Genomic DNA, 72089 nt, shown 5'->3' on the forward strand with positions numbered 1-72089 from the left:
AGCTACCTCCCCCCCGCCCCACCCCCACCCTCCTCCCATTTATCTCTCAGCCTCCTTGGGCCATGCCCCTACTCCTGATGAAAAGCTTATGCTCTCCACCACATCTCCTCCACTTTCCACTTCTCCGCCCTTGAATCCCGCCCCTCCAATCGCCACCAGGACACTACCCCACTGGTCCTCACCTACCACCCCACCAGATACATCATATCATCCTTCGTCATTTCCACCACCTCCAAAAGGACCCCACCACGAGGGATATATTTCCCTCCCCTCCCCTATCAGTGTTCCGTAAAGACCACTCCCTCCCCGACTCCCTCATTAGGTCCACACCCCCCCACCAACTCAACCTCCACTCCCGGCACCTTCCCCTACAACCGCAAGAAATGCAAAATTTGCGCCCACACCTCCCCCCTCACTTCCCTCCAAGGCTCCAAGGGATCCTTCCATATCCATCACAAATCCACACACATCATTTATTGCATCCGCTGCACCTGATGTGGTCTCCTCTAGATTGGGGAGACAGGGCGCCTACTTGCGGAACACTTGTTTCAGGGAACACCTCTTGGACACCCGCACCAACCAACCCAATCGCCCCGTGGCTGAACACTTTAACTCCCCCTCCCACTCTGCCAAGGACATGCAGGTCCTTGGCCTCCTCCAACGCCAGACCATGGTAACACGACGCCTGGAGGAAGAGCGCCTCATCTTCCGCCTAGGAACCCTCCAACCACAAGGAGTAAATACAGATTTCTCCAGCTACCTCATTTCCCCTCCCCCCACCTTATCTCAGTCCCAACCCTCGGACTCAGCACCGCCGTCTTCACCTGCAATCTTCTTCCCGACCTCTCCCCCCCCGGCCCCCGTCCTCTCCGGCCTATCACCCTCACCTTAACCTCCTTCTACCTATCGCATTCCGAACGCCCCTCCCCCAAGTCCCTCCTCCCTACCTTTTATCTCAGCCCACTCGGCACACCCTCCTCATTCCTGAAGAAGGGCTTATGCCTGAAACGTCAATTCTCCTGCTCCTTGGATGCTGCCTGACCTGCTGCGCTTTTCCAGCAACACACTTTCAGCTCTGATCTCCAGCATCTGCAGTCCTCACTTTTTCCTACTATAGATAAAGGTACAGAACAGTGAATGATGAAAGTCACTTGGTACAGTTAGCGCATTATTACAAATCTCGAATACTTGAGCATGTTCCTCCCATTTCCTTTGCCCTCACTTACTGTCACCCTCTCCTTCCCCATCTTTACTTGCTCCCCTGCCTCCTATTTTAGTAAGACAAGACCTTTTCCCTGGGGTCAGGGAGTCCAGAACTAGAGAGCATAGGTTTAGGGTGAGAGCGGAAAGATATAAAAGAGACCTAAGGGGCAACTTTTTCACGCAGAGGGTGGTACGTGTATGAAATGAGCTGCCAGAGGAAGTGGTGGAGGCTGGTACAATTACAGCATTTTAAAGGCATCTGGATGGATACATGAACAGGAAGGATTTAGAGGGATATGGGCCAGGTGCTGGCAAATGGGACTAGATTTTCTTAGGATATCTGGTCGGCATGGATGAGTTGGACCAAAGGGTCTGTTTCCGTGCTGTGCATCTCTTTGGCTCTATGACTGTAGTCTCTCCTTTTTGACGAAGAAGAATACTATTCTTCAGTCTCCCTTTCCTTGTCACTGTCTCCTCTCTCCGACCCTACTCTCTCACTCATCCCCTATTATTACCCTCACCCCGGTTCTGTCTCATTTTCCCTAACCTTTTATTGCTCCTCTCCACCTTTAATCTCAGTCCGTCTGCTCTCCAACCTCTGGCTCTGCCCTGGAGAATATTGTGAGGCCTCCAGCATATTTAACTGCCAGCAGGTATACTTCGAATAGGCTCAATGCTGGAGCTGCTAACCTTTGTATTTAAAAAATCTGGTTCTTTATTACAATTTCATTTCAAATCTCTTGAGCTTTAAAACGTCAGCTGCTCTGATTTACACTATAAAGTAAATTCACAAGCGTGAGGGAAACATAAAGGTAGTGCACACACTGTATTCAAAAAACTAGTGCTTATGTAACATCATAAGTAGTTTTTCAACAACCATTGAATACCCTTCAGACATTTGGAATTTCAAGAGGTTGGAACAAAAGAACTGGATCAGACTGGATTTGTAACTGATTCCGCACTGATGCCAAGCAAAGCTAAGGCCAAAGTTGGTAAAACAAAACAACCGTGGGCACAGCAAATTGATAAAACATTATTTGAATAACTTTGCATGAGATAAGCTGACCTTTCCTTATGACGCAGCAGATTGTACGGTTTCAAAGTTCATAGATGAAAGGTTTCTGCACACAGATTACCTAACCATAGATTATTCTGGTCATCAATCTACAGTTCAGTTTCTGTGATCTGTTCTGACTACATCATGACAAAGTGTACAAAGCCGAGGTAATAAAATTCCAACAATTCTTTCTGGCAACAAATGCCAGGTTGCCCGAAGTGTGCAATTATTACGATTGATCTTGTGGATCCACTTAGGGTAAATATTCCCATTTCTATTTGGAAAACCTATTTAAAGTAGTCTTAGTATAAAACATAGATAGAGTTAAAACTACATCTGAACACAGATCTCCAGACCTGGGATTTGGCTCTGTTCTTTCTTGATGTTGTTTCAAAAGTACAATTTATTCAAATAGCAGGCATTTTAACATTACTACAGTAAACACTATGCTCCCTTCAGATTAATTCCTGTCCGAATGAATGCTTGCAACACAGAACTTCCTGCTGCAATGTGGAAATGAATACTTGGCATATTTGAGATTCATTTTCTACACTTCCAAGGTAGTTTTCACAAATCAAATCTCAGGTATGGCTTTGTTCAGGGCAGGTAGTGGGCACTCAAATGATCTGAACCTTTTTTTCAGCACAAATCACTTGGTTTGCCAGTTACACCATCAATTCACAGCTCTGAAAGTTCCCATCTTTGTGTTAGTTCTGCAAAGTGTTAAAGTGTTAGTATTGTACGAGGTAGGAGTGGGACATGAAAGCAGCTGCAACAGCCCCACCACCATTAACTTGCAACATTCCCAGTGGGGATAAATTGTAGTGACCAGTCCCCAGGTCAATTTCCCTAATTTCTTACAGTTCCAAAAGGAAAGCCTTAAACCATTAAGCTGCTGGGTGAGGGGATGTAAACTGGCTCTTCTTGGTTACCCAGTTTCCCCTTTCCTTAGTCACAACAAGATTTAATTTTAAGAAGGCTCTTGTCCTTGTGGTCACTTTTTTTGAAGGCCTAAATGAGCTTATATTTTAAAAGGAGCTAATTTAAGCAGGCTTTCTTGAATTAACAAAAAGAGTGAGTTTATTAATTACTAAATACAAGAAGAGCAGCACAACAGGCATACGCACAGGTTAGAAATAAGAAGTGAGTGCGAAAACATAAACATTTGAACAATGTATACAGTTCAGTCTCTGAATTGTTTAGACAGAATAATAGTTGTTGTAGTGGGTGGTTTTGGAAGTATCGATGTCTATATGGATTGGTAAACTTTAAGATTCTTGACTTTGTAGATTAATTGAAACTCTTTTGTCCTGATTTGTTTGGCTGATTGACAGCACTCAAAGTGAGCAATTATCTTCATCCTTTCTTTTACCTGCTACTGAAGGAGTGTTTAAACAGATGCTCTCAGAGCTGTGACCCTCATAAGCACCTGAGATCACACACAACAATACCAGTCCACTAAAACACAGACCAGAATTAAAGATCACTTTTAACCTCCACCTGAGTATTCTTGAAAGAGGAAAAATGCAAATACAACTCCCTCCCAAACTGCTGTCCTTTTGACAATCGTGTTTCTGATCTGAGATACTCCCAGAAAATTACAAACTCACATTGTAGAATATTTATTTATTCCTTTCGAATGGACTTTGGCCTCTCAATAGATGTGACATTCCAGGCTCCTTGTAGGCTAACAATGAATTTACATTTGCAGCCAGTTTTGCCTTTCTATCTTATCACAGTTCAATATGATAGTGCACTAGAAATCAAGCACCAATATTTCTGCACTTATTACAAATAAGAACAAAGAATAATACAGCACAGGAAAAGGCCCTTTGGCCCTCCAGGCCTTTGCCAACACATTTTACTCATCAATACTAAAACTGTCAGAACTTCAGCAATCCTTATCCCTCTATTCCCTCCCTATTCATGCATTTGTCCAGGTGCTTCATGAATGCTGCTGTTGAATCTGCTTCCACCACCTCCTCTGGCAGTGCGTTCCAGACATGCACCAACCTTTAGGTGAAAAAGGTGCCTCACTCATCTCTTTTAAAGTCCAATCACCATCACCCATCCACCCCCCCCCCACCCCCCCCCCCCCCACCCCACCCAACCCGCATCTTGAACCTGTGTCCCCTGGTAATTAACTCATCCATCCTGGGAAAATGCCTCAGACTTTCTGCTCTATCCATGTCATTCACAATCTTATAAACTTCTAACAGGTCTCCCCTCAACCTCCTGGGTTCCAGTGAAAACAAACCCAGTCTATCCAACCTTTCTTCATAGCTAAAATCCCCTAACCTGGTAAACCTTTTCTGTACCCTCTACAAAGCATCCACATCCTTCGTGTAGTGCGGTGACCAAGACTGTAAACAATATTCCAAGTGCAGACTAACTGAAGTTCTATCTAGTTGCAGCATAGCTTGCCTACCCTTATACCCAACGAAGGCAAGCACTATCTTATCCACCTGCACTGTCACCTTCAGTGATCTGTGGACCTGCACACCCAAAACCCTCTGCATATCAATATGCCTAAATGTTCTGCCATTATCCATATAATTTCCAGTTGTACTTGACCTGCCAAAATGCATAATCTCACATTTGTCCGGATTAAACTCCATCTGCCATTTTTCTGCCCATGCTGCCAACTAATCTGGATCCTACTGTATCCTCTGACAAATCCTCCTCACTATCTGCAACTCCACCAATCTCTGAATCATCTGCAAACTTACTAATTAGACTAGCTACATTTTCCTCCACATAATTTATGTAGGCCACAAACAGTAGAGGTCCCAGCGCTGATCTCTGTAGAACACCACTAGTCACAAACCTCCATTGAGAAACATCCTTCCACCCTACCCTCCATCTTCCGTGACTAAGCCAGTTCTGTATCCATCTTACCAGCTCACCCCAATACCATGTGACTTCACCTTTTTGACCAGTCTGCCATGAGGGACCTTGTCAAAGGCTTTACTAAAACTCATGTAGACAACATCAACTGCTTTTACCTCATCAATCATCTTTGTCACCTCCTCAAAAAACTTGATCAAGTTAGTGAGACATGACTTCCCCTGCACAAAACCATGCTGTCTATCGCTGTTAAGTCCATTTGCTCCTAAATGTGTATAGATCTTGCCCTTGAGAATCCTTTCCAATAATTTTCCTATTGCAGAAAGACCACCGTGTAACATCTCCCTGCCTAAAGAAGAACAGGGGGCCCACACATGCTGACTCCTCAGCTAAAAATGTAATCGTACAGACCTGTAAATAGGAATGATTACTCTGTTTCGGTATGCAAGGAAATGAAATGTTTACATATGCATGGCATGTCTAGTTGTATAGATCATCAATGTATTTATGAATAAAGTATCTTTTTGAAATTAAAAAAAAAGTGAGATTTAAGTTACTTGTGGTCAAAGGTGTTTTTCTTCAAGAACTTCTCCACGAAGGACAGGTGATACGGAACGGTCCAACTACTCGGACCGTTCTGCGGCAGCGAGGCCAGGCCCATCCTTTGCAACACCGGGGACAGGTAGAACCTCAGTACGTAGTGACACTTGGTGTTTGCGTACCGGGGATCCACACACAGCTTGATGCAGCCACACACAAAGGTGGCCATCAGGGTAAGGGTGGCTTTGGGTGTGTTTTTTCCCCGTTGCCCAGATCTTTATACATCAAGTCCCTTCGGACCCGGTCCATCTTTGATCTCCATATAAACTGGAAGATGGCCCGGGTGACTGTAGCGGCACAGGTTCTGGGAATAGGCCAGACCTGTGCCACGTATAACAGCAATGACAGTGCCTCACACCTGATGACCAGGTTTTTTCCCACGATGGAGAGCGACCGTAGCTTCCATCTGCCCAGTTTCTGCCTCACTTTGCTGATACGCTCCTCCCAAGACTTGGCGCACGCCCCAGCCGCACCCCCCCACCCCCCGAACCAAATACCCAGCACCTTCAGGTGGTCGGTTCTGATGGTGAAGGGGATCGAGGATTGGTCGGCCCAGTTCCCAAAGAGCATGGCCTCGCTCTTGCCTTGGTTTACCTTGGTCCCCTAGGCCCGTTTGAACTGGTCACATATGCACATGAGTCTGTGCACGGACAGCGGATCCGAGCAGAAAACAGCGATGTCATCCATGTACAGGGAGGCCTTAACCTGCAGGCCCCCGCTGCCAGGAATAGTCACCCCTCTCAGGCTCACATCCTTCCTGATGGACTCAGCAAATGGCTCCATGCTGCACACAAACAAGGCAGGAGAGAGTGGGCAGCCCTGCCTGACTCCAGATCTGACTGGGAAGCTGTCTGATTCCCACCCATTGATTGAGACTGCACTGACAATGTTGGTGTAGAGCAGTCTGATCCAATTGCAGATTCCCTCCCCAAAGCCCATTTTGGAGAGAACATCTCTCATATACCTGTGTGATATCCTGTTAAAGGCTTTCTCCTGGTCCAGGCTGATGAGGCAGGTGTCCAACCCTCTGTCCTGCAGATAGGCGATCGTATCCCTGAGGAGTGTGAGACTCTCAGTGATCTTCCTGCCCGGTACAGCACAGGTTTGGTCAGGGTGAACCACCGACCCCAGCGCAGACCTGACCCGCTTGGCGATTACCTTTGACAGAATTTTGTAATCTGCATTCAACAGTGAGATTGGTCTCCAATTTTTGAGTTCCTCCCTCTCCCCCTTCCGCTTGTAGATGAGGGTGATGATGCCTTTCCTCATGGATTCACTCATGGTACCTGCCCAAAGCATACTGACATACACCTCCAGCAGGTCCTGGCCAATCAAGTCCCACAGAGCGGAATAGAGCTCGACTGGTAAGCCGTCGCTTCCGGGAGTGTTATTCTTTTCGAAGGACTCGAGGGCCTTGGTCAGCTCGTCCAGAGATAGCGGCTGGTCCAGCCTCTCCTGTGTTCTGCCGTCTAAGATCTCTGTGATAGAGGACAGGAACGACTGGGAGGATGAGCTGTCGGTCGGCTTCACGCCATATAGACTGGCATAGAAGGATTTGCTGATCCTCATGACGTCAGCCTGAGATGACGTTATTGAGCCATCTTCTTCCTTCAGGCTGCTGAGCACGGAGCTCTCTTTGTGCACCTTCTGGAAGAAGAAATGTGAGCACGTCTCGTCCTGCTCCACCGAGCGGACCCTAGACGGGAAGATTATCTTGGAGGCCTCCGAGGCAAAGAGCGAGGCTTGCTGGCCCTTCACCTCCTTGAGGTCCTCCGTGAGATCGACCCCCATCGTCTGCAGCAGGAGCAGGTTCTGCATACTTTCCTGGAGCTGGAACAGTTTTCCCCGCCTCTCTCTTGCCTCCTGAACACCCTTGAGGATGAAGAACCTCTTGATGTTCCCTTTTACCGTTTCCCACCAGTCCACTGGGGACACAAAGAGGGGCTTCACGGTTCTCCAACCTGCGTAATCCCTCTTGAGCTCCTCAATGTTTCAAGGGGTCAGCAGTTTTGTGTTCAGCTTCCACGTTCCCTTACCAGCCCCGCTGCTCACCCTGTAGGTGACAGTTGGCCAGCAGGTGGCAGTGGTCAGAGAAGAACACCGGCTTGACATCGGTGGATCTGACCGAGAGCGTTCGGGACACAAACAGGTAATCTATCCTTGAGCGGATAGACCCGTCTGCCCGTGACCAGGTGTATCTACGCTGCGCTCCATCTGCAGGGGTGCTGAAGACGTCGTGCAGCTTGGCATCTTTTACCGGGTCCATCAGGGGTCTGGACGTGGCGTCCAGTTTACTGTCCCCCCCCCCGCTGGATCGTCCATCTGCATCAATGATACAGTTGAAGTCTCCGGCCAGAATGACCAGCCTGGACGTAGCCAGCAACACTGGAAGCTGCTGCAGGACGGCCAACCATTCACTCTTACCCACTGGGGCGTACACATTAATCAGTCTCAGGGGAGTATTCCTGTACATGACGTCAGCAACAAGGAGGCGCCCGCCCACCACCTCCTTAACCTCGGAGATGGTGAAGTTGCCTCCTCGCTACAGGATACCCAGGCCGGAGGCGCGGTTATCGTTGACCCCGACCAAATTGACGGCCCATGGGCCCACAAGCTCAACCATCTCCTGTAGCTGCTGAGGTGTGGTATCCCACACTCCTGCAGAAACAGGACGTCGGCTTTAATGTTGGCCAGGAAGACCATCATAGAAACACATGGCGTAGCCGATTTGATGCTACGCACATTGATGCTGGCAATTTTTAACCCCATTTTAACAGTTTACGAGGTTACAAGTGTCCATTTGCTGCTGGTCTTGCCTCTCTGGGGTAGCTGTGTGCATCCCCGTGGTGACGGCAAACTGCTGGACCCTCCCAGGGCTGAGGTAGCTGTCCGGCTCCACGCTGGGGCCATTTCCCCGCTCTGGTGTTTTTGTGTCGGGCCCAGGGTCCGCACAGTCCAGTTCTCCATCGGACAGTGGGGCTGTCATAGGACCGCTGCTCCCAGTTACCTGGAGCTGTGGGCCAGTGGGTACCTCTTGGTTCTCACTGGGTCGGGGGAGGCCTTTACCCATCCCCTCAGAGGGATCGTCCTTCCCTGTTTGGGCAGTGCTGCCCTCCTTTTTCCCCATGGTGCTCTGTCTCTTCTTCTGGTGATGACCCTCCTTGCGCCCGTCCTCACCATCGGAAGAGCTGCCTGTATCCTCATCGTGTAGGTGTCGCTTCCCCCTTTGCTGGGTGGCTTTGGGAGGTTTCCTCTTCCTGCTTTTGACAGTAATCCAATCCTCTGCCTCCTTTGTTCCCTCCTCTTTCATTTCCTCTGTCTGTCTTGAAGGAGCTTGGATCGGCTGCTACACCTCCCCACTGTCTGCCGTCTGCTCCACGACAGCCTGCCCTTCCTTCTGGGTGCCTCTAGACACCGTTCCCGTGCTGTTTTTTGGTACCTTGCTGGTCTTAGGCCGGCCATAGCTCATATTGCCACCTCTGGCCATTTGTGCATTGGTGACAGCCCCTCATCTTGCAGCAGTAACTTAAATCTCACTCTTTTTATTTTACACTTTTTTTAAATTTCAAAAATATACTTTATTCATAAAATGATTTGATGGTCTGTACATTTGATCATGCCATACATATGTCCACATTTACAAACACAGATTTGAATTTATCCTTGTCATATACAGGTCTGTGCATTTCTCAATTTTATACATATATTTGGCTGAGGCATCAGCAGAGCCCAAAAAACGTCCGCATGGGCCCCCTGTTCTTCTTTAGGCAGGCCGATCTTACACGGTGGTCTTTCCCCACCGCGCCTTGGCGGCAGCTGCCCCAAGCTTCAGTGCATCCCTCAACACGTAGTCTTGGACCTTGGAATGTGCCAGTCTGCAACACTCGGTCGGGGTCAACTCCTTCAGCTGGAAGATCAACAGGTTTCGGACCGCCCAGAGAGCGTCCTTCACCGAGTTGATGATCCTCCAGGCGCAGTTAATGTTCGTCTCGGTGTGAGTCCCGGGGAACAGGCCGTAGAGCACGGAGTCCCGCGTCACGGCGCTGCTCTGGACGAACCTCAACAAGCACCACTGCATTCCTCTCCAGACTTCCTCTGCATAGGCACATTCCAGAAGGAGGTGTGTGACAGTCTCGTCCCCCCGGCAGCCGCTTCGAGGGCAGCGTGCGGTGTAGCTGAGAGTCCGGGCATGCATAAAGGATCTCACAGGCAGAGCCCTTCTCACCACCAGCCAAGCCATGTCTTGGTGCTTGTTGGAAAGTTCTGGCGATGAGGCATTCTGCCAAATGGCTTTGACAGTCTGCTCAGGGAACCGCTCGATAGGATCCGCCCTCTCCTTTTTCCGAAGGGTCTCAAGGACACTACGTGCTGACCACTTCCTGATGGACTTGTGGTCAAAGGTGTTTTTCCTCATAAATTTCTCCACGAAGGACAGGTGATACGGAACGGTCCAACTCCTCGGAGCGTTCCGCGGCAGCGAGGCCAGGCCCATCCTTTGCAACACCGGGGACAGGTAGAACCTCAGTACGTAGTGACACTTGGTGTTTGCGTACCGGGGATCCACGCACAGCTTGATGCAGCCACACACAAAGGTGGCCATCAGGGTGAGGGTGGCATTGGGCGTGTTTTTTCCCCCATTGCACCGGTCTTTGTACATTGTGTCTCTTCGGACCCGGTCCATCTTTGATCTCCAAATGAATTGGAAGATGGCCCGGGTGACTGCAGCGGCACAGGTCCTGGGGATAGGCCAGACCTGTGCCACATATAGCAATACTGAAAGTACCTCACACCTGATGACCAGGTTTTTTCCCGCGATGGAGAGCAACCGTTGCCCCCATCTGCCTAGTTTCTGTCTCATCTTCCTGATCCGCTCCGCCCAGGTCTTGGCGCACGCCCCAGCCCCCCCGAACCAAATATCCAGCACCTTCAGGTGGTCAGTCCTGACGGTGAAGGGGATAGAGGATTGATCGGCCCAGTTCCCGAAGAGCATGGCCTCGCTCTTGCCTTGGTTTACCTTGGCCCCCGAGGCCCGTTCAAACTGGTCACATATGCACATGAGTCTGTGCACGGACAGCGGATCCGAGCAGAAAACAGCGACGTCATCCATGCACAGGGAGGCCTTAACCTGTAGGCCCCCGCTGCCAGGAATAGTCACCCCTCTCAGGCTCGCATCCTTCCTGATGGACTCGGCAAATGGCTCTGTGCAGCACACAAACAAGGCAGGAGAGAGTGGGCATCCTTGCCTGACTCCAGATCTTACAGGGAAGCTATCTGATTCCCACCCATTGATTGAGACTGCACTGACAATGTTGGTGTAGAGCAGTCTGATCCAATTTCCGATTCCTTCCCCAAAGCCCATTTTGGAGAGGACATCCCTCATATTTGTATGCGATATCCTGTCAAAGGCTTTCTCCTGGTCCAGGCTGATGAGGCAGGTGTCCACGCCCCTGTCCTGCACGTAGGCGATCGTATCCCTGAGGAGTGTGAGACTCTCAGCGATCTTCCTGCCCGGTACAGCACAGGTTTGGTCAGGGTGAATCACCGACCCCAGAGCAGACCTGACCCGGTTGGCGATTACCTTTGACAAGATTTTGTAGTCTGTATTTAACAGTGAGATCGGTCTCCAATTTCTAATTTCCTCCCTCTCCCCCTTCCGCTTGTAGATGTCTTTCCTCATGGATTCACTCATGGTACCTGCCCGAAGCATACTGACATACACCTCCAGCAGGTCCTGGCCTTTTTTTTTTAACACATCTTTTTTTTATTTCAAAAATATACTTTATTCATAAAATGATTTGATGGTCTGTACATTTGGTCATGCCATACATATGTCCACATTTACAAACACAGATTCGAATTTATCCTTGTCATATACAGGTCTGTGCATTTCTCAATCTTGTACATATACATATATTTGGCTGAGGCATCAGCAGAGCCCAAGAAAACGTCCGCATGGGCCCCCTGTTCTTCTTTGGCAGGCCGATCTTACACGGTGGTCTTTCCGCACCGCGCCTTGGCGGCTGCTGCCCCGAGCTTCTGCGCGTCCCTCAACACGTAGTCTTGGACCTTGGAATGTGCCAGTCTGCAACACTCGGTCGGGGTCAACTCCTTCAGCTGGAAGATCAACAGGTTTCGGACCGCCCAGAGAGCGTCCTTCACCGCGTTGATGATCCTCCAGGCGCAGTTAATGTTCGTCTCAGTGTGAGTCCCGGGGAACAGGCCGTACAGCACGGAGTCCCGCGTCACGGCGCTGCTCGGGACGAACCTCGACAAGCACCACTGCATTCCTCTCCAGACTTCCTCTGCATAGGCACATTCCAGAAGGAGGTGTGTGACAGTCTCGTCCCCCCCGCAGCCACTTCGAGGGCAGCGTGCGGTGCGGCAGAGAGTCCAGGCGTGCATGAAGGATCTCACAGGCAGAGCCCTTCTCACCACCAGCCAAGCCATGTCTTGGTGCTTGTTGGAAAGTTCTGGTGATGAGGCATTCTGCCAAATGGCTTTGACAGTCTGCTCAGGGAACCGCTCGACAGGATCCGCCCTCTCCTTTTCCCGAAGGGTCTCAAGGACACTACGTGCTGACCACTTCCTGATGGACTTGTGGCCAAAGGTGTTTTTCCTCATAAATTTCTCCATGAAGGACAGGTGGTACGGAACGGTCCAACTCCTCGGAGCGTTCCGCGGCAGCGAGGCCAGGCCCATCCTTCGCAACACCGGGGACAGGTAGAACCTCAGTACGTAGTGACACTTGGTGTTTGCGTACCGGGGATCCACGCACAGCTTGATGCAGCCACACACAAAGGTGGCCATCAGGGTGAGGGTGGCATTGGGCGTGTTTTTTCCCCCATTGCACCGGTCTTTGTACATAGAGTCTCTTCGGACCTGGTCCATCTTTGATCTCCAAATGAATTGGAAGATGGCCCGGGTGACTGCAGCGGCACAGGTCCTGGGGATAGGCCAGACCTGTGCCACATATAGCAATACTGAGAGTACCTCACACCTGATGACCAGGTTTTTTCCCGCGATGGATAGCGACCGTTGCCCCCATCTGCCTAGTTTCTGTCTCATCTTCCTGATCCGCTCCGCCCAGGTCTTGGCGCACGCCCCAGCCCCCCCGAACCAAATATCCAGCACCTTCAGGTGGTCAGTCCTGACGGTGAAGGGGATAGAGGATTGATCGGCCCAGTTCCCGAAGAGCATGGCCTCGCTCTTGCCTTGGTTTACCTTGGCCCCCGAGGCCCGTTCGAACTGGTCGCAGGTGCACACGAGTCTGTGCACGGACAGCGGATCTGAGCAGAAAACAGCGACGTCATCCATGTACAGGGAGGCCTTAACCTGCAAGCCCCCGCTGCCAGGAATAGTCACCCCTCTCAGGCTCGCATCCTTCCTGATGGATTCGGCAAATGGCTCTATGCAACACACAAACAAGGCGGGTGAGAGGGGGCATCCCTGCCTGACTCCAGATCTTACAGGGGAGCTATCTGATTCCCACCCATTGATTGAGACTGCACTGACAATGTTGGTGTAGAGCAGTCTGATCCAATTTCCGATTCCTTCCCCAAAGCCCATTTTGGAGAGGACATCCCTCATATATGTATGCGATATCGTGTCAAAGGCTTTCTCCTGGTCCAGGCTGATGAGGCAGGTGTCCACGCCCCTGTCCTGCACGTAGGCGATCGTATCCCTGAGGAGTGCGAGACTCTCAGCGATCTTCCTGCCCGGTACAGCACAGGTTTGGTCCGGGTGGATCACCGCTCCCAGAGCAGACCTGACCCGGTTGGCGATTACCTTTGACAAGATTTTGTAGTCTGTATTTAACAGTGAGATCGGTCTCCAATTTCTAATTTCCTCCCTCTCCCCCTTCCGCTTGTAGATGAGGGTGATGATGCCTTTCCTCATGGATTCACTCATGGTACCTGGCCGGAGCATACTGACATACACTTCCAGCAGGTCCTGGCCGATCAAGTCCCAAAGAGCGGAATAAACCTCGACCGGTAAGCCGTCGCTTCCGGGAGTTTTATTCTTTTCGAAGGACTCGAGGGCCTTGGTCAGTTCATCCAGAGATAGCGGCTGGTCCAGCCTCTCTCGTGTTCCGTCATCTAGGACCTCCGTGATAGAGGACAGGAACGACTGGGAGGCCGCGCTGTCGGTTGGCTTCGAGTCATACAGGCTGGCGTAGAAGGATTTGCTGATCCTCATGACATCAGCCTGAGATGACGTTATTGAGCCATCTTCTTCCTTCAGGCTGCTGAGCACGGAGCTCTCTTTGTGCACCTTCTGGAAGAAGAAACATGAGCACGTCTCGTCCTGCTCCACCGAGCGGACCCTAGACCGGAAGATTATCTTGGAGGCCTCCGAAGCAAAGAGCGAGGCTTGCTGGCCCTTCACCTCCTTGAGGTCCTCCGTGACATCGACCCCCATCGTCTGCAGCAGGAGCAGGTTCTGCATACTTTCCTGGAGCTGGAACAGTTTTCCCCGCCTTTCTCTCGCCTCCTGGACACCTTTGAGGATAAAGAACCTCTTGATGTTCCCTTTTACCGTTTCCCACCAGTCCGCTGGAGACTCAAAGAGGGGCTTCACGGTTCTCCAACCTGCGTAATCCCTCTTGAGCTCTTCGATGTTTCCCGGGGTCAACAGCTTAGTGTTCAGTTTCCACGTTCCCTTGCCCGCCCGCTGTTCGTCCTGTAGGTGACAGTCGGCCAGCAGGAGGCAGTGGTCAGAGAAGAACACCGGCTTGACGTCGGTGGATCTGACCGAGAGCGTTCGGGACACAAACAGGTAATCTATCCTTGAGCGGATAGACCCGTCTGCCCGTGACCAGGTGTATCTACGCTGCGCTCCATCTGCAGGGGTGCTGAAGACGTCATGCAGCTTGGCGTCTTTGACCGTTTCCATCAGGGCCCTGGATGTAGCGTCCGGTTTACTAATCCAGAATTTAGTTCATTGGTTGGAACCTGACATTTTTCTTGTGGGCTTCAGTAATCTTCCTATCGGCGCCTCTGTATGTTGTTTTTCCCTGTTCTTTCAACACAGACTTGGAGAGGGCAATGAAGAAGATGATGCTTCAGGCATCTGCATTTTTCAGTTTTCATTCCCAACAACAGGTTCTGTGTTAAACTACACCTACTCCAATCAGAAGCTTGTTACTATGCTATGAGTCCCGATTAGACTGATGCTTAACAATCAGGACGGGTAGACCATTTATCTACAAAACAGAGGGCATTGTACTTGGTCATACACTAGGGAAAGAACAAGGACTGGAAGAGCAGGAAGACCCGTAGAAGAAGAAACACGCACATACACACACATGCATGCAAATGCATATTTTTCAGAATAAGGCCTGAGGAGGAATTTCTTCTCTGAAATGACTGTGTATCTTTTTTGGATTTCTTTTTACTGCAGAAGGCTGGAAAGGTCTTGGCTGGTGGTGAGAAGGACTCTGCCTGTGAGATCCTTTATGCATGCCCAGACTCTCTCTCGCACCACATGCTGCCCTCGAAGCGGCTGCGGGGGGGACGAGACTGTCACACACCTCCTTCTGGAATGTGCCTATGCAGAAGAAGTCTGGAGAGGAATACAGTGGTGTTTGTCGAGGTTCGTCCCGAGCAGCGCCGTGACGTGGGACTCCGTGCTATATGGCCTGTTCCCCGGGATGCACACCGAGACGAACATCAACTGTGCCTGGAGGATCATCAACTCGGTGAAGGAACTCTCTGGGCGGTCCGAAACCTGTTGATCTTCCAGCTGAAGGAGTTGACCCCAAATGTGCAATGACTGGCACATTCCAAGGTCCAGGACTACGTGTTGAGGGACGCGCTGAAGCTTGGGGCAGCTGCTGGCAAGGCGCGGTGGGGTAAGACCACCGTGTAACGCCTGCCTGCCTAAAGAAGAACAGGGGGCCCACGCAGTCATTTGGTCTCTGCTGACTCCTCAGCTAAAAATGTAATCGTACAGACCTGTATATATGAATGATTACTCTGTCTCTGTATACCAAGAAATGGAATGTTTACGGATATATGGCATGACCAATTGTACAAATCATCAAAATATTTTATGAATAAAGTATATTTTTGAAATAAAAAAAAAGGCTGGACAGGTCAGCTCATTAGGAATATTTAAGGCTGAGATTGATAGATTTTTAAGCAATAATGGAATCAGCGCATGTAGAACATTCTACAAAGCATGTTCCAAGCTCCATTTCGAAAATTGACCTTCAAATAAAGAACACTCCATATCTGAAACTTCCACATCGAATTGTGTGGGTAGACACCTTAGAAGAGTTAAGGAGCCAAATACATAGTGTATTGTGGACATTTTAGGGTAATTCTGGCTGGATGAGTGAAGATAGTCTATGTAGCTTCTTATAAAACTTTCTTGCAATCTAATGATATCAGAGGGAATTTCATTATCAATTTTATCAGTGACTTTCTCAAAAAAAAGTTAGTATTGTCAAGCAAGACTTTAACATTCCAAATCCACCCTAGCTGTTTCTGATTAAATCACTTCCTTTATCCTGCTGTTAAGAATAGATTTCATTTTTTTATTTGTTTCTGATGTTACAGTAATAGTTCCACAATGCTTGTGTCAGATTCAATTGTCCTTTCAAATAAATGGCATCCTGTTTGAATCATTACCCAGGGCTTCCTTCATAATGATAACTGGTGACTAAGAGACATTCAGCCTGGTGTCCTTCAGTACACAAGTACTTATGACATTTAACTGAGGCAACATGTTTCAGCCCCCTTCCTAATCAAGTACCTCTGCCACATTGCTACCAAGGTTGTCTGAGATATTGGGTATGCTACAAATAGCAATATTAATCTTTTTTAAACTGAGTTCAATACTTTTGGAAAATAACATTTTTTTAATAATTTTATCTGCAAACTTATAACTTTTCATCCTTTAGAATTTCAACTGTGTTTGGTTTTCACTATTATAAAAGGAAAAGAAAATGTCAGTATATTTTCTTATTCTTGATTTAAGTGTTTTGTTAATTTACTTTGGGGTATGATGAAGCAGTAATGTTACAGCCTTGGTTTTGTATCAGGCCCTAGGTATGGTTTGGTTTGACAACAGCAGCTAAATAGCTTCTGCACTTTAGAATCCTTATGCTCTATCTCTAATGAAGAGTTCTTGTTAATGGGTCACTTTAAATTTTAATACCCAAATGCAGGAGGAGTACACATACACAGCAAGAAGAGGTAATCACATTGTTTTATCAAATAAAATCCGTTTCTGTTTCAGAGGAATCATGTGTTTCTCCCAGGGGCAGGAAGCAAGTCAAGCAGTGACTGAGAAGCCAGCAGGAAAATTTACAATTACATTCTCTGAACGTTAACGTTGGGTCAAGCTTCCTGACACTTGTCCCTTTGTATGTATTTTTATGTATTTGTATGTCATGCATGCTCATTCAAAGGCCAGCTTCCCTGAGCTAAATTTTCCTTCCCAATTAAATTCTCTTACAATGAGTAAGACATGCCTTCTGCTTGCCAATTGCATATAAGAGTGTGCAGCATCCAAGCTACTGTGTTTATGGGAATTTGGAGTGAACAGCCATGGGAGGAATGTTTGTCTAAGCCACGCTACGATTAACATTGGGTGTTGGTCGTGTAAACGGCACATAGTAGAGAGGATAAGTGAAGGATGGAGGCTGGAGTGTCCGGGACACCGGGAAAGGAGGCTGGTCATTGGATGGAAGTCTGTGAGGATGGGACACAGGCTGACTGGGGTGGGGGGTAGTTGGGGAAGGGCCAGAGTGTTTGTGGCACACATCCACTCCGAGAGGCTGAATGACACTCTTTGACAACAGGAAATGAATGTTTGCCTGACTTATATTTAAATATTAGCACTAGGATCTTTGACCCATAAGGTAACAGCTGATGCTCCGATTTCCTGTCTGCTCCTGCACAATATTTACCACGATCCCTCAACTCCCCCCCACCCCGCCCCCCCACCACCCAACGTGTATATGCAAGGAGCTAAATATCCAAACATCCTATCAATGCATCAGGCAGATGGACAGAGAGGAGCAGAGTTGACTTATTAATAAGAAATAAAGTTAACAAAGAGCAATATAGAGTCAGTAGATGTCAAATCTGTGTGGGCGGAGTTGAGGAACCACAAAGGGGAAAAGGCCCTGAAGGAAGTTATATTCAAGAGTCATAGAGATGTACAGCACGGAAACAGACCCTTCGGTCCAATCCGTCCATGCCGACCAGATATCTCAACCCAATCTAGTCCCACCTGCCAGTAACCGGCCTATATCCCTCTAAACCCTTCCTATTCATATACCCATCCAGATGCCTTTTAAATATTCTAATTGTACCAGCCTCCACCACTTCCTCTGGCAGCTCATTCTATACACGTACCACCCTCTGCTTAAAAAAGTTGCCCCTTAGGTCTCTTTTATATCTTTTCCCTCTCACCCTAAACCTATGCCCTCTAGTTTTGGACTCCCCCACCCCAGAGAAAAAACTTTATCTATCTATCCTATCCATGCCCCTCTTATAGAGGTTTGTAAACCTCTATAAGGTCACAGCCTCGGGCGACTGTCTGTGTGGAGTTTGCACATTCTCCCCGTGTCTGTGTTGGTTTCCTCTGGGTGCTCCAGTTTCCTCCCACAATCCAAAGATGTGCAGGTCAGGTGAATTGGTCATGTTAAATTGCCCATGGTGTTAGGTGCATTAGTCCGAAGGAAATGGGTCTGGTTGGGTTACTCTTTGGAGGGTCAGTGTGGACTGGTTGGGCCGAAGGGCCTGTATCCACTCTGTAGGTAATCTAATCTTTCTTCAAATAAGGGCTCAAAATTGTTCATGGGATTCCAGCTGCGGTCTAATTAATGCCTTGTAAAGTTTTTGCAAAGCTTCCCCACTTTTACACTTCATTCCAGTTTGTAAATAAAGGCCAATATTCCATTTGTCTCATATTGCCCACTGTACTGGAACGCTATCCTTTTCTGATTGATCCCTCGGTTCTGTAGGTTTCTGCAGTCTTTCTCCATTTAAATAATATTTAACTCCTCTATTCTTCCGGCCAAAGTGCAGCACTTCCCATTTTCCCCCAGTGTATTCCATTTGCCAGATTTTTGCCCATTATTAAACCAGTCGATATCCTTCTGCAGACTCTGTGTCTCCTCACCACTCGGCCTCTCAACTATCTTTGTGTCATCCATAAACCTGGCTGGAGTACATTCACTTCCCTCATCCGGGAGGGAACCAGACTGAATCAGGCTGTGACTGGTAGTTGAACCAGGATTAAAATCAAGTACCTCGCTATTCTGATGGCCAGAGAGCTGTTGGAGCAGCAGAAACGGAAGTTTACATCGAATCCATTCAGAATTCCAGTCACAGCAGACTCCATGGGAACTGCCAGGAAAATATAGACTCTGATGGTAATTCCCCAGTGTCTGGAATCCTCTGAGAAACCCCCTTAACCAGAGAGCTGGAGGGTTCCATTGTAGTGATGTTACCCAGTAACTGTTAGACAAATAAAACTTTGTATAACTTCTGGGTAAATATAAAACTGATGCCCCATACTCCCCAAAGACTACACCCCCATGGACCCCTTACACTCATTCCTGACAAACACAAAGCACCTCAAACCCCAATCAAACCAATTCCCCAGAACCTAACAGCCAATTCCTGTGGATTGGTTGAATCCCTAGCTTTAGACACGATCACTCACTGGCCCTAACATCACCCTCACTCCGACTGGATACTTACTCCCTAGTCCCAAGGAACTCACACTCTCTTGCCCTGACAGTCTCCCCACAACCCCCATCTCACCCAACACCAGCTCCAGCATGCCCACACCCACTGGCCCCGAAGTTCACCTTTTACTGACCACAACATCCATCCTCACCAGCTCCAGTTCCCACCCTATTGGCCCCAACCCCTCTTCAGGCCAACATCAACAATCCACCTCGACAGTCCTGAACACATACGTTGTTCATTTCAACCACAACCTAACCCCCCCCCAAACACACCCTCAACCTAAGGAGCCCATCACTTAGTGGGCACTTCACCCATCTGGCAACTCAGCAACCTACTCACCTGGCACACTATACACCTGGCACCCTAACCCCTTAGCTAGCAGACATCCTAACCTCTCATTTACTTTAATCTACACATACTTACACTTCCACAGTAGCATCAAAGTGTCTGGCTATGCTGCTGGACATTTACCTCTCAGAACCTTGCACAGAGAGTGCTACAAAGGGTTTGACTACTGGTGACTAACATACACTACAAATAAACAATATTGATTCCTGCCAGGCCTTACATGTCTAAAACAGCCAGATGGAATCCCGAGCTGAAATCTGGAGTTTAGGACCAATGTGAAAAATAACGACTGGGTGGTAATCTGACTGTGATTAGCACTCTGGAATATCAGCACCAAATGTTTGAGCTGACACACACCTATGATTTATATGCTTCTGCCGGGTTGTATTGTGTGCAAGGACAGACTTGTGTCTCATGCTTCTTCACAAGATGCATTTACGCTGACATGAACACCCACAAACTATTGCTCTTAACTTGCTTTCTTAGAGCAGAGGGTCTTTAGTGCTCAGTTAAAGGCTGCCAGCCTTTGAGTTGTAGCTTGCTTTTTAGCACTGAGGTAGACACAGGCAGCTTGTGATTCCTGAGAGCTTCAGTCAGACTGGGGAAGGACATATCTCTCTATGGCCCTATGCTACTTCAATGTCAGAGCTGCATCATTTTCCAGAAACGTAGAGATCGAACACACTGCATGGTGCTTCAAGAAAATGGTCAAGACTGAAAATAAAAGGGGAACAATCTTTACAAGGGTGAAGATGATCTGCCAGGGTACTGCCATAATCAGTCAAGAGGTTTGTCTGATTGCCCTTCAGGGGTTTGCCAGTTAGTCCTGCAGGTCAAGTGAAAGTGATATTGCGATTAGTTACGATGCTGTTGAAACATTGGTCTGAGAAATGGGCAAATTTATCCTGCAATGAGACCAAGGGAGGGTTTGAGTATAGCTGCAGCAGATGCAAGAACAGTTCGTGATCACAAACGAGCAGTAGAGGTGGTGAAGTGTACCCAATGAGTGAAGGGGAAACCCATGGCTGGAAGGGTTAGTAGGAGGGTAATGCCGACCTAACCGAGGGCTGGAGTTAATGAATCTTAATAAGGTGTACAAGCAATGACAGAACTAAAGTGAGCACTAAATCCGAGAGTGTGAGTGACAATGGTGTACACTTGCAGAGTGCGAAAGATCTTTGACCATCTTGCAGCAATGTTCGATGTCTCTATTCACTTGGGTCCCAGTACTATGCTGAAATTTCCATCCAGGCTGTGGATCTGTTGGCATAGCTTCCTTTGGCAGTTAGCAGGGTCAAGGAGTGCCCTCCTCTCTAGCACCCTCTCCCCAGAGCCCCCAGATCTCTGGGAATAGGGAACTAGTTGGTCCTTCCAGTTAAACACTTTCAGTGTCGAGCACTGCCGTTTGAGAGGCAGTTCCTGACTTTCGGCATCTGAATTAGCGTGCAACTTTGATTTACAAAAAGCGCCAGAGAAGTAGAAGCTGGAAGGCCACACTGCCTTGACAGAACTCCCCAGGGAATGCACCCAGCATCTCACTCACACAATTAATAGGGCGAAAAGTGGAAGAATGCATGAAAATCTTTCCTGAGGGCCATGGTAGACGGAATGCTATGAAATTCACACACTACTACACTTTAACTGAAAGTAGGAAAATACAGTCCATGAAATTTGATACAGAAATGAAATTAGTGTAATCCAGTTTGGTTGATACTATGCATATTCAAATGACCATAAGAGGCCACTACTAAATTAAGTAGCACTAATTCTGAGGTGCGTATTCAATAGGTACCATTTACATCACGAAAAATCTGTCTCAGAGTATTCCTCTTTTATTAGCAATTATTGGCAGTAAAGAAAAAAATCTTGTTAGATCTTTGGTGTGAAAATGACGCAGAGAAGTTAACAGAAATGTCTTTTATTGTGTAAGGGTATTAGGCAATGCAGTAAAACTTCATCCATTGGTATGAAATACAACACAATTAAATAATATTTATATCTGATTTCTTTGTATTTTCCTCAATTTGAAAATAAGTGTATTTGTACACAACACAAGCAATTTGAACTTGATCTCATTGTTTGTTCAGTTGTGCTCCTCCTGTTGAATTTGATGATTGTGGAGGGTAAAAGGTACTTCTGAAATTTTAGACTCTTTCTGCAGACCATAGGATTAACTCTCAGCACAAAATCGTGGGGCTAAGGGCCTGTTCTGTGCTGTACTTTTCTATGTTCTATGTTCTATGTTCTAAACAATCTGTTATATTTGTCAATGTGAAGCCTCAAGCTAATCTTATCTGAAGCATCTTTATTAGCATTTCTGAGATGAGGAAATCAAGGAGTGTGAATGCAGGGTGTGCTTTATCAATAGCCCTATCCTCTGCAGAGACTCATGGAATGTAAAATCACTCTCACAAGTAAAGAATAGAAGTCCGCGTGATGACTCATCAGGAAGATTAAACATCTTTTCACAAAGGTGCAAGGTGTATCAAAGAATATATCAAGCCAATGTGCATTTGAACATCCCACTTCACTTTAATTGCATAAAATAAAGCATAGAACTGCAGAAATTGGAAACAAAAACAGAAGGGCTGGGGAAACTCAGCAGGTCTGGGAGGATCTGTGGAGAGACACACAGAATTAATATTTCAAGCCCAGTGACCCTTCATCAGAACTGAAAGCAGCTGGAAAATGGTAGTGTTTATGCTGCTAATGGGGTTTGGGGTTGGAAGGGAGGGGGTGAGTTAAATAGAAAAAAACAGTGCTCAGAGAAAAGGAGAAAGGAAAGGTGAGGCAGACAAAGATAAATTGATAATAAGGCAGGAGAGAGAGAAACACTGAATGGGTGTCAGAGAGTCATAAAGATTTCCAGTGTACAAAAGGACCCTCAGGCACATAGTGCCCATGCCAGTTAAAAACACTAAGATGTGCTATGGGAAGTGTGAATAATTGAAAATGGGTTGACTATGCTGGGAGCAACCCACGCAAGACAGGACTAGGGGCTGTGGGGATGGGTAACAAACATGGAGAAAGGTATTAACATTTAGAAATTGTTCAACTCAATGCTGAGTCTGGAGAACTGTAAGGTACCTATTTGGAAGACAAGGTATTGTTCTGCCAGCTTCAAGTGCAGTTATGTTTCCATTTGCTTATTACATAAGAAATCACAATGAAGTATTTCCAATAGCATGGAGTTGATCCAGATCAGAATGCCTTTGATAGCATCATTCAGAAAGGCCACACAATGCTGGCATAGGAAATGATAAATTCTCACACGGATCAAACAGGCTGAAGAACAATGGCATGTTGCCAGCGCAGAGTAGAGGGAGTTTTTCTTGACATCTTAACCTGTGTTTTACCTAATCTGAAAGCATCTTAAAGACATAGGTGCCAAGGTATAAAAATGTCTTGTTCTCCAGCAGTGAAATTTGATGCCTCATAAGCACAATATTTGCAAAAAAGGGTTTTAAAAATGTAATAAAAAGGGATGCTTTAAGTCCTGTTGATCTCATGCTGCCTGGCTTTAACTGTGTGAAGCAGATCTGAGTTTTTTTCCCCTGGAGGAGGGATGATGAGTCATCTACATCAATCTCTCATATCTGGCTTGGTTTGTGACAGCCAAACCAGAAATCTGGAGGCAATGTGCATGCCTTTAATATCAGGTGGTGTGGTTCTCAGGAAGAACATAAAGAACAGGAAAACGAGCCAAGTAAAGATGGAGAGAAAATTGAGACAAAAAGAATGGGGTCATTTTTATAAACAGATAGGATTTCTATTGCAATATGGGAAAAATGGTTTCATTTAATTGCTCATGCCAAAAGTGCACAGCTTTTTAATTAACCACTTATAAATTGGATATCTGGTCTTGTTGGGTTTGCTATTTCAATGAAAGCAAATTATAGGACCAGGCAGGAACTTTCAGGTGTGATTTCATTTCCCTTTTAAATCCCTGGCAGCAATCCTGAGGGTAATCCAGCAGGCCCTCATTATTTAGGGGTAGAGGACTCCAAGCCACTCACCATTCGAACATGGAAACAGATCACAGTCTTTAGTTCTGCTGGGCTGGAAGTGGGATCACCCTCTAATGGCATTTTGGATCGACCTCCAGTGCATGGACTCCAGCAGGCAGCTCTCCGCCATCTTCTCAAGGGCAACTAAGGATTGGCAATAAATGCTGGTACCAGTCAGCGACACCCACATACCGTGAATGAATGAATGACCCAGAAAGAAAGCTTGTCTACAACAGACGTTGCTCATAACCTCACTAAGGCAACTGCTGGGCATGGGCAAATAAGAGAGATGCATCTAAGAAAGATATTATCAAACACGACACAGGTCTAATGAGATGCAGTTGCTTAAACGGGTGACTTTGATCAGAGAGCTCAAAATATTACGCATCGTTATCATCTCCTGCTGCAAGAGCCATTTGCATGGAGCAGATATTTTCACAATTAGCCAACTCTCGCGTCAACTGTCTTCACTAACTTTTTACAAAGCCATCAAGAAATTAAATTTTAGCTTCAGCTTTCGCAGCTTCCACAGAACTAGCAAACATTTCATTTCTTTCACCTCATGATAGAAAATTCAATGCAGTACTAATGATGTACAGTTTGCATCTGAAAGAATATCTGCATCTGATGGGGCAATGCTCATGTTTTCTCCTCTATCAACAAACACATTGACTTGGATCCCCTTTACCATCCCCTGAGAAAAAAGAACAGGAAATGACATCACCATAGGAAGTGATGTCACCACAGGAAATTATATCACCAACCCAAGGAAACACAGACATATAAATAGAAAGTGGCATTGCCATCAGTGCTTCATCTGGGGGCTCACTGAAGCTGTTAACTAGTATGGTGGCGAAACATCTGAAAATGAACCTTCCAGCTCAGTGAGCAAACCTACATCCAGAACCTCAATCTGAGCTGCAATGTTCTCAAAACTCACTGTGTTTTCTCCTATTAGATAAAAATCTGGACATGGGTAAAGTGGATTGAAAGATTCAACAATATGTGCAAATATTACATTCGGAGATATTTCAGTGGGTAAAATTAAACTATTACACAGAATAACACCCTTCTATCAATGTGTCATGCTGCAAGTGACTGCGAGTTAAAATGGAGTTGAGACTTTTATACCTTAGATCCTGCGATACAACCAAGATATCATCAGTACATCTCCATAAGACATACTAACCGTAAGACATCCCACAACTACTAAGATATAGGACAACCAAATAAATGATCTGTAAGTGTGATTTGTCAATATTTGCCCTTCTGTTACTTTGCCTGGGCAATTGACTGCAATTGATGTGCTTTCTATGCAAAGCACTGACTGGCTGCTCTGCATGTAGAGTCGAAAAATGTGATGCTGGAAAAGCACAGCAGATCAGGCAACATCTGAGGAGCAGGAGAATCAATATTTCAGGCTTAAGTCCTTCATCTGCAGCTCGAGCAGTTTCCTGAGTTTATGCCTATTTTCTCACACATGTGCAGGCTGAACCACCTTTTACAGTCATTAGTTAGAGGGGTGACAGTATGGATGTACAATCATCCTGAGAGTTCATGGTGACCATTCTTGTCTACCAATCTCACAATTATAGACCACATGGTAATTATATGATTAATAGACTGTCTTGTACTGAAAGTTATGTGACACATTTCCCTGTGGCTGGAGGAGTATTTAATATCCAGAACAACTTATTCTTTTAAAACTGCACATCCAGTATATTCTAACTGCTGTAAAAGGGAGAAAATGAATGAGTATTCCTTCTTTCAGCTCTCCTAACTGGTATGTGCCAGAAAAACCCAGTACCTACACAATGCAGAGAAGTTGTAATTACTGAACAAGTATGGAAAGTTGAAGCTTTTATCGTGGGAAACAGCAGTGACTACAGAGAAGGAAGAAATAGCTAATAGGGAAGAATGGTATAGTATACTGTACCCTGATGCATAAAGGGCTATACTGGGAATGTTAGGAAATATGGTCAGACTATGTTGGTGGGAGGTAGTTATCCATGGCAGCATGCTCAACACATGTTTAGTGTAGAATTGGTGTAGCATCTGCTACCTTGGAATGAATGGTGAGCACAATTAATTTTTTTCGACCTTTTCAGCCAGATTCTTTGAACACTGAGTCCTTTTGGAATAGACATGTGCTGTTACATCCTGCCAAGTTCCTTAAACCAATCATTTCATCACTTTCCGCTGGCTTATCTGCTACAATAATAAGTCAGTATCCAATCAGAGTACACAAGAATAAAATGTAATAACTGAGCACTCTGGAGATAAATTAGATGTGTGGAAATTATGAGGAATGTAGGTTACATTCTGAGTTATATTACTGGGACATCGTTCCTAGAAATGAGTTTGAATCCTTTGGTTTATAAAGTTCAACAAGACTGGAATAAAACGTGAGCATCAGTAATGTTGACAATGCAGCTATTATTGATCTGGTTTTCTCAAGCCCTTAGGGAAGGAAATCTGCCGTCCTTACCCAATTAGATGTTTTTTAAAGACCCTTTCAAATAGCAGTTATACAAAGCCATTAAGCCTAATGAGCGTATAACTTGAAAAACCACCTGGTATCAACTGAGGGACCAGATACAAAAAAGGTACAAAAAGGTGCTCCTTACAATCACTCGGGGACTTTGGGGAACTGTTATACAGACTAGTCAAGCAACAGCCTGACAGAATCATATTTAGCAAATGTCCAATCACAAGACAGAACCACAAGAGGTGGTCTCCAATATTCTGTGTAAACTAGACAATAGCACAAGCTGCTCGTAAGTCAATGCTTTTCAGTTATCATTTGTGAAGCTGCATAAATAAAGGGCCTGAGTTTAAATAATTCATCCCTGCAGTTTAATCAACAGTTAATGGAAAGATGGATGGAAGTACAGTGATAGATAGTCAGAAACAATTAGAATCATAGAATCATAGTGCTGTACAGCATGGAAACAAACCCTTTGGTTCAACTCATCCACGCCAGCCAGATATCCTAAATTATCCAGCAATTGGTCCATATCTCTCTAAATCCTTCCTATACCCATCCAGATGTCTTTTACATGTTGTAATTGTATCAGCTTCCATCATTTCCTCTGGCAACTCATTCCATACAGCACCACAGGAAAGTTCTCAATATTGACTTCAGACACCATGAAGCCTCATTGTAAAAGGTCAAATCTGGACGAGGGAACTTCCTCCTGATTATCACCTCCAATTATTGCTCAGCTAATGATAAGTACTCTTTGAACAACCCTGTGGTAGAAGCACTGATGATAGCAAGGACATGAAATCTATTTGGGGTGTGAAACCTCAATGTTCAATACCAAATAGTGCCTCAAAAGCTGACCAAGCTGGAGAACAAGTTACTCGACTGGATTTACACTGGTAGTGGGATAACATGATCTCTTAATTAATCTCATCTTTTTGTTTGTTGTAAGTAGATCTATCCATAACAATGTAAATAGGTGTGACCACCACACAGTCCTTGTGGAAAACAAGTCCCTACTTCAGACTGACTATATCCTCCATCCAACTGTGTGATGCTGCCAATATGCAAAATAGTATAGATTGACAGTTGATTGAATAGTTCAAATTGGGCATCATGAGGCATTGTAAGCCATCAGCAGCAACATAATCGCATTCATCACAATCTATAACATTATGCCAACATTTCTGTCACTCAACCAGCCAAGGAACTAACTGTGATTTAATGAAGAGTTCAGGACAGCATGCTAGGACCATGCCTAAAAATGGAGTGTTACCCAAATCAAGCAGCAACACAGGACTGCTACCATAAATACGCATGAGATATGTGATCCCACAATCAATGGATCAGATCCGAGCTGTGTGGTACTGTCATATCCCATCGTGAATAGAGCTCATAATTAAATATTAGTTGAGAGGATCAGTCTACACACACAGTTCCATCCTCAACAATGTTGAAGCCATGTATATTAAAACAAAAAAAATCTATCTTTAGCCAGAGGTGCCAAGTGAATAATACATCCTGACCTTCTCCTAAGGTTCTCTTCATCACAGCTACCTGTCTTCAGGCAATTTAATTACTCACTCCATATACTGAATTCACAATTAGCATAAAGTCTATGGGTGCTTAGAACATTCTAGTTGCAGTACTAAGGGCTTGTGCTTCAGAATAAAGCAATGCTCCTACTAAAGCCTCAGATACAATACTGGCATTTACCAGAAATTTGAAAATTGTTCGGGTATGTCTTGCTGACAAAAAGTAGGACAAATCCAATCCAACTAATTACTGCTCTCCAGCATCAGCAATGTGATGGAACATGTCACTGACTGTGTTATTGAATTGTACTTGCTTATAATAACCCGTTCACCATCGCTCGGTTTGGGTTCTGTCAGGACAATGTGGCTCTTGATTTTGTAATAGCCTCGGTTCAAACAAGAACAAAAGGCTGAGTAGTGTGAGTATCTGCCCTTGCTATCAAGGTAGCACTTGGTCAAATGTAGCATCAAGGACTCTTAGCAAAATTGATGTTCATGGCAATTGGGGAGAAATTCTCTAGAATGTAGAGCCATACCTATCACAGAGGAAGGAGGAAGTGAGGACTGCAGATGCTGGAGATCAGAGTCTAAAAGTGTGGGCTAGAAAAGCACAGCTGGTCAGGCAGTATCTGAGGGCATAAACCCTTCATCAGGAATGGGGGGGTGGGGTAGAAGAAGGCTGAGGGATAAATAGGAGGGTGGCAGTGGGGCTGGGGGTTAGGTAGCTGGAAAGGCGAAAGGTAGATGCAGGCGAGAGGTGACAGTGATAGGTCAGAGAGGAGGGTGGAGCGGGGAGGAGGGGGGAAGATAGATGGGTAGGACAGTTCAAGAGGGCAGTGTCGAGTTGGAGGGTTGGATCTTGGATAAGGTGGGGGGCAGTGGGGAGAGGGGAAATGAGGAAATGGTGGAATTGACGTTGATGCCATGTGATTGGAAGGTCCCAAGGTGGAAGATGAGGTGTTCTTCCTCCAGGAGTCAGGTGGTGGAATAGGCCCAGGACTTGCATGTCCGTGGTGGAGTGAGACAGGGAGTTGAAGTGGTGGGTCACAGAGGAAGATGATTGAGATTGTTGAAACACAAATATTTCAACCCTATGGTTGCAGCAATTCTTTCCAGACAGTATCCTGGGATCAACCTGCTTCATCAATTACCTTCCTGCAGTATAAGCCAGAAATGGGAATGTTTACTGATGATTGCACCACGCTCAGTTTGATTCACAATTCCACAGAGCATTAAAACTGCCTGTGACCAAACGACGTTTCATCTGGTCAACGTTCAGACTAGAATAATTAGTGGCAACCAATATTTATGCTGTTCTATGTCAGGTGAAATTCATCTCCAACAATAGAGCTTCGAACCAACAATAGCTGATATCCACTGCCATTATCATGGCTGTATCCACCACTATCAACATTCTGCAGGTTTCCATGAACCAGAAATGTAACTTGAGCAGCCATATAAACACTGTGGCCATGAGATTAAGGCAGAGGCTGGGAATTTTATGGCAAGTAGCTCAAATCCTAATTCCCAAAAACATTTCCACGATGTACATTCTGCAAGTCAGGAGTGTGATGAATTACTCTCCACTTGCCTAGATGAGTACAACTACAACCACCAAGAAACTCATTTCCATCTAGGACAAAGCTGCCTGCATTGACTCCTACACTATACACCACTTTAGACACTTACGCCCTCCATGACTAACGATCTGTTGTCGAAGTGTACATCGACAAGATGCACTGCAGTAACTCCATAAGATTATGAACAACACCTTCCAAACCTGTGACCTCTGCCACCTGGAAGGGCAGCAGATATCTGGGAATACTGCCATCTACAGGTTCCTTCCAAACCAAACGCCATCCTGACAACACCATTGTTCTTCACTGTCACTGGGTTAGCCTGGTCTGCTGTGCTTTTCCAGCACCACTCTAATCTAGATGCTGCCTGACCTGCTGTGCTTTTCCAGCACCACTCTAATCTAGATGCTGCCTGACCTGCTGTGCTTTTCCAGCACCACTCTAATCTAGACTCTGGTTTCCAGCATCTGCAGTCCTTGTTTTTACCATAAATCCTAGAACTCCCTTTTCTAACAGTGTTGTGGTGTTGCTATACCCTCAGGTCTGTGGTGGTTCAAGAGGTGACTCACCGTTACCTTTTTAAGGGCGATTAAGGATGGGCATCAAATCCAGATCTTGTCAGCAATTCCTGCTGAATAATGAATAAAAAAAAGTTACAACTGGGCAGATATTAGATTTTGTACTGGCCTATTATGAGGGTGACTCAGAAAAAAAACAATCACCTGTGTTTGGGCTATATTTAGTTTAGCATTTAGCAGGAGCCTGTCTTCTGAGATACATTATTATTCTGATTAAACCATGAACTAGTATGGGGCCTTAAATTACTGAAAGCACTTCAGGTCATGCATGTAGTCAGGTAAAGGAAATCTTTTAGGATCTTGCAAAAAGATAATACACATTTGGCAGCACTCACGTTATTTTAATCAGGAGATGATGATGTTCATTTGGATTTACAGTATACTTGAATGTGTCAGGTATTTATCAAGGAGCCAGATGAGTAACAGCCTTTCTCTATAATTCAACATGAAGTTTTGTGGCAAATGAAAGGAGTTCTGTAACAGAAAGTACCTCAAGACATGAATTATTCAGATATTGTTCTTCGTCAATTATTTGATAATTAAAAGTAAAGGCAACAGCCTAAAACATTTAATTATGCTAGTTTAAATGTAAATGTAGATCTTAAAGACAGAAAAATGTAAACTAATCATTTGCCATGTTATATTGTTTTAGCATGTGAAACAACTTTGAACCTGCCCTGCCCTGAAAATACTGCTTCCATTTCTAATAAACATTGCTATCTGAGGCCTCGAAGGTTTCCCACGGCTGTAACTCACAGGTTAATAATGTGTGGGTGTAGTTTCGATCATTCAGGTAGGCTGGGTTTCTGTTAGCTTGATTGCATACCTTTTCAGCCATATCACCATGTCAGCACTAAACAGTCATCAGTGTAATTCTTCACATTCCTTTCATAGTAACAAAGGAAGCACATCCGCAGCAAGCTTCAATAACCTGCTCAGCATTCTGAAGGTTGTACCCTCCTGTACCATTAAATGGAAAAGGTTAATTCCTTCCTGATTAAACAACCACAGACAATTGTCAGGGTCGTTAATTTTTCTCTTTGCCAGCAAAATTATGAATCAGCCATCGCTCGTGAAAGCCATTCTGCTTATGGACTTCTTTTAAAATCACTTCTGTTTGTCTGGTGTTGGGAAAAATTAACTCTATTTCTCATATGAAATACTTGCTAACAAGCAGCAATGTCAAGTCCATACTAAAACTATTGCTGAACATAAAACAAATGTCACTTTGTGAATGTATAAATCATAATTTGGTTGTGTTAAAGTGCTGCTTCTCCTCCTTTCTAAGTGGACATGGTGGCTGAGTGGTTAGCACTGTTGCCTCACAGCACTGGGAACACAGGTCCGATTCCACCTTCTGGTGACTGGGTGGAGTTTGCACATTCTCCTCATGTCTACAAGGGTTTCTACCATGGACCCCTTTCTCAGTTGGTGTCCAGGAACACAGATCCCTGAAAGCTGCCACCCAGGTTGTTAAGAAGGCATACAGTGTTTTAGCTTTTATTAATAGAGGGATTGAGTTCCGGAAACAGGAGGTTATGCTACAGCTGTACAAAGCTCTGGTACGGCCACACTTGGAGTATTGTGTACTGTTCTGGTCACCGCATTAAAAGAGGGATGTGGAAGCTTTGGAAAGGGTGCAGAGGAGATTTACTAGGATGTTGCCTGGTATGGAAGGAATATCTTATGAGGAAAGGCTGAGGGCCTCGAGGCTGTTCTCATTAGAGAGAAGAAGGTTGAGAGGTAACCTAATAGAGACATATAAGATAATCAGAGGGTCAGATAAGGTGGACAGGGAGAGCCTTTTTCCAAGTGTGGGGACGGCAAACACGAGGGAACACAACTTTAAAGTGAGGGGAGATAGGTATAAGACAGATATTAGAGGTAGTTTCTTTACTCAGAGAGTAGTAAGGGTATGGAATGCTTTGCCTGATTCGCCAAGTTTAAGTGCATTTAAGTTGTCATTGGACAGGCATATAGACGTACATGGAATTGTGTAGGTTAGATGGGCTTCAGATTAGTAGGACAGGGCAGCGCAACATCGAGGGCTGAAGGGCCTGTACTGCGCTGTAATGTTCTATATTCTGTGCAGGTTAGATGAATTGGTCATGCTTAATTTCCCATAGTGTCCAGGGGTGTGAAGGCTTGGTAGATTAGCCATGGGGAAATGCAGGGTAACAGGGATAAGGGTGGGGGGCTGAGTCTTGGTGGGCATCTTCGGAGGGTCAATATAGACATAATGGCTACTTCCTGCAGTGTAGGGGATTCTATGATTCTGTGCACAACAGCAGATATGGTGGAGAAGTGTTTCTACAATGATGTTAAGTAAAGAATTGCAGGTTAATGTACCAGTGATGATGAAAAAGATATGGTCTTTCCCTAAATACACTGTTGGGAGTAGATAGTTAACCTGGTGATGTTTAAGTGAACTACATGTTTCCAACTGCTTAGGTTTTTCTGTATTCAGATGGATGATGAATGTGCCAAAACATTCAGGTGGGCATTGTGAAGAAGGCTGGGGATTCAGAGGGTAAAATACTCACCACTGAATACCTTGCCTTCTTTCTGCTCATGTTGCCATGGCATTTGTATGACTTGTTCAGTTAAGCTTACAGCAACACAGAATGCCAAGATTGTAATGTTATGGACCTCAGTGCTGAAGGTGCCAGTGAAGGTGAAAGGGAGGCAGTTGCACATTGACTTTGAGATTATTAACACCTAGTTCATAACTTACAATTTTGTCCTGCTTTCCTGAAGACAGTGAGGTGTCAGTAATTGTCAATAATTCTCTAATGTTTAGTGCAGATGATCTTTTTTCTCTTAAGCTCAGATACAGAATATAAGCAGTTAGGTAATTTCCATGGTGGGCATCAGAGGCAAGTATTGTCTTGTTCTTGCTCAGCTTAAGAATCTGCGTGGGAGTCCCAGATAATAATCAGGAGAGGGAAACCTGGCTGATTTCCCACTCACCATCTCTGAGCTGATGTGTTTGATAGTAGCACTGCAACTGCATGAATCACTCTTAAACAAAAACGACCTAGTGTTTTCTGTGTGATGTGTGGGGCTATTTCTAGGATTTGTGATCAACTTGTAACCTTGGAACAGTAAGAAACTTGGCAAGAAGCAAGAACTATTTACATTTACAATTTCATCTGATTTTTTTGGCTTATTTAGAAAATACCAAAGTATCTTAAGTGTGTGTAGTGATTGTAATGAGGTCAGCCTGATGGATCTCATAGAAAACGAGTTCCCTGATTGGACCAGGTTAACAGCCTCAATCAGGGAGCCCTGCCTGACAGATATAAACAGGAGCTTCAGGGGTTCTGTTTACCCCAGGAGCTGGCTCTGTGCTATCTCATCAGCATCTTGTACTAAGCACGTGTAAATAAAGAGCAACTTGATGACGGGATTCTGGCCTTCATGGATTTATTTCAGTGGAAACAAGAAAACAACATGCTCCTGAAGAGATTTGCTCGCAATAGTCATATTTGAGTTGGGGTAAGGTTTCTGGTATCATGCCAGAGGTTAATTGGGAAGCTTGACTCATTTGATCCCATTGTCAAAGACTGGGCCCAGAATGTGGAAAGAATGCGTTATCATTTTCAGGTGGAATGACATTCGAGTAGACAAAAAAACAACAAGTAATTCCCCTGACAGCTTGTGAGCTCTTTTGGTTATTAGAAGCTGAACTTTCTCTGAGGCACCAGATACAAAATCCTCTCAAGAGTTGATGAATTTAGCTAAAGAAGATTATGACCCCAAACCTTCTCTCATTTTGAGATGCTATCGATTTTACTCAGCAGTTTGAGAGCGAGGGGAATCTATCATTTTCTTTTGATGAGGTTAAGATCACTGGCAGTGGCATATGATTTTGGTTTAACCCTTAATGAGATGCTGAGAGACTGTTTGGTGTGTGTGGGATTAATGATATAACCATGCAAAAGCGTCTACTGGCTGAAGCCAAGCTGGACTTCAAACAGGCACCACAACTGGCTTTGTCATTAGAAAATGGGGCAAGTGGAGCTTATGAGTTGTAGGGTATTCTGATGGAGGTGGGCACCTCTCCAGACCGACTGAGCTTGGGGAACACCACTTCAGTGAAGGCAATTGCAGAGCCTGACTCAGGACATATCCTGAACAGAGGGACTCCAGGTTAGCCAACAGCAAAGCCCCAAAACAAAACCAAGCCTCAGCCAAATGGTTCAAATTTTCTCAAGGATCAGGACCGGCAAGGGCCATTGTGGTCACTGCAAGCATGCGGACTTGAGACGGCAAAAGAGTCCCGCCTGGCCTGAATTCAGTAAGACAACTCACAGGCCGGTATCCATACTCTAGAAAGTCCACATACAATGGTTTGGAACAGTTAAATTATTTAGCAACATCCAAATCAGAACCAATCAAAATAAGCATCTGGTTAACTGGTCACACATTCCTAATAGAGGTTGATATTGGTGTGGCTGTATCAATGATTGCAGAACCAGCCTTTATCAAAATTTACTCTGGAACTTCAATGCTTGAGTTCACATTAGACCTCAGCCAGGCTGAGAACCTACACTGAGAAACCCCCTACAGATCAAGGGTTCAACTTCAGTTCCAGTCTCTCTTAACTTCAAGTCAAATTCAGCGGTGGGCTTCTTATTCTGAATGCAAACAGTTACGAGTTGGAATGCCATCAGGCGGTCAATGTCAAATGGAGGTGCCTGAAGCCATCTCTTGGCAGCTACATCACTAATGGTGTATCACGAGAAGAGAACATTCTGGTTTTAACCTTTCTGGATACTGGCAGTGTCCCTTGAAAAACAAATAGTGAAGATAAATTTCACTACCACACCTTCCCTTGCTCAACAAGAATCTACCTATCTTTGCCTTAAAGGACTTTCAATTCTTCTACTTCCAATAGGAAGAGTTCAAAAGATTCATGACCCTTAGCAAGAAAAACAATTCTCATCTCTGTTTTGAATACATGACTCCTGATGTTTAAAACATAGCCTCCCTTATCCTGGATTCTCCCATAAGAGGAAACATCCTCTGCACATTAACCCTGAGGAGATCCCTCAGGATCTTATACTCTTCAATCAAGTCATGTCTTAGTCTTCATATCTCCAGCAGATACAAGTCTAGCCTGTCCAACTGTTCATCATAAGGCAACACCTCCACTCCAGGTAGTGGTCTAATAAGCTTTCTCTGAATTGTCTCCAATGAATCCATATCCTTCCTTAAACCAATGCACAATACTCCAATGCCCCATGTACCTGAAACCAAACCTTCCTATTTATACTCAATTCCTCTCACAATAAATAATAACAGGCTATTAGTTTTCTAAACTATTTGCTGCACTGACATTCTATCCTCTTGCGATTCAGGGACATTAGGACCCAGATCCCTCTGCATCTCGAAGCTCTGTAATCTCTCATCATTTAGACAATATGTTTTTTTTTATTCTTCCTGCCAAAAGAAGCTCCTTCCATAAGATTGCCAATTGCCCTTGCTCACAGTTGCTTGCAAAAATGTCAATATTTTTTCACTACCTGCTTTATTGTCATCTACTGTTGATTTTGAGGCCATATCATTGACAATGATGGGCTACAGCTTGAGCAATCTAGAAATTCAAGTGAGTTTAGGTCATCACAGACAGAGCTAGCAATCACCTCCTAGCTGCATTCACCTATCGCGAATCCATCTATCTTACCCCCGGACCTACCTCGACCCCCACTCTTCTATTTATCTCTTAGCCCCCTTCCCCCTCTATGTTGCTGATGAAGGGCTTGTAGAGTCATAGAGATGTAACAGATCCCTTCAGTCAAACTTGTCCAGGCTGACCAGATAGCCTAACCTAATCTAGTGCCATTTGCCAGCACTTGGCCCATATCCCTCGAAAACCTTCCTATTCACATACCTATCCAGATGCCTTTTAAGTGTTTTAATTGTACCAGCCTCCACCACTTCCTCTGGCAGCTCATTCCATGCATGTCTTTCCATATCTTTCCCCTCTCACCCTAAACTTATGCCCGTTAGTTCTGGACTCCTGCACGCCAGGGAAAAGACCTTCTCTATTTATTTATGTGTCAATTAGCTATTTTGTGAAGATTGCATATTTAAGAAGAAACAAAGGAAGTTGTTTCCAAGTAACACTTTGCACATTTTCATAATATCCTAAAGTAGCTTGTTACCAATGAATTATTTTTGATGTCTAATCACAATTTTTTAGTTGTAAAATCCAGATTTGTCCCGAAATTCCCATGACTTTATAAACCTCTATAAAGTCACCCCTCAGCCTCGGACACTCCAGGGAAAACAGCTCCAGCCTATTCAGCCTCTCCCTATAGCTCAATTCCTCCCAACCCTGGCAACATCCTTGTAAGTCTTTCCTGAACCCTTTCAAGTTTCACAACATCCTTCCGATAGGAGGGAGACCAGAATTGCACACAATATTCCAAAAGTGGCCTAACCAATGTCCTGTACAGCTGCAACCTGACCTCCCAACTCCTACACTCAATGCTGTGACCAATTAAAGGCAAGTGTATCAAACACCTTCTTCGCTATCCTATCTACCTGCAACTCCACCTTCAAGGAGCTATGAACCTGCCCACTGACTCTCCTGCTTCTCGGATGCTGCCTGACCTGTTGTGTTTTTCCAGCACCCTTTTCAATTCTGATTCTCCAGCATCTGCAGTTCTCACCTTCTCCTAAGTGCAAAATTAGGACAATTAGCTATCTTCTAAGATTAGCAAGGTTTCTTCCAAATATCTATCACTCATTCTGGCAATCAATGTTTTATACGTGAACACTATTTTAGCTGACAAAAACTCACTTGAACCATTAATGTCTGATAAAAATTGTAAATACAATGCACAGGTATGTAACAACTCATTTGGAGATGTTTAAGAAGTATTAAAGTTCATTGGACAAAAGTTATTGGGCCCAGGATGACAGCTCCTTCCATGAAACGATAAGGGATTTTTGTTTCTGCATTAGTTATGTCAGAATCAGAAACATTTAAGTTCCTTTGACACTTAGACAATCATACTTTGTTAAACCAAGCATAACCTGTTGAGTTGGTGATCCTGATAATGAAAACTGTTTTAAATGAGAATAATCTACCTTTGGTCTGGAAGACTCCCACTACAGGATTGGTTTTTTTGGGAAGAGCGAGACTGTTGCTATATTGTCTTCGAAACAAATGGCCTTTATAGTTTGGCTGGATGACTTCCTCACCTTTTGTTATTGCAGTAAGGTACTAGCTACTTCTTTCTGACAATTCCCACCATCCAGTTTATTTTCTGAGACATTTTCCTCCTTCCTATGCTGCAGTAATTCCAATTCCAGATCCCTTATCAAGGATGTGGAACTGATATATTTGACATACAGAATTATGCAGAAATGGGCAACACGTCTTCAGATTGCTTCACTTCATTCAAATCCGTCACGGATGCCACATGAATCTTGCACACCCCATAGACCAAGATGGGACAAACAAATGGGGGGGGAGTGACAGTGAGTGAGGGAAGATGTGGCATGTGATAATAAGAGTAGTAGAGCGTGAACTTTGGGTGATGGATGCAGTAGCAGACTTAGAGAGAGTGAGTGTGAGGTCCCAGAGAGATGATGTTGGCTCTTACCCTGGGAAAGAGGCAAAGGAGACTGATCTTCTGGGTTCAACATTAGGCGCACTGACTCAGGTGGCAACCTTGGACCTTGGTGTTTTGGTCTCTATTGCTGGACCTGGGGGTAGAGACCGGCACTCCTCTCCTCAGTCCAATCCACCAGGGCCTCCATAACCATGTTTAGGGCTTATGCCCGAAACGTCGGTTCTCCTGCTCCTTGGATGCTGCCTGACCTGCTGCACTTTTCCAGCAACACATTTTCAGCTACAAAGTGGGACACCAATTTCCCCTTATCTGCTACATCCAGAACAAATGGGCTCTACAAGAAGGAATCCCAGAATGTACATCCACCTTCAGGAATTGGGTGACTTGGGCTTGCATCAAACAAGAGCAAAGCATAGGGATGTGGCATCTAGTTATTGAAGTGGGTTTAGGATGCTAGCATGAGAAATATTACTGTATCTTGCAAAGAGAAATCTTTCATGAAACTCGACCTAAATGATATTCGTCTGATTTCTGGTAAGATTCCGTGCAACGAGTGTCTCAGTAAACAATCTTTTTTAAAGTCAACTTAAGCATAATTCCCATTTACAGCATTGTAATTAAGAATTTAGTCTTTTTGATCAAGAGAAGATTTGTGCTGGGTGTAACAAAATCACGTTGTAAAAAAATGTGCTTAATGCTAATAGAATCATTGCATATCATAAGTAAAAAATATATTTGGCTTTGTCAGCAGATAAGTCCAAAGTTGTAGCTGTATTATTGTACTGCAACAACTTTTGGAAAGGTTAATAACATTCAATCAGTAAACCAGAAGGGTTTGGAAATATTATTTTCTTAATCTGAAATAACAACCTTCCAATATTTTTGAAATAAGATCCAGCACCATTTAACCCACATCCTCTCACCTACACAAAATCCCCATGAAATTATTAAGATTTGAAATCAGAAGGATTACACTGAATTAATACAGTGATCAATACTTGGTATTAACATAACTTGAAATTTGATAATAATCAGGACTCACAATTTTCCGTTGTGAAATGAATGAATTTACATCTATTGAAAGTGCAGTTAATGATATTTTACTCCAATGATGGTTTGCTGTTGGTAATGTACCATAGACACATCTAACAATGTGAAGGCATGAAGGCAATGTGAAGGCACCTCCAAAAAAAGCCTTTGGCAAATCTTTCTTTCAGCCTGGAAAATAAGGCAAACAATTAATCATCTTTATTATGATACTGCCGAATGATGTGCATTCAGTGCAATTCTGTGGCCAGTTTATTGTGTTTGGAAGAAATCCAAAGAAAATGTGTCAATTAGCTATTTTGTGAAGACTGCATATTTAAGAAGAAACAAAGGAAGTTGTTTCCAAGTAACACTTTGCACATTTTCATAATATCCCAAAGTAGCTTGTTACCAATGAATTATTTTTGATGTCTAATCACAATTTTTTAGTTGTAAAATCCAGATTTGTCCCGAAATTTCATTAGAATCAGTGCACAATTAATCTATTTCTGTGGTGTTGCTTGAGGGATGACTATTGTTAAGACAGATGAATGGGAGAATCAGCTCCGCTCTTTTGAAACTGCCTCTTGAAGAGTCACAAGAAATATCTTTATTTCTTTTTAGCATCCAGTTGTCTCACTTCACTTCAAACCCAGTTTGCAAAGAATGAAGGACCCAATTACTAATGTTTTCTGAGTGAAAGAAAAGTTTTATTTCTTACTAACCCGAGAAAAAGTGATAGAAAATAATGCAACATCAAACCCACACATCACATGTAAGTTTAAAAGGGAGATTATTTGGAATAGATAGGTAAATAGTACAATACAATACAGCACAGGAACAGACCCTTCAGTCCACAAAACCTGCACCAATTCCTCATCTTTATTTGGACATAGAAACAGGAAAACATAGAAAATAGATGCAGGAGTAGGCTATTCGGCCTGCACTACCATGCAATATGATCCTGGACTGATGATGCAATCTCAGTATCCCATTCCTGTCCTTTCCCCATATCTCTTGATCCCTTTAGCCATGTCCAGCTCCCTCTTGAATGTATCTAATAACCCGGCCCAACATCTTCCTGTGGGAGAGAATTCTACAGATTCACAACTCTCTGAGCGAAGAAATTCTTCCTCAGCTCAGTCCTGAATGGCTTACCCCTTATTGTTAGATTGTGACCCTTAGTTCTGAACCTCTCCAACATCGGGAACATTCTTCCTGAAACTAGTCTGTCCAGTCCCATCAGGATTTTATACGTGTCTATGCAATCCACCCCATTCTCCTCAATTCCTGTGAGTACAAGCCCAGTTGATCCTCATGTGTCAGCCTGGCCATTCCGGGGAATCACTCTGGTGAACCTTCGCTGGACTCCCTCAATAGCAGGAATGGCCTTCCTCAGACTAGGAGACCAAAACTGCTCACAATACTCAAGGTGAGGCCTCACCTAGTCCCAATATAAATGCAGCAACATCTTCTTACTGCGAAACTCAAATCCTCTCACTATGAAGGCCAGCATGCCATTAGTTTTCCTCACTTCACCTGCTGCACCTGCATGCCAACCTTCAGTGACTGTTCCACCACGACACCCAGGGTCTTGTTGCACTTCACCCTTTTCCTTAACTACCACCATTCAGATAATAATTTGCCTTCCTGCTTTTGTGACCAAAGTGGATAATGTCACATTTACCCACATTGTATTGCATTTGCCAAGTATTGCCCACCCAGCCAGTCTGACTGAGTAATCCTACAGCCTGTTAACATCCTCCTCACAGTACACACTGCCACTCGTCTTAGTGTCATCTGCAAATTTGGAGATATTGCATTCAATTCCTTTGTCCAAATTGTTGATGTATGCTGTGAACAGCTGGGGTCCCAGCACTGAACCCTGCAGCACCCCACTCCCCAACACTGCCTGCCACTCTAAAAAGGACCCGTTTATTTCAACTTTCTGCTTCCTGTCTGCCAACCTGTTCTCTAGCCATGTCAATGCATTACCATGGGCTTTACCTTTCCTTCCTAATCTCTTGTGTGGAACCTTTTAGAAGTCCAGATACACAAGATCCAGCCTTATCCACTCCACTGATCCCATCCTCAAAAAATTCCAGAGGATTGATCAATCATGATTTCCCTTCATTGAATCCATGCTGACTTTGGCTGATTCTGTCACTGCTTAATAATTGACTCCAGCAATTTCCCCATCACTAATGTCAGGGTAAGTAAGCCTATAATGCCCCATTTTACTTCTTCCTCCTTTTTAAAAGAGTAGGGTTAATTTAGGTACCCTCCAGTCCATTGGGACTCTTCTATGAGTCCATAGAATCCTGGAAAATGATCACCAATCCATCCATTATTTCCAGCACCTCTTTCTTAAGTACTCTGGGATGCAGAGCATCAGCCCCTATGGGCTTATTGGATTTTAATCCCAACAATTTCCCCAATACCATTTCCTGACTAATAAGGATTTCCTTCAGGTCCTCCTTCGTGCTTGACCCTCTGTCCCTTAGCATTTCCTGATGTTTATTTGTGACCCCATAGTGAAGACAGATCCAAAGTATTTGTTCAACTGGTCTGCCGTCTCTTTGTTGGCCATGAGGAATTCACCTGATCCTAACTGCAAGGGACGTCCAGTAGTCTTCACCAGTCTTTTTCTCTTCACATATGTATTGATGTTTTTGCAGTCAGTTTTAATGTTTTCCACAAGCTCAGTTTCATATTCTGTTTTCACCTTCTGAATTAAACCCTTTGTCTGCCTCTACTGAGTTTTAAATTTGTCCCAGTGCTCAGGTTTTCTGTCTTTTCTGGCCAATTTACATGCCTTCTCTTTAGCTTTAACACTGTCCCTGATTGCCCTTATTAGCCATGGTTGAGCTCCCTCCCTGTTTTGCTCTTATGCCAAATAAGGATGTACAATGGTTACTTATTGCCCGTGTGCAGTGTCTATCCCTCTGTTCACCTCCTATTCATGTGTCTATCAAGATGCACCTTAAACATTGCTAACCAGGCTGCTTCCATCACCTCACTGGCAGTACATTCCAGGCACCCACCACTCTCTGTGTGAAATATTTTCCCTGCATTTCTTCTCTAAACTTTCCCCTCTCAGCTTGAATCTATGTCCTCTCGTAGCTGACCTTTCCACCCTGGGAAAAAGCCTCTGACTATCCACCCCATCTATGCCTCTCATAATGTTATGGACCTCTATCAGGTCGTTATTCAGTCTCCATCTTTCCTGTAAAAATAATCCGAGTTAATCCAACCTCTCCCCTAACAAAAACTCTCCAGACCAGACAACAGACAATAAATCTTCTCTGCACCCTCTCCAAAACATCCATGTCCTTCTCACATTGCGGTGAACAGAAATGCATGCAATATTCCTCATGTGGCTTAACTAAAGTTTTATACAGCTGTAACATCACTTGCCAACTTTTATACTTTGATGCCCAGGCCAATGAAGGCAAATGTGTTGAATGCCTTCTTGATGAGCTGATCCACCTGAATTGCCACTGTAGACATAGACACCCAAATCCCTCTATGTCAATGCTCCTAGAGGTTCTGCCATTTATTTTATAAATCACACCTGAATTTGATCTTCCAAAATGCATCACCTCATATTTGTTGGAATTAACCTCCATCTGCCATTTCTCTGCCCAGTCTACAATCTATCTGTATTCCGCTGTATCCTTTGACAATCCTCCTCACTATCTGCAACTCTGCCAATTTTGGTGTCATCTGCAAAACTACCAACTAGAGCACTTATATTTTCCACCAGATGATTCCAGTATACTACAAACAAGAAAGATCCAAGTCAAAGACTATACAGTTACAAAAAATGAGCTTCCTTGAAGTGTTAGATTCTCAACCTGGGACCACAGTTGTTTAATAGTTGGCTTGTATCCTCAGCAGTGGCAGCATCTGTAGCTATCTTTAAGTTTTCAGAGAGTAGTTAATTCTTAATTTGTTTTTGCTGGGTTCTGTATTTTGAGATAATAAAGAAAACAGGTAGCTTTGTTTCAACAAATTTATTTTTCCTTTCCTCTGCTCTGCTTTTCAAAAACAGCTGTTGAAATATAATTCAGTGTATATTCCAGAGTCTAGCTCCATTGTACTCCAAGGTGATCAAATGACAGGCGATCCTTTCATCTGTGAAATTATTGCACATATGTAAGTTAAATAGGAGATGCAAATTTCTTGATGCTGGTTGCCTGATTAGTTGCCCAGTTTTAATATCCTTAGATGAAATTGATCATTTCAGTGCAGATACCATTCTTTATTCCATGTGTGTCTCCCAGAGCTTGCCTCAACCCATGATCAGGTGACAACCTTTGATCCACTTTTCTTCCTTTTTAAAAACCATTTTGCTCCATGAAAGAGTCTCAGCTGCTGCAATCAAGTACTGAAACCAACGTTTAATTCTTCATATTTAGCATGATTACAACAATATTGATTTGAACATCTAACAAATTACCTTCAATGGAAAACTGCTATGAGACATTTAACACTCACCTGAAGAGACGGATTAGCATTCTGTTTAGTGTCTCATCCAGAACAAATCTGACAATGTAATATTGACAATGTACCAGATTCATTTATGTACCAAATCCCAAAGGAGGCTCGGACCCATAACTAACTGAGAGACAAGAACACGATCAGAGAGTACGATAGATTAGATTCCCTACAGTGTGGGAACAGGCCCTTCAGCCCAACAAGTCCACACCGACCCTCCGAAGAGTAACCTACCCAGGTCCATTCCCCTCGGACTAATGCACCTAACACTATGGGGAATTTAGCATGGCCAATTCACCTGACCTACACATCTTTGGACTGTGGGAGGAAACCGGAACACTCGGAGGAAACCTACGCAGACACGGGAAGAATGTGCAAACTCCACACAGACAGTCGTCCGAGGCAGGAATCGAACCTGAGACCGTGGTGCTGTGAGGCAGCAGTGCTAACCACTGAGCCACCGTGCCACCCCTAATTTATGGTTAATTATACTTAAATTATAGTTTTATTTCTGAGCTTTTCTTTCTTGAATGAAAATGAAAACTAACTTTGAACTATGTCTTGGGGCTGTCAAGACAAGAACTGCAAGAGGATATTTAATACTGAACTTATATTGCTAAGATAATAGACTAAAACATAAGTTGACCACTTAACCCTAATTCATAATTGCTCTTTCATATAAACTGCTTGTTACTCTTGACAAACTATGTAAGTAGAAAAATGCATTCCCCCTTCCTTTCATTACTGTCAGCATAATTTGCATCATTTAACATGTATTTACAAGAAAACCAAAGATTTCCCAATTAGATTTTTCAAATGAGGACTGCTGCATTGCAGTAGGGATTCATTATCCAGGTACATCACTGAATTAATGGAAGGGATACTTGGAATGGTTCCTCAGCAAGATTGGGCAATCCTAATGATAATTTATTAATCTAATTTATTGATGTAATAGCAAAATTCATAACTAGTTAGTCACAAGTATTAAGAAGTCTTATAAATGAAGCCATTCAATAGGAATGGAAACAAAACACAGAAAGGCAGCACACAAGTGCAGTAGCTTATTGAAGGCTAATGGAATGAGGGCTGATGCCCGAAACGTCGATTCTCCTGCTCCTTGGATGCTGCCTGACCTGCTGCGCTTTTCCAGCAACACATTTTCAGCTGTGATCTCCAGCATCTGCGGTCCTCACTTTCTCCCTAATGGAATGATGGCCTTATTTCTAGGGGAATGGAGTATAAGAGTGGGGACATCTTATTGCAACTGTACAAGGTGCGGGTGAGGCCACATCTGGAACACTGAGGGTAGCTTTTGACTTCTTACTTAAGGAAAGATATGATTTTGTTGGAGGCAGTTCAGAAGAAGTTCACTAGGATGATCTCTAGTATGGAGAGATTGTCTTATGGGCAACGGTTAAACTGGTTGGGACGATATGCAAATTTAGAAGAATGAGAGGTGACCTCATTGAAACATAGGATTCTTAAAGGACTTGACAGGGTAAATGCTGAGGACATGTTTCCCCTCATGGGGAGTCTAGGACCAGAGGACATAGTCTCGGACCAAAGTTTGGGAGAAGATTTGTAGCTCAGGTGCTCGTTGTTGTGGTTCTGTTCGCCGAGCTGGGAATTTGTCTTGCAAACGTTTCGACCCCTGTCTAGGTGACATCCTCAGTGCTTGGGAGCCTCCTATGAAGCATTTCTGTGATGTTTCTTCCGGCATTTATAGTGGTCTGTCTCTGCCGCTTCCGGTTGTCAGTTCGAGCTGTCCGCTGTAGTGGCCGGTATATTGGGTCCAGGTCGATGTGTTTGTTGATAGAGTCTGTGGATGAGTGCCATGCCTCTAGGAATTCCCTGGCTGTTCTCTGTTTGGCTTGCCCTATAATGGTAGTGTTACCATTATAGGGCAAGCCAAACAGAGAACAGCCAGGGAATTCCTAGAGGCATGGCACTCATCCACAGACTCTATCAACAAACACATTGACCTGGACCCAATATACCGGCCACTACAGTGGACAGCTGGAACTGACAACCGGAAGCGGCAGAGACGGGCCACTATAAATGCCGGAGGAAACAGCACAGAAGTGCTTCACAGGAGGCTCCCAAGCACTGAGGATGTCACCTAGACAGGGGACGAAACGTTTGCAAGACAAATTCCCAGCTCGGCGAACAGAACCACAACAATAGTCTCATACCAACCTAACACTGAGATGAGGAGGAATTTCTTTGAGTATTGTGAGTCTTTGGCACAAAAAGCTGTGGGGGAAGACTGCTTGTGTATATCTAAAGCTGAGATAGATGTATTCTTGATCAGTAGGGTGTCGAGGGTGATGGGGATAAGACAAGAGAGTGGATGTATGGAATATCAAATCAGTCATGATCCTATTGAATGGTGAAACCAGCTCAAGGAGCTGAATAGTCTGCTGCTGTTGGTATTTATATGCATAGATATGTATATAGAGTCATACAGCATGGAGACAGAGTCTTCTATTCAACTTGCCTGTGCCCAACAAGCTTCCCAAACTAAACTAGTCCCACTTGCCTGCATTTGGCCCATATCCCTGTAAACCATTCCTATTCCAGTACCTGCCCAAATGTCTTTTAAATGTTGTAGCCGTACCTGCATCACCCACTACCTCTAACAGTTCATTCCACACACGACCCACCCTCTGTGTGAAAATGTTGTCCCTCCAGTCCCTTGTCAATCTTTCTCCTCTCACCTTAGTTTTGAACTCCCCCACCCTCAGGAAAAGATCTTTGCCGTTCACCTTATCTATGTCCCTCATGATTTTATAAACCTCAAAATGGTCTTCTGGAACAAGATGACAATATATTTCAAATTCAGAATTAGATCCTAGTTTCAAGAACTTCGCCAACTTGAAAATTGACTTTCCACAATGTCTTGTAAAATTAAATTCCTTCTTTATGAAACCTAATGCTTCTAATTATTATAGTGATTTATATGTATTACCTCGGCATTAGGAAACTTTCCCGAACAGAGTTACATCAGGTTTGCACCTGGAGCGAATATATTGCCCCTCTATAGATCGGGTATATTTTGTCTGGAGAAATTAAAGATTGTGAAAACTCTAGAATTGGATGTTGGTAGCTGAACTGCATGGAAACTTGTGTGGCCTTAAACTGATCAGCCTGCAAATGTCAGGAGTTGACTGGGACAACCAGCTTTTTAAAAAGTGGTTATCTTTCTTCTGTCATTATCACTGAATGGTTAGATTTGTCATTCTTTTCAAGAAGTATAACTTGAGTCGTAGAATGCAGGAATTCAGAGCTATGCTGAATCCGAGCTTGACCTTTTCACAGAGGGTAGTGATTATTCTGTAACAGTACTGAACAGCTCGGAATCCAGTTTGACAGGGGTCTGTTGGGCTGGTCCTGTCTGAAGCAGCTACAGGTATTTGTAGTCAGAAATCCAAAAACAGCCCAGACTTTTCCAAATGGCCAGATAATCATCTCTGCAGCATAAATGAGAGCTAGTTATGGGGAATTTTTGAAACACATTTTAACCCCATGTACGTTCTGAGGAAGGGTTACTATACCTGAAATGCTAATTTGATTTCTCTCCACAGAGGCTGCCAGACCTGCTGGGCTTTTCCAGCAATGTCTGTTTTTGTTTACCCCATGTATTCCAACGTTTGCAATCAAAGTCTCCCTCTTTCAGATCTTCTCCACAAGGACAAATACGACAAATTGCAGGATGATCATTTCTCAGACACTTTAAAAAGAACGCGTTGGCATCGACATTTCATATCTTTCACCATTTTGATCCTTCCAAGTTTATCATGTTGGTAAGTAGATGTATCCCATTAGGGCAAGTCTATTGTAGAATAACAAGCCGTATGGTAGCTCAGACTGCCTCCTGCAATATGAAAGAGAAACTCTTGCTTTAGATTTTCGGAACACAATCGTTTAATCAGATTCCTATTCCACAAGCATTTCATTCTTCATACCAGGCACAAACTGCTGGAAATAATCTGTTCAAAGCCACTCACACAGGCACTCCCACATCTTCACTTTAGACATGAGACATAAGAGCAGAATGAGGCCATTCAGCCCATTGAGTCTGCTCTGCTTTGACTTAGGAAAGTCCAGAAGGATCATTTTAGAAGTACTGTTCAAAGCAGGTTTCCAAATCACACTTTCCAAAGCTCTTAGTTGACTTTTAAATCTAGCTGAGAACAAGGAAATCTCTTTAGACCTACAAGTGAATATTAGTGATTCTGAGTTAGAAGATAGTCTCAACTGATCTTATATGTTTTGGTCATAGCCAAGCTGAGTAAATTCAGAGCAAACTACATCAAATGCTGAGCAGCTGCAACAACCAAAAAAGATCATTATGAGGACTCAACATGTTCAGGAACAAACACATTCTTCAGGCCATTCAGGGATAAACTAGGACAATCCCAGAAATCCATTGCCTGGAATTATGGTGAAGGATTGTTCAATTGAGACATTCAAGAAGGCATTGGATGATTATTTGAATAGAAACCATGTGCAGGGTGTGGGGAAAAACAAGGAGATTGGCACTAAGTTAATTACCCAGTGCAAGCACAATGGGCTGAAGGGACGTCTGTTACACAGTTCTGTGATACTGCCTGGTGGTTTTGCAAAACTGTAAAGTCCATGGCAGTGAAGTGCAAAACACTTTGTCAAGATTGTTGGATGTCTATGTTACAGCTGCCCATTAGGGAAGTGGCGTACCCTTACTGGCACCTCTCAAGTTTAGAAGACAGATCCACACAGTATATCCTGCTCCTCCTCCTCCTCACTATCCAACCAAATGTGCATGATGCATTATTGGAGAGAAGGGACACTATGGTACAAGAGCATGTTTGATGAGTCTGCAGTCTGCTATCCCACCTTGAACCAGGAGAAAGTATAAGAATCGAAGACTGTCATCCAGACACATGGATTCATGAAAGGATGCATGGCATCATGTCCATCCTTGGTCCTGTGAAATTGGAATGAGAAATTGTCCAGCAGTATGCAGAAATAGGCAACACACCCAAACCACAATACTAAATCAAATACTGAAAATATTATTTGGGTGTCACTTGGCTAACTCATTGGTCTGGAGTATGATGCTCATTTAGAGTCTGTAGTGTGAGAACCCAGGTTCAAATCCAAATAAGCCCTGATCTTTGTCATGATTGCAATGAATAGTGAATCAGATAGATGGACCGAATGGCCTACTTCTGCTCCTATGTCTATGGTCTTGTGACAGTCAGAAATCAATCATAAATGGTACATATCTATCTACAATGACAGCACACCACAAAGTGAGGTTTTTGAGGTTACATTACGGAATCGTGACAGCAGTATGAGGACTAGATCTAGTTGTGTTGTACATCTGCCAAGGTGTTATCTTCATGTGTAGAAATATTATATGTATATACATCTGTGAACATGTTGATGGAAAATGGTTAACATTATTTAAATGAGAAACTGAGGCTGTTGCCTTATTGTATAAATTCCAACCAGGCAGTCAGTGTATCTTAAGACAGATGACACATAACGTGATATTCCAATAGAAAGGTACCTGCATCACCATCCCCCTGAGTAGTAGCAGCAGCAGTAACAGAGATAATAGTAACAGCCTACTTGTTACTCTATGTCGTCAGTATGAATACAAACCAGATTGTGTGTAAGTCTGAGACTTTGTGAGTCTAAATAGTTGGTGTTGCTAACAAACAATATGTTTCAAGACATCCATCTTAACGACAATCCAGTCTTTGCAGTGTGAATTACAAGAGCTTAACATCTAGAGACACTCAGACAATATTACTCTGTTTGATGTTGAAAGTGCATCAACATCTATTACAGCCCCCCTGTTGTGAAGAGCAGCTTTAACAGCAGATTGCAGGTCTCTGCTGAGCAAACCCAGCACCCTCAACATCCTGGAGGTCTACCTTCACCCACCCTCCTCTGGACTTGGCATCAGTCCGATGCCAGAGTGTTTTGTGACCGGTATATTGCCTGGTGACTGGTACTTCCAGTGGGCTGCACACACCCCGATGGTAATAAAAGAGTCATTTCACATCATCCCCTTGCACATCACTTTCAGTGCAGCAATTATTAGCTGTCATTGGATTTGCACCCAATGTCACAAAGCAATTGGTAGGCTACTCTCTCATGGAGAGTCACCTTACCCCTGTCTTTTAGGAACAATGGATGATAATCATCATGAAAAGCAAATATTCAGCACTGCATCTACCCACTTATTATTAAAATATCCTTTTGCTCATCACTATGGGAAACATGAAGACTCCCACATAGATATCTGTTACTCAGGCACAGCTTATTCATTGGGACTTTTAAAAAGTGATGGTGTTTGTGTTTAGAGAGCAGATACTTAATTATTTAGCAAAGAAGGTCAGTTGTGCATTAATTTATGAATGCATGATAAATATGCTAAAACATTTTAAATGTTGGTGATAATTCTCCTTATAGACTATCAGTATTTCAGACTTCTTTATAAAAAAAACAACAGCAGCCTCTGCTGGTGTATATGTGTTGTTAGTTCCCACATGTTAGATAACTGAGAATGTGGGAAAATGTTGATTGACTGTTTCTTGCATAGCATTTGTTTTCTGTCCTTACCATTTTTCTCCACACCTGCCAGAGGGTGCTGGCTCATATGGATACATGGTTCCATGGAGATCAGAACTGCCCTCCATAACTCACTCATTCTTTGAGTATGAATCGATATGGCTAGTGTCAACACATTCTGGATTGTGGCAGGTTTTGCAACCAACTCCGATTCTGTTCTCAAACCAAGTCCACACCCATGTACTATTAACAATGCTGGAGCCAGAATGCCGACTGATACCTTAAAGTCTTCTTTAGCTCAGAATTGCTGAAGCAAACCTCAACTGCTTTCGTAGCTGGGCTCAGTGAGCTTGTGAGTTGTTTCCAAATCCTTCCTTGATGTGAAGCTCTTTGTTTTCTTTAAATTCAGACACACCTCCAGAGTGGGTGGGATTTGAGCCTGGCTGTTTTGGCCCAGAACCTACAGGCCTACAGAGGGAGGGACACCGTCAATGCACGACTGACCATTCGGGGAAGGAGTATTTGTTTGGTGTAGATCACCATTCCTTCAGAGTCACTTGGTTAAAATCCTGCAGTTCCCTCCATAAGGGCACTGTAGGTCAACCTACAGCACATGGTCTGCAGTCAAGAAAACAGCTTACCAACACCTTCTCAAGGGCAACTAGGGATACACAATAAATGATGACCTAGCCAGCAACATCCACTTCCCATGTGACTTTTTAAAAAAATATGCCTTGTTTGTACATTGTACATAAAAAATGGAAAATACCAGTGTGTTACCCGAGTCAACAAACAGAATTGACACAAATGCTTGATTGATACGTCAGAAGGGCAGTAGGTTGTCAGTGGAGGGGAGGGTGGAGCCATTATCATGTGAGGAAAGGTTGGACAGGCTGGGCTTGTATCCAAGGCAGTTGGGGCAGAGATGATGGGCCAAATGGCCTCCTCTTGCACTGTAAGAATCCTGTGATACTGAGAGGAAGCATACAATATGGTTGACAGATTGGACAGGATAAGGTGCTGTAAGGATGTTTCTGCAGTTTGACAGGCTAAACCTAAGGGACATAGTTTTAAAAATAAAAAAGGTCGCCCATTTCAAATGAACATGTTGAGGCTTTTTTGCCTCAGAGGCCCATGAGTCTCTGTAACTTCCATCCCCACAGGGTAGTGAAGGTGGGGTCATTGATTTCTTTTAAGGCAGATGTAGATAGGCTCCTGGTTAAAAAAGGAGCCAAAGGTTATTGTGGAGAGGCAGAAAGAGGAGTTGAGACCACAATCGGAACAACCATGATTTTATTGAAGGGTGAAGGATATTCCGAATGGTCAATGAGGGAGCTTGACAGGGTGAATGTTGAGATGGTTCCAGTAGGTTAGGGATCTCAGACGAGGGGATACATTTATAAAATAAGGTGATATTCATTTAAAAGAGAAATTCAAAGGGATGTATTCTCTCAGAGAATGTCTGAAATTCTCTACCTCAAAGAGCTCTAATGGTTAGATCTCTGAAACTATTTAAAAAGGAGGTAGATAATTTTTAAAAATCTAATGAGTAATGGCTTTGAGGTAATGGCACAGAAGGGCAATTGATTCCTGGAGCAGATCAAACATGATATGATAGAATCTGTAGGAGCAGGCTTGAAGTGTCAAAGTGTCAGAGATGGACTAAACAGCGCGCCATCTTAGAGAAAACAATTCTTAAGATACAGAACTGATCCAACATTAAATGCTAAGCCTCAATTTGAAGAAGATTCATTGGACTCAAAATATTAACTCAGTTTCTTTCTCTACAAACACTAGCAAAACAGACAAGTTTCTCCAGCACTTTGTTTCTTTACTTGTGAAAATACACTATTATATTGAATAGAACTCAGCTAATAACATTATATATCAACAAAATGAAAAAGATGGTCCTGCTATTTTTAACTAATTCTAACAAATAAAATTATTGAAAGCATGAGACTTAATAGAAGAGTACTACATTTTGGGAATCCATAGATAATTTAATTAGTAATCTCCACAGGTTAGAAAATATCTATGATAGTAAAGCTTTGACATCAGAATTTAAAGAGGTAGAACTGTTGTTTGAATTGTTAGTGAGCCTTTGTCAGATTTATAACAATGCAAAGAGGATTTGACTTTGGAGAAAACTATTCAAATTGTCCTGGAAGCAGAAATCAGGAAGACTCATGGGTCAATCGTGAGAGGAGAAGGATCAATCTATCATAAGACAGCAACAGATACAAACACTCTTAGGAAACACGTGACAAACCAATACCCAGAATAGGCCAAGCAGTAGATGTGAAAAGACATTGTCAATGTTGTGGAACAAAATAGCCTCAAAGGCACATGCAGTGATTAATGCTGGCGAAAGAATACTATTTCTGTGCAACTGTAGGACACTTCTGGAAGAGGTAGCGAAGTAGGATTCAGTTTTAGAGCAACAAAAAGCTAAATGCTTCCCTATGTAAGGATATTAATATGATAGAACCACCACTGGGAAAGATCCCAAAAGCTTTCTTAAGGGAAATTGGTGATTCAATTGCTTCAAATTTGACCGAACTTGTTTATTTCAATGGGCATCGCATTCATTGCTAGCTTGATGCAGGGTCATTGTCCTGCCAGGTCACATACCATGGCTGAAGAAACCAAAGTTACAGGTCTGTAGAGATAAGATCACATCCTCCAAGAAGATAAGCTATTCAGTGGAAAGCTATGTTACAAGTAGCACAAAGTGCATAAGAGAGTTGGAAATATATGCAAGAGTAACAACACAAGGAGTGCAATTAGCTTCAAAAGATTAACAAAAGATTTTCTTGGGCTTTCTATATTTATGGCGCAATGCAAAAAGAAGACACAATCTATTGCGCTTACCATACCTAAGCAAATTGTTTAATACTGTCATCAGGAAGGAAATAGCACACTTTACACTTTACAGGAATTATGGAAATATTTTTTACTGAAGACAGATCAGAAGACAAAAATTAGCAAAGTTTAACAGAGAAAGTAGATACTAAGAATAAGAATGAACAATGTCGCCTTCTCAAGATCATTGAGGAATCTTTAAGACCATAAAACTGTTAAATATAGGAGCAAAATTAGATCATTCAGCCCATTGAGTCTGTACTGCTATTCGATCATGGCTGATATGTTTCTTAACTGACACTGTTCAGACACCAAAACATTACTACAAACAAATGCATAATAGCAGCGCTGACTTTGCTATTAGGTGATGAATGATCACACATTCAAAAGTAATATATCAATCCTTTGTCCTTGAAAAAAGAACTATCAAAATAAAGACAGAGATAACGCTCAGTAAGTAGCAATCCTTTAGGATCATGACTACGGATAAGAAAGTGTTCAATGATCGGTTCAAGGATTGGTGCTGCCTCCCTTACTGTTTCTGGTATATATGTGAACACATTTCATGGTGGGATGATAAGCTTATGGAGAAGAGAAAGATTGGCTGAGTGGTTGATAGTGAGGAAGAAGGTCTTAGGTTAAAGGAGAATATAAATGTGTTGTCACATGGGCAGATCAGTTGCAGATTGAACTTAACCCTGAAAAGGGTGAGGTGATACGCTTTGGAAGAAGTAACAGGACAAAGGAGTACTCCATGATGGCAGGGCACCAGGAAACTCAGAGGATTGCTTGGCCTTGGATTGCTTGGCCACAGATCCCTGATGGCAACAGGAGAGATTTAATAAAGTAGTCAATATGTTTCTTTGGGACATTTACCTTTATCGGTCATGGCATAGATAATAAAGGTGATGCTAGAGCTGTACCGAGCTGGAGTACTCTGTGCAGTTCTGGTCACCACACTATAGGACGGATGTGATTGTACTGGAGGGAGTACAGAGCAAATCCACCTGGATGTTGCTTTGGATGGAGCAGACCAACTATGACAAGAGGCTGGGTAGGATTGGGTTGTTTTCTTTGGAGAAGAGATGGTCGAGAGGGGACCTGATTGAGGTCTAAAAGGTTGAGGCATAAACAGAGGGGATAGAAAACTGTTGTTCCTCTTAGTCAAAGAATTAATAACAAATGGGTATAATTTTAAGGTGAAAGGCAAGCGGTTTTGAGGGATTTAAGGAAAGATATTTCACCTGAAGGGTAGTGGGAATTTAGAATGTGCTGTCTAGGAGGGTATTGGATGCGGGAAACCTCTCAAACTTTGAAAGGTATGTAGATGAGCATTGGAAATGTCACAGCATTCAAGGTTATGGGTCAAATGCTGGGAAGTGGGACTCATGTACAGTTAGTGTAGTTTTGTGTCGGTGCAGACTCATTGGGCCGAAGAACCTCTTTTGATTCGATGAGTTCGTTCATCAGAAAGCCAACCAGAAGCTGAAGGAAATACAACCTGTTCACAAGCTGAACTGAAGTTCAATTCAGTTCTAACAGCAAATTGAGAGTAAAGAATTGCTTGAACATAATGACGATGATTTGCATTATAGTCCATGGATGACAGACATCGGAGCCAAGACCTGGCATGAAAATCCAGCATATTATAAGGAAGAAAGAACTTGCTTCAACAGAGCAGCTCACTTCCATGATGGATATTCATGAGGTTAAAGGTGCCCCAGATGATCTTACAGAGTAACTATCTGAGTTGGCAGCCAAGAGTTCCTCTGCTAGAGCTTAAATGTTTTCCAGAAAGGAACAACAGCTTCCACAAAGGGGATCCAAGTAATAAAGGATTGCTCAGCAGAGAAATTACTTACAGATGATCAGAATCAAAGTTGATAATCCTCAAGCCAAGGATGTACCAATTTTCCAACAGCCAGAGAAAATGATGCCATCATTTCGTATTCTGCACATTTTGAGAGAAAGACCACAAGAACAAAACACGATGAGAGAGAAGGTGGAGAGAGCAAGGAAGAGAAGCTTATAAACCAAAATGTTAAAGCTCTAAGCGAAACCCTTACATCAGAAAGAAAAGGTTGTCAGAGAGGGGATAGTAAGTAGTTTGTGACGACGAGAGCTTTTTTTCTGAGGGGGTATACTAATGACAACAGGATTAAATGGACATTTAGAAGATTCCTGTGAAGAAGGACTCATTTGCAATATTACCATGCTGGGTCTGAGACACAGATACATCAGGGCTCAATAACCAGGGACCTCCAGGGGATCCTGCTTAACTTGGGTTGGGGAAACAGGCCCCATTGTGCTCAGGGGCATGTAAGTGTTTGAATAGTGATTCAGTATTCGTACTGAAGGGGCTGAAGGAAATCTATTTGGCTCAGGGGCAGGGATAGTTTTCTGAGGTTGGGATTCAGGAGTCCAGTCCAGAAGCAGCCCCTGGTCACTTGACTTCTCTCCCTGGCTCTGCACATGAGGCCTATGAACAAAGTTTAATGAGAATGAACATGTTCACATTGGGCTACCAATGTACTTTAACTAAACAGCATAACTTTATTACAGAAAAGTAGATAAGAAAACAAGGTTAAGAACAGAACTGGACTTTCAATTTTCTGGGGTATTGATCATCTTATTGCTGCTGGTATCTAGCAGGCAGCTCCCACTACCTGAAGTCTTTTAGCTCCTTTAATTTAAATGTTTCAGCTCAATGACATCTCATTAGAACATATTCTAGCCCAGCAGTGGTTATGGAGATTTTGGTTAATATGTCATATTAGATTCAGTATCATACAGAAATCAGTCAGTCAGATTCCTGAAGGCCAGCAACACCTTCTTCACTTTGTTCCAGTCCCCACTCAAATACAAAAGGAAAAATGTGAGCCTTTTTAATTTAATTTGATCCCAATGTGAAGTGCAATATCCTAATAAAACATAAACCCCCCAATGAAGGTGTCATTCTTTGAAAACAATTGAAATTATTTAGTGATTTTAAACATTCCTGACATTGCCTGCTAACCATGGCCTGTTTCCGGTTTGTGCTGGAGTCCTGCATGACCATGCTTGTTAAGTAAACACCCTAAATTCTCAAGTTCCCATGGTTCACACAACAGTTAGGGTAAAGATTAACTCTTTTTAGCGCTTTTGATGGGGGTGGAAGTGTAGTATTACCTGAATATCTGACTCATTAGATGTTAATTGCGGTGGTTAATTCTTTCCTTTGCTATGACTAGCTCCATTGGTTTCCAAAGGGGAGAGGGTAATCAGAGACAGATAGTAACACCAGTGTTACAACATACTGTGGGTGGGGAACTGAGACACAATGAGCTGCCCAGTCACTCCAGGCAGAGATATCACCACGGTTTTCAGAAAGAATCCTTACCCCATGGAGAGTTCCTGATTTCAGTTTTGTTGTCAGTGTTTAGCAGAGCTTAGGCACTTATACAATAGGAGGATGACTCATCTCAGCCTGTTCCCGCCTGCCTGCTCATAAACAGTGATCCAGGAACGTGGCAGAAATTTAAGAATCTCTTCTTTTCATTTAAATCTGGATAAAAGGAAAATTGCTGAAATAAGGCTCATGCTTTGAAAAAGGAAGGCAGAGCGTCACACACCTTATACAAGACAATCTTTCATCTCAATATAGGAGCTTATTGCTAACAGCACAGACATTCTAAGATGAATCCTTACCAAACTTTGGCCAAAGGTCAATTTCAGGGAGTTTCATGGAAGATCTTTCTCTGGGAGCTCCAGCATGTTTTCTCACTTACTTTTATACTGCTCACCTCCTGATACACTGTGCCTCGAAGACACCTCTCTTATATTATTGTGCCCTCACCAACAATGGAGGGACTTGCACTGTCAGAACTTTCTTGGATTCCTACCAGTGGAATATTTAAAGCCCATATTTAAAGCTTATCTGTGCACCAGGTTAATCACTACCAGTGTGAACAGCACATTGTAGTGTACACAGGGCATAGAGGTACACAGGTATCTTTTCCTAGAAAGAGAAGTTTATATTTGTATATATATTGTGACTTTACAATATATCATTGCAATTACAGTGACAGGGATGAAGCTGACAGAGCTACCAGCCCTCAAGTTCCAAACACGTTTGAATCCTATCTAAGGGAGTGCGACTCCTTTCCTCAAGCCCAGTTCAGCATAACATTTGGTCATTGTTCACTGGAGGAGAAAGTGAGGACTGCAGATGCTGGAGATCAGAGCTGAAAATGTGTTGCTGGAAAAGTGCAGCAGGTCAGGCAGCATCTAAGGAGCAGGCAAATCGACATTTCGGGCATCAGCCCTTCTTCAGGAATCAGGAAAGTGCTCATTCCTGAAGAAGGGCTGATGCCCGAAACGTCGATTCTCCTGTTCCTTGGATGCTGCCTGACCTGCTGCGCTTTTCCAGCAACACATTTTCAGCTCATTGTTCACTGGCCCATTGCCCCCTTACTGACCTGGAAGGACAGCTTTAACTGATGACCAAGCCCCTGACTGGTATCTGTAAAGCTCCCTTATTTCTTAGCATTAGTCCCTTGACTGGTTGCAGTGGATGGTCAGGACTGAGTGTGGCCCACTCCCTGGACTGTAATGAAACAAAAGCTCTGACCTTGAACTCCTTATGTGGCTGACTGACCATGTCCAAGCCCCTGGACTGATAGCAGATGATGCCCTTAATTTACATTGGCATTAACTCACTTTAGTATTTGAGGCATGCCCACTTGTTTGAAACACATTCAATGTGTTTCCTGTATGAGCTAAGGCACATGGTACAGATGTAGTTGATGTAACAAGGTGCCATACAGCAACAGATCCATTCCCTGGACTTATCACTGCTGGCAACCATGAGAATCTGCCTGGCTTTGTATCTAAAGGTAAGACAAGACAAGACAGAAGTACAGTGAGCCTGTACGTTCTGAATGAAACAGCAAGGCACAAAGCAAGGCAAAGATCTTGTGAACATCCAAGTAGATGTGAAATGGAGTCAAGATTGTGATGCTGGAAAGGCGCAGCAGGTCAGGAGCCGGAGAATCGACATTTTGGGCATAAGCCCTTCATCGGGAATGGAGTGGAATGGATGTGAAATGCAGTATTACAATAAAAAATGTCAGTGCACTGCAAAGTGAATTGGAAAGCTGTTTTCGAAGTGATTCAGAGATGTGCCTTGTATAAGTGGTGAGGCTGGTACGTGTCTGATGCCAATCTCCATGGATGAGGGATGCAGGCAGTTGCTGTGCATGGAACATGCTGTAGGAAGTTGGGAAATGTTGGCCAAAGTAGAAGCCTAAGGAACAAGTGATGAGCTCTAGTCATCAAGTACACGTTCTGACTTTCATTTTGGGAATGTTGCCATCCAATTTCTCTCCGCTGAGAGGGAGAAGAAAGAACTGTATTTCAATGAGACAAGAACAGATAATAAGGAGATACTCATTACTGAGATTGAACAGTGAGAGCGATCAAATTTTGGGTGGAAAATCAGACTCTTTCTCTCAATGTTAGGAATATTATTGTTCTGATCTCGCCATATTTTCACAATTGCCTGGGCCGATCAGGGCTGGGAAAATCCAACTTCATGTTACAGACTGGGATAGTTGGACTTAATCCGTACCCCAATGTTTTTATTGTGAGACTTTGCCAGAATCTAACTGGTGACAGGAGTGGTGTGGAAAATCTGACACTTGATCTCATGCTCCCACCTCAATGAATTAAAGAATAACTTTTAAGGTGAAAGAAGACATTAGTGCTAGAAGCAGAAATTTCAAAATTAGATTTCATTTCAATAACATCCCATTCTGCACCAAACGTGCACCTCATCTATATCAAAACAATAGCAGCAAACATTTTTCTAATTCTATTAGGAGGAAGTTAATTCCAAGATATTTAAATCATCTACTCTCAGATAGAACTTGGCAAAGGTTTTGGAGCCATTTTTCATGTATTGGATAGTTTTTTTTTATCATTTGCAAGTTTAATGATTATAAAGTACATTTTGTACCTGGTTCAGATTTTGGGGGTTTGGTAATTTCTGCATTGCTGAAAATAACTTTAACTAGGCAGCTGGTTCCTGCAAACCAGAAATTGCTGCTGAGACCTCTTAATAGGTAAATGTTAGAATAAAAACATTCAGCTAAAATCGCATTTATTTTCACCACTGCACAGGTCACTGCTTCCAGTTTCTACCAGCTTACACTAACACAGAGAGATTGGGGAACAAAGTGCTTCATGAAACAAGTGCTATGTCAGGAACTCAGAGCAAGTGGGAACTCAAAAAAATAGACATCCTATTAATTCAGCCAGAAAAATCCACAGCCAATTCAGGAATTCTCATGTGCTACTACATTAAAGAAAGGGGTTATAATATTGCAAAGAATAATAGTAAACTTGATCATTGGTGGTGGTTCAGAAACCAGCAATGGGCCACCCAAAGATTAATAGATTTGGGAAAAATGAAAACCAACAACTCCAAAGGTAAGAAGAGATTGAAAGATCTTGCACAGATATATAAAGTAAAAACGAGCAGAAAATAAAAAAATTGGCCTCTCTGAAGAAAACAGGAGGAGTTATCACAAGGGAGGAGAGAACTCGAAACAGATTGAACTGTGTCGTGCATCTGCCTTCACAGAAATACAGAATAAACAAGAGGCTATGAAGAGTGAGGAAGTTTAAGTAAAGATAAGGTCCTGGCAAAATTCAAGTGATTGAAATCCAACTGATCCCCAGAAGTTTAATAGAGTTTTTGATTTTTTGAAATTTTCTAGGTTCCAGAATGGTCCCATTGGATTGCAATTGGCAACTAAAATACCACTAAGGAAGGACAGAGAAAATGGATGTACAGGCTCATTATCCTGCAGTGATTTATCAGGTTGGGTGGGAGTGTTATCATCTCTTATTAAGTAAATCTTAAAAATGAACTAAGAAAATGAGGAAAAGACCAGCATACTTTTGTAGGAGGGAACTCAATTTTGTGAAATGTATTTTCAAGGATGTTGAAGGTGATATATGTTGGGTAAATAAAGGGCAACTAGTTGATGCAGTATACTTAGATTACTCCTTGGTCCAGTCTAAATGAAGATTGCAATTCTCCATAACTATTACATGTCTTTGTTACAAGCTTCAATAATTTTTTGTTATTGCTCCTGAGTTGAAATGGAAAATCAACCATGATTGTATTGAATGGCAGTGCGAGGCCTTTATATAGGCCTTATTGCCTATTTCTGTTCCTAGTTCTTATGTTCTTATGGACAGTACAAATTAACAGGCTGCCATTACAGCGTACTACCGAGCTGGGAATTTGTCTTGCAAACGTTTCGTCCCCTGTCTAGGTGACATCGTTAGTGCTTGGGAGCCTCCTGTGAAGCGCTTCTGTGATGTTTCCTCCGGCATTTATAGTGGCCTGTCTCTGCCGCTTCCGGTTGTCAGTTCGAGCTGTCCGCTGTAGTGGCCGGTATATTGGGTCCAGGTCGATGTGTTTGTTGATAGAGTCTGTGGATGAGTGCCATGCCTCTAGGAATTCCCTGGCTGTTCTCTGTTTGGCTTGCCCTATAATGGTAGCGTTGTCCCAGTCGAATTCATGTTGCTTGTCGTCTGTGTGTGTGGCTACTAAGGATAGCTGGTCGTGTCGTTTCGTGGCTAGTTGGTGTTCGTGTATATGGATCATTAACTGTCTTCCTGTTTGTCCTATGTAGTGTTTTGTGCAGTCCTTGCATGGGGTTTTGTATACTACATTAGTTTTGCTCATGTTGGGTATTGGGTCCTTTGTTCTGGTGAGTTGTTGTCTGAGCGTGGCTGTTGGTTTGTGTGCTGTTATGAGTCCTAGTGGTCGCAGTAGTCTGGCTGTCAGTTCAGAAATGCTCCTGATGTATGGTAGTGCGGCAGAGATAGGCCACTATAAATGCCGGAGGAAACAGCACAGAAGCGCTTCACAGGAGGCTCCCAAGCACTGAGGATGTCACCTAGACAGGGGACGAAACGTTTGCAAGACAAATTCCCAGCACGGCGAACAGAACCACAACAACGAGCACCCGAGCTACAAATCTTCTCCCAAACTTTGAAGTGTTCTACCGTTGAACACTCGGATTATCATTTGACATGAAGATTGTGAGATTGTCTCCTGAATCCATGTTGACTGCCATTTATAAATGCATTATATCCAGTCCTCAAGTTGATTTCTGATTGCCAATACCATTTTAATCAATCTTACATGGATGGAGCCAAGGCTGATGTATCTAAAAATAATCTGGATCAATTTTTGTTTTCCTTTGTGAATACAGGGAGCATAATAAGCTATTTCATTCCTGCTGAAACTTCCCTTTCATTGACTCATTTCCAGTGATTCTAAGTGCTTCACAAATCTAAGTAGCAGTCCCCTTTCAGTGGAGCACCTGCTGCTCACATCTTCCCTTGTGAATACTTAGAGGAAAGAATCATTCAGAATATTTACTGTTTGTGTTTATCCCTAGTTTTACATATATTTGCATGTTTCTGTGTGTTCAGCTGTTTTGATTGTTGTTTCACTATTTCAATACTGGTCAGAATTATTTTATTAATCTGCGTATTGTCGGATTCGATCTTTTTAGTTGTTGAGTTATACAGCATGGAATAATAAAGATTACATCATTAAGATACCTACCTCCCTCGTAAAATCATCTGAGTTCACCCTTGCCTTTGCTCATCTGTTGATGTAAATCTTGTAAATGTATTGCAACCTGATTAGAAACTGTTCACATTTTAAAATAAATCCAAATACCGTGTTTTAATCAATAGAATTCTTCCACCAGATTTGACATTTTAAACAAAACAAAATTCATTGTATGTTAAGAAAATTAAACTAAGCAAGCACTATTAATGTAACAGCATGGTTTAACTATGTATGTCAGATACACAGAATTATTGCTTCCCTCCAAAATTCCCCTTCAGAATATACCAATTTTGAAGTTACTTACTTTTGTTGGAAACACATCCACTGTCCGCTGAAGAATCTTCCTCAGCCCGAGTCAATCCAGGAGTAAAATTTGCATCGACCTTCTCTTGGCTGTGGATGCCTCAGTCCTTTGGTCAGATCATTTGAAAGTAATTAAAGCTAATTTGCTTTTTTTTAATCACAAGACTTTGTAGCATACGTTGTAGATTCTGCCAGTGGTTTCAAACTCAGAAGTCTTCAAGCTTCTAGTCCCATAAAATTCAAATTGAGATTAAGTTTCATCCACCTTCCATATGGTCAGTGATGATGCTAGTGGTTGTCCTCTGTTTACAGTGTAGGTCTATTTAACTGTCATTTACTCTGGCTATCTTCTGACATGGAGCTGGAGACCACTTCAGGTCCAAACAGGAATTAAATTTCCTGGCAAAAGCCCCAATATGTTAAATGTAAAGTCCTCTAACTCAATGCCCACATAGCTTGCTCTATGCTGCTGAAAAAAATCAACCTTTAAGGTAATTGGACCTCATTTACAATTTGCTTACATAAGTCCATATGTTGTTTTATAGTTCTATCTCTTCGATTCTGAACTTTAAATCTCACAATCTAAAAGCTATATTCTCGAAGCTAACATTATTGTCTAAAACCCATGAAAAATGAACTAGGTCGTCATAGCAGAGCCATTTGTAAAGTATTCCCCATTGTAGCGTTGTGTATATCCAAAACTCAACTGCCGATGTTTTAACTTGCACTGAGTCCCGTTCCATTTGCACCCCTGACTCACATTGGATCCTGGTCCAGCAGCATCTTAGCTTTGAAATTCTGATCAGAAGCTGATTAAAAGTCAACCACATTGTTCTGAGTCGATGGTTAAATATTGGCCACCCAGATAAGGATGGCCGATTTCCTTCCCTTAAGGGCATGAATGATCCAGTGGATGTTACAGCAATTAACGACGGTTTCAGCGTCACTGTTACTGACAACAGACTTCAGTTCTGAACTTATTATTTCAGTTTGAATCCTACCAGTTGCCCATGCTGAAGCTTGAACCCACATTCGGAGAATATGAGTTTGGGCCTGCAGTTTGCTACATGAGGAATACTAACAATTAGCAGGTCTGGACCTCCTCCATCGCCACTCCCTCACCACCCGACGCCTGGAGGAAGAACGCCTCATTTTCTGCCTGAGGACCCTTCAACCTCATGGCCTCAATGTTGGCTTCATCACTTTCCTCCTTTCCCCTCCCCCCACCTTACCCCAATTCCAACCTTCCAGCTCAGCACCGCCCTTATGACCTGTCCCATGGGTCCCTCTTCCTTCCCACCTTTCTGCTCCACCCTCCTACTGACCTATCACCTCCATCCCCACCTCCATTCACCTTTTGCACTCTCTGCTACCTTCTCCCAGCCACATCCCCCTCCCATTTATCTCTCCATCCATGAGGCTCCCAGCCTCATTCCTGATAAAGGACTTTTACCCGAAATTTTGATTCTCCTGCTCCTGGGATGCTGCCTGATCGCTCTCGGATCCGACCGCAATCCCATCCGACCGTACACACATCCGACTGCACACCCATCCGACCGCACACCCATCCGACCGCACATCCATCCGCCCACATTCCCATCCGACCGCACATCCATCCGCCCGCACACCCATCCGACTGCACACCTATCCAACTTCACTTCATCCATCTACACACGCAACAGACGGCACTCCCATCCGACCGTACTCCCATCCGACCGAAGACCCATCCGTCCGCACACCCATCCGACTGCACTCCCGGCTGACCGCACACCCATCCGACTGCACACCCATCCAACCACACATCCATCCGCCCACATTCCCATCCGACCACACACCCATCCGACCACATGCCCATTCGACCGGCGTCCCATCCGACCACACACCCATCCGACTGCAAACACATCGGACCACACTCCCATCCCACCGTATTCCCATCCGACTGCAAACACATCGGACCACACTCCCATCCGACCGCACTCCCATCCGACCGCACTCCCATCTGACAGTACACTCCCATCTGACTACACACCCATCCGACCACACTCCCATCTGACCGCTCACTCATCCGACCGCGCACCAATCCGACCGCACACCCATCCGACCGCTCACTCATCCGACCGCACACCAATCCGACCGCACACCCATCCGACTGCAGACCCATCTGACTGCAATCCCAACCAACCGCACTCCCATCCAACTGCACTCTGGACCGACCGCATTCCCATCCGACTGCACACACATCCTACTGCACATCTGTCTGACCCCACACCTGTCCGACCACACTCCCATCCAAAATTACACCCATCCGACCACACACCCATCCAACCGCACCCCATCCGACCGCACACCCATCCGACCACACACCCATCCGACCACACACCCATCCGACCACACACCCATTCGACCGCACACCCATCCAACTGCACACCCATCTGACCGCACACCCATCCGACCACACACCCATCTGAGCGCACACCCATCCGACAGCACACCCATCCGACCGCACACACATCTGAGCGCACACCCATCCGAGCGCACACCCATCCGACCACACACCCATCCGACCACACATCCATCCGAGCGCACACCCATCCGACCACACACCCATCCGACCACACACCCATCCGACCACACATCCATCCGACCACACACCCATCTGACCACACACCCATCCGACCGCACATGCATCCGACCACACACCCATCCGACCGTACATCCCTCCGACCGCAAACCCATCAAACTGCACACCCATCCGACTGCACACCCATCCGAGCACACACCCATCCAAACGCACACCGATCCGACCGCACACCCATCCGACTGCACACCCATCCGACCGCACACCCATCCGACCGCACATGCATCCGACCACACACTCATCTGACCACACACCCATCCGACCGCACATCCCTCCGACCGCAAACCCATCAAACTGCACACCCATCCGACTGCACACCCATCCGAGCACACACCCATCCAAACACACCCATCTGACTGGACTCCCATCCGACCGTACACCCATCCAACCACACACCCATCCGACTTCACTCCCATCCAACCGTACACCCATCTGACTTCACTCCCATCCAACTGCACACCCATCCGAACACGCACCCATCTGACCGTACGCCCATCCGACCGCACACCCATCCGACCCTACCCCATCCACACGCACTCCCATCCTACTGCACACCCATCCGACTTCACTCCCATCCGACTTCACTCCCATCCGACCGCATACCCATCAGACAGCACTCCCATCCGATTGCACACCCATCCAAATCTACTCCCAGCCAACCGCAAACACATCCGACTGCACACCCATCCAACCTCACACTCACAACCCCATCCGAACAGACACCCATCTGACCGCACTCCCATCCGAATGCACACCCATCCGACTGCACTCCCAACCGAACGCACACCCATCCGACTGCACACCCATCCGACTGCACACCCATCCGACCGCAGTCCCATCTGACTTAACACCCATCTGACTTCACACCCATCCGACTGTACACCCATCCGACTGCACACCCATCCAACCGTACACCCATCCGACTTCCCTCCGATCTGACTGCACACCCATCTGAGCACACTCCCATCCGACCAGATACCCATCCGACTGCACATCCATCCAACTGCATTCCCACCTGACTTCACTCCCATCTGTCTGCACACCCATCTGACTGCACAGCCATCCGACTGCACACCCATCCGATTGCACACCCATCTGACTGCACACCCATCCGACCGCACACCCATCCGACTGCACACCCATCCGACTGCACACCCATCCGACCGCAGTCCCATCTGACTTAACACCCATCTGACTTCACATCCATCCGACTGCACACCCATCCGATTGCACACCCATCTGACTTCAGTCCCATCCGACTGCTCACCCATCCGACTGCACACCCATCCGACCGCAGTCCCATCTGACTTAACACCCATCTGACTTCACATCCATCCGACTGCACACCCATCCGATTGCACACCCATCTGACTTCAGTCCCATCCGACTGCTCACCCATCCGATTGCACTCCCATCTGACTTCACTCCCATCTGACTGCTCACCCATCCGATTGCACACCCATCTGACTTCACTCCCATCCGACTGCACACCCATCCGATTGCACACCCATCTGACTTCACTCCCATCTGACTGCACACCCATCTGACTTCACTCCCATCCAACTGCACTCCCATCTGACTTCACACCCATCCGACTGCACACTCAACCGACAGCACACCCATCCGACCGTATAGCCATCCGAACGCACACACATCTGACCACACTCCCATCCAACTACACTCCCATCCGACTTCACTCTCATCCAACTTCACTCCTATCCGACTGCACACCCACCCGATTGCACTCCCATCTGACTTCACACCCATCCAACTGCACTCCCATCCGACTTCACTCTCATCCAACTTCACTCCCATCCGTTTGCACTCCCATCCGTTTGCACTCCCATCTGACTTCACTCCCATCCGACTTCACTCCCATCCGACTGCACACCCATCCGACTGCACACCCAACCGACTGCACACCCATCCAAATCTACTCCCAGCCAACCGCAAACACATCCGACCCCACACTTGCAACCCCATCCGAACAGACACCCATCCGACCACACACCCATCCGACCGCACTCCCATCCGAACGCACACACATCCGACCGCACTCCCATCCGACTTCACTCCCATCCAACTGCACACCCATCAGACCGCACTCCTATCCGACTTCACTCCCATCCGACTGCACACCCATCCGACTGCACTCCCATCTGACTTCACTCCCATCCGACCGCGCACATCCGAATTCACTCCCATCCAACTGCACACCCATCCCACTGCACTCCCATCTGACTTCATTCCCATCCGACTGCACACCCATCCGACTTCACACCCTTCCGACTGCACACCCATCTGACTGCACACCCATCCGACCGTATAGCCATCCGAACGCACACACATCTGACCACACTCCCATCCGACTACACTCCCATCCGACTTCACTCTCATCCAACTTCACTCCTATCCGACTGCACACCCATCCAACTGCACTCCCATCCGACTTCACTCTCATCCAACTTCACTCCCATCCGTTTGCACTCCCATCCGTTTGCACTCCCATCTGACTTCACTCCCATCCGACTTCACTCCCATCCGACTGCACACCCATCCGACTGCACACCCAACCGGCTGCACACCCATCCAAATCTACTCCCAACCAACCGCAAACACATCCGACCCCACACTTGCAACCCCATCCGAACAGACACCCATCCGACCACACACCCATCCGACCGCACTCCCATCCGAACGCACACACATCCGACCGCACTCCCATCCGACTTCACTCCCATCCAACTGCACACCCATCAGACCGCACTCCTATCCGACTTCACTCCCATCCGACTGCACACCCATCCGACTGCACTCCCATCTGACTTCACTCCCATCCGACCGCGCACATCCGAATTCACTCCCATCCAACTGCACACCCATCCCACTGCACTCCCATCTGACTTCATTCCCATCCGACTGCACACCCATCCGACTTCACACCCTTCCGACTGCACACCCATCTGACTGCACACCCATCCGACCGCACACTCATCCAACCGCACTCCCATCCGACTTCACTCCCATCCCACTGCACACCAATCTCACTGCACACCCATCCGGCTGCACTCCCATCCGACTGCACACCCATCCGACTGCACACCCATCCGACGGCACATCCATCCGACCGCACACCCATCCGATCAAACTCCCATCTGACTTCACTCCCATCCGACCGCACTTCCATCCGACTTCACTCCCATCCGACTGCACACCCATCCAACCGCACACCCATTCGATTGCACACCCATCTGACCGTAATCCCATTCAACTTCACTCCCATCCGACCGTACTCCCATTCGACTTCACTCCCATTCGACTTCACTCCCATCCGACCGCACTCCCATCCGATCGCGCACCCATCCAACCGCACACATCTGACTGCATACCCATCCAACTGCACACCCATCCGACTTCACGCCCATCTGACCGCACACCCATCCAACCGCACACCCATCCGACTTCACGCCCATCCGACCGCACACCCATCCGACTGTACACACATCTGACCGCACACCCATCCGACCGCACACCCATCCGACTTCACACCCATCCGACCGCACACCCATCCGACTTCACACCCATCCGACCGCACATCCATCCGACTTCACACCCATCCGACCGCACACCCATCCGACTTCACACCCATCCGACTTCACACCCATCCGACCGCACACCCATCCAACCGCACACCCATCCGACCGCACACCCATCCGACCGCACACCCATCCGACTTCACACCCATCCGACTTCACACCCATCCGACCGCACACCCATCCAACCGCACACCCATCCGACCGCACACCCATCCGACCGCACACCCATCCGACTTCACACCCATCCGACTTCACACCCATCCGACCGCACACCCATCCAACCGCACACCCATCCGACCGCACACCCATCCGACCGCACACCCATCCGACCGCACTCCCATCCGACTGCACACCCATCTGACTGCACACCCATCTGACCAAACTCCCATCCGACCGCAAACCCATCCAAACGCAAACCCATCTGCCCGCACACACATCCGACCGCACACCCATCCGACTGCACACCCATCTGCCCGCACACCCATCCGACCGCACACCCATCCGACTGCACACCCATCTGCCCGCACACCCATCCGACCGCACACCCATCCGACCGCACACCCATCCGACTTCACACAAATCCGACCGCACTCTCATCCGACCGCACACCCATCCGACTTCACACACATCTGACCGCACTCTCATCCGACCGCACACCCATCCGTCTGCACACCCATCCGACTGCACACCCATCTGACCAAATTGCCATCGGACCGCACTGTATTCTGACCGCACACCCATCCGACTTCACACCCATCCGACCACACACCCATCCAAACGCACACTCATCCGAATGCACACCCATCCGAATGCACACCCATCCGACCACACACCCATCCGACTGCACAACCATCCAGCTGCACTCCCACCTGACTTCACTACCATCCGACTGCACGCCCATCCGTCTGCACACCCATCTGACTGCACACCCATCTGACTGCACACCCATCCGACTTCACTCCCATCCGACCGCACACCCATCCGACCGCACACCCATCCGACCACACACCCATCCGACCGCACACCCATCCGACTGCACTCCCATCTGACTGCACACCCATCTGACTTCACTCCCATCTGACTGCACACCCATCCGACTTCACTCCCATCTGACTGCACACCCATCCGACTTCACTCCCATCCAACTTCACTCCCATCCGACTGCACACCCATCCTACTTCACTCCCATCTGACTGCACACCCATCCGACTTCACTCCCATCCAACTTCACTCCCATCTGACTGCACACCCATCTGACTTCACTCCCATCCAACTTCACTCCCATCCGACCGCACCCCCATCCAACTTCACTCCCATCTGACTGCACACCCATCCGACTTCACTCCCATCCAAATTCACTCCCATCCGACTGCACACCCATCCGACTTCACTCCCATCCGACCGCACACCCATCTGACTTCACTCACATCGGACTGCACGCCCATCCGACCGCACTCCCATCCGACCGCACTCCCATCCAACTGCACACCCATCCGACCGCACACCCATCCGACCTCACTCCCATCTGACCACACTCCCATCCAACTTCACTCCCATCCGACCACACACCCATCCGACTTCACTCCCATCCGACCACACACCCATCTGACTTCACTCCCAACCGACTGCACACCCATCCGACCACACACCCACCCAACTGCACACCCATCTGTCCGCACTCCCATCCGACTTCACTCCCATCCGACTACACACACATCCGACTTCACTCACATTCGACCGCACACCCATCCGACCGCACTCCCATCCGACCGCACACCCATCCGACTTCACTCCCATCCGACCGCACTCCCATCCGACCACACACCCATCCGACTTCACTCCCATCCGACCACACACCCATCTGACTTCACTCCCAACCGACTGCACACCCATCCGACCACACACCCACCCAACTGCACACCCATCTGTCCGCACTCCCATCCGACTGCACTCCCATCCAACTGCACACACATCCGACTTCACTCCCAACTGACTGCACACCCATCCGACCACACACCCATCTGACTTCACTCCCAACTGACTGCACACCCATCCGACCACACACCCACCCAACTGCACACCCATCTGTCCGCACTCCCATCTGACTTCACTCCCATCCGACTTCACTCCCATCTGACCACACTCCCATCCAACTTCACTCCCATCCGACCACACACCCATCCGACTTCACTCCCATCCGACTGCACACCCATCCGACTGCACACCCTTCCGACTGCACACCCATCCGACTTCACTCCCATCCGACTGCACTCCCAACTGACTTCACGCCCATCCGACCCCACACCCATCCGACCGCACTCCCATCCAACTGCACACCCATCCGACCGCACACCCATCCGACTTCACTCCCATCTGACCACACTCCCATCCAACTTCACTCCCATCCGACCACACACCCATCCGACTTCACTCCCATCCGACTGCACACCCATCCAACTGCACACCCATCTGACTTCACTCCCAACCGACTGCACACCCATCCGACCACACACCCACCCAACTGCACACCCATCTGTCCGCATTCCCATCCGACTTCACTCCCATCTGACTTTACTCCCAACCCACTGCACACCCATCCGATTGCACTCTCATCTGACTGCACACCCATCTGACTGCACACCCATCTGACTGCACACCCATCCGACCGCACTCCCATCTGACTTCACTCCCATCTGACTTCACTACCATCCAACTGCACACCCATCCGATTGCACTCCCATCCAACTGCACACACATCCGACAGCACACCCATTTGACCGGAAACCCATCCGACCGCACTCCCGTCCAATTGCACACCCATCCGACTGCACACCCATCCGACCCCACAGCTGTCCTACCCTAACCCCATCGCACCGCACTCCCATCCGACTGCACACCCATCCGACCGCACACCCATCCGACCCCACAGCCATCCGACCCCACACCCATCCGACCCTACACCCATCCGACCAAACTCCCATCCGACTGCACACCCATCCGACCGCACACCCATCCGACCCCACAGCCATCCGACCCCACACCCATCCGACCGCACACCCATCCGACCGCACACCCATCCGACCCCACAGCCATCCGACCCCACACCCATCCGACCCTACACCCATCCGACCAAACTCCCATCCGACTGCACACCCATCTGAACGCACACCCATCCGACCCTACACCCATCCGACCCTACACCCATCCGACCCTACACCCATCCGACCAAACTCCCATCCGACTTCACTCCCATCCGACCCCACACCCATCCGACCCCACAGCCATCCGACTACACCCATCCGACCAAACTCCCATCCGACTTCACTCCCATCCGACCACACACCCATTTGTCTGCACACCCATCCAATCGCACACCCATCTGACTGCACACCCATCTGACTGCACACCCATCTGACTGCACACCCATCCGATCGCACACCCATCTGACTGCACACCCATCCGATCGCACACCCATCTGACTGCACACCTATCCAACTTCACTTCATCCATCTACACACGCAACAGACGGCACTCCCATCCGACCGTACTCCCATCCGACCGTACTCCCATCCGACCGCACTTCCATCCGACCGAAGACCCATCCGTCCGCACACCCATCCGACTGCACTCCCGGCTGACCGCACACCCATCCGACTGCACTCCCATCCGATCGTACACCCATCTGACTGCACATCCAACCCACTGCACTCCCATCCAACTTCACTCCCATCCAACCGCACTCCTATCTGACTTTACTCTCATCCGACCACGCACACATCCGACTGCACACCCATCCAACCATACACCTATCCGACTTCACTCCTATCCGACGGAAAACCCATCCGATCGCACAATCATCCGAGCGCACGCCCATCCCCCGCAAACCCATCCGACCGCACTCCCATCAACTGTACACCCCTCCGAACGCACACTCATCCAACTGCAGACCCATCTGACCGCACTCCCATCCGACTTCACTCCTATCCGACTGCACACACATCCGACTTCACTCCCATCCGACCGCACTCCCATCCGACCACACACCCATCCGACTTCACTCCCATCCGACCACACACCCATCTGACTTCACTCCCAACCGACTGCACACCCATCCGACCACACACCCACCCAACTGCACACCCATCTGTCCGCACTCCCATCCGACTTCACTCCCATCCGACCGCACTCCCATCTGACCGCACACCCATCCGACTGCACTCCCATCCAACTGCACACCCATCCGACCACACACCCATCTGACTTCACTCCCAACTGACTGCACACCCATCCGACCACACACCCACCCAACTGCACACCCATCTGTCCGCACTCCCATCTGACTTCACTCCCATCTGACTTCACTCCCATCCCACTGCACACCCATCCGATTGCTCTCCCATCTGACTGCACACCCATCTGACTACACA

Source organism: Chiloscyllium punctatum, chromosome 15 (genome assembly GCF_047496795.1).
Source record: "Chiloscyllium punctatum isolate Juve2018m chromosome 15, sChiPun1.3, whole genome shotgun sequence".
NCBI lineage: Eukaryota > Metazoa > Chordata > Chondrichthyes > Orectolobiformes > Hemiscylliidae > Chiloscyllium > Chiloscyllium punctatum.